The sequence below is a fragment of the Helianthus annuus genome, chromosome 8 (genome assembly GCF_002127325.2).
Source record: "Helianthus annuus cultivar XRQ/B chromosome 8, HanXRQr2.0-SUNRISE, whole genome shotgun sequence".
Classification (NCBI taxonomy): Eukaryota; Viridiplantae; Streptophyta; class Magnoliopsida; order Asterales; family Asteraceae; genus Helianthus; species Helianthus annuus.
Window position 1 is genome coordinate 14,401,016 of NC_035440.2, and position 72,089 is coordinate 14,473,104.

The window sequence follows — 72,089 nt, forward strand, 5'->3', positions numbered from 1 at the left end:
CAATGACTATTAATAGTTCCTCCTGGAACACCCTGCACATGTCGTTCAAAGATCAGTTGAGGATGGGGACCCAAGCCTTAGTGGTCTTGGGTCGTCCCTGAGCATCACGAAACGTGATCTCAATTTGTTGGTGATTCTCAAAAACAGTAGCTCCCCCTGAACTATCACCCGCTTTAGGTTTCCAAGTTTGTTTTTGCCTACCAGATTGAGTGTTGTAAACAGTTTTTGAAGTTTCTGGTTTTACTGGTTGTGAAACACTTGGTCCCCTTTTAACTGTTTTAACTTCAGATTTCAAAGCTTTTTCAACAGTTTTTATGTTCTTACGTCGTTGTTTCGTTTCTTGTTGTTTAACTGTTCGTTTATCATGTTTTGGTGAAACTAACTGACGTTGAGGGTGAACCTTTTCAGGTGGTGCTTTCTCAACGAATTTATCCTTTGGAGCGTTTGGGCAATTTTTAATGATATGTCCAAATTCCCCACATTTAAAGCATGTTCTCCTTTCCACAAATTTAGGAGAATTTGATTGACCACAAGATGTCAATCCCGTGGAACCTGAGGTACTAGCCTTTTCATCACACCCGTTTGTATGTTGAGTGTAATTGTTGTCACTGTTACGTTTTAAGATCGTGACTTGTTGTACAAAATCGGTGTTTGACTTGTTCTCAAAAGTCTCAATCTTATCAGTACCCTTGGATGACACGAATTTGACATCTTTCACTTTCTTTTGAAAACGAGCTCCTTTCGTTTCAGATTTCATTTGAGAGACATTAGGCTTTTGAGCTCGCTTGACAGGTTGTTTACCATTAGAAGCACTAGGTGGTTGAGTGGTTGGTGATTTTTGATTACCAAACTGTTTTCTGATCTCAGCCTTAGGAATTGGATCACACTGTGTTACAACAATTCCCGGAAGTGTTTTTCCCAAAAATTTGTTTGTGTTATCTTCAAAGACTTTATCAATCAAAGATTGATTGACATTTTCAATTGGAAAATCGCGATCTGAGTAGATTTTATCACCACCAACCAACGTATACAACACAGTACTGCTTTTAACAGCAGACACAGACGTCTTGTCAACTTTGACAAGATCTATCACTTGTTTTACAACTGATGAAACAGCAGGAGTAACAGGATCACAAAGAATGTGATTCTCAAGTGGAATTACTACTCCTTTCATCTTGTCAAGTGATTTATCCTGATCACTTACATCCAATTCTGATTCATCATCCGATGACTCATAGTCCTCGATAATTGGAGGACTTTGTTTCATGGATGTTGAGGTTTCTTGTTGCTTAGAGGATGTGTTTGAAGAACTGTCCAGTTTGAACCCTAGGCCAGTAGAAAATTCCTCAAAATCAAGAGGCACACTGGGTTCATACCGTGGCATGTCCTCTTCATCAGGCATTTTGGTATAATTATGCCTCAAAGGGGGCAGACATTTCTTGTATCCTATGCCTTTTTGATTTCCCTTCAGTTGTTGAACATCGATGATGTGATCAAACACAAATCGGGAGTTAGAATAACTTTCCAATTTTTGTTTGATTGCATCATGCTCGCATTAGGCAATGGCTAGTTGCTTCTTGGTTTCCTCCACAATATTAATGTACTCATTTATACTCACTTGTTTATGGTAAACCACTTTGTTCACTTCGGACACACTTTTATTTAATGTTTCGATTACAGATTTAAATTCTTTTTCGTTCCGAGTTAAAGCCATATTTGCCTCTTTGCATTTAGATAGTTCAATAACCAAATTTTGATTATGACTATGAAGCTTTTCTGACTCAAGCTTCATATCTGCGCATGATTTACAAACACTAGGAGCAGGAGTTTCAGAATTTACCTGACTCGAAGAGGCTGAGACATTTGCCATAAAGGCAATCTGAAAAGAAAAAGATCCATAGAAAAGAACTTCTCCATTTCCCTAGATGCAGTAGCAGCCTTCTTGATCAGAACTGATTTCTGACATATGAGCTCCTCAGCTTCATTTAATAAATCTTCAACATCAAATCCTGCTTCCTCCTTCACATCAGGCTCAGATTGATTATCCCCAGAAATAGAGCCTTCTTCATCAGAACTCCCAGAATAACCAGAACTGTCGTCACTTTCAGAGAACTCTTCTTTATGAACATGCTTGATGTGATTTATGATCTTTGCATAACATGTTGTTCCTCCTCCTTGATCACCTTCACCAAACTGTACAGACCAGTCACATCCTTCATCAGCTTGAACAGTCAAAGCCCGATTGGGATTTGATGTTCCAGACTGGCTCTGATTGTTGTTGACTGCCACAATCCTCCTGTCACGATTTTCTTGCTGGGCATTCACATTTGAAGTACTCGTCTGGTTTCTGAAAGGGTTATGATTGCCTTGTTTGGTTGGTCAGTGCACTCACGTTTGAAGTGCCCTTTCTCACCACAATTGAAGCATGTTACAGCATTTATGTCAAACCCGTACTTCGTATCCCTTTTGCCTTCCAACGAAGTTCTTCCAGTTCGAGCCATGAAGTCTTTCGCTCTTCTAACCGCACTAGCAAAAGCCCATTTGATATCCATTAATTCCATCTCATCCTTGTCGATCTGTTGATAATCTTCATTGGTCAAATTGATGTTTCCAATTTGACCTGCCACCAACCCACAATAGGCACTGACCATTGTATTAATGATTTCCATATGCTCCTTTGCTACTTCAATGCTAAATTGTGAGAGGTTTGAAGTATCGACTCTGATCGTGTTAGGGTTGTGGGGTGGGGGATTGTTGGCATAATGAGCTTGTTGTTGTGGTTGTGACTGTGGTGTGGGTATTGACTGTGACAGATAGGTGCTTTGATCAAACTGTGGTTGAGCAGTTGTAACTTGAGGTGTAGGAATGGTTTGTGAAAGATAAGCACTTTGATCCCATTGTGGTTGTGCTTGATTGAACTGTTGAAACGGAGAAGAGTTTGTATTGGATACAAACGTTGTTTAAAGCTTCGGTTGTTGAACGGAACTAGAACTAGCTGAAGGACCAAAACCAGGCAAATACATTTGTGTGTTTTGAGGAGGTGCAGCTGCAATTCTTTTAGCCTTCCTAATTTCTTCTTCATTCTTGTGTTCTAACTTCTGAATGAATTCATAGAGACTGGCATTGGCTGCATCCAGTGCACCCGTATGTTTCAGAAGCTCAATGAATGGACTCCACTTAGGAGGTAGTGCATCAGCAAACCGTGCAATCATTTCCTGATGGGTAGCATTAACATTGTAAGAACTCATTTCACTAATCAAATGATAGAAACGTGAAGTCATATCATTTTCCAAGAACTGAAATGATTCAAACTCTTTCTTTAACAGATCATGGCGAGTCTTCCTAGACGCTGCATTCCCTTCTCCTCTCGCCACCAATGCATCCCATAGGCTTTTCGTGGTCTTATAATACCCAAATTGATGATAAATTTCTTTGTGAAGTGCTTGTGTAAGTATGGCAAACGCCTTTTTCTCCAAGTCATAAGCTTTCTTATCATCCTCAAGCATATTAGCATACCCTGCTGAAGTTGATGCTGCTGTTTCGAGGGCAGGGTTGACCGCATTGATGAAACACGTCCAAAGTTCGGTACTTTGCCCTTGAACATGTATGGAAACGTCCCCTCCATGATGGATAATCATTCATGTGATTTAGCTTTGGCGGGCGATTGTTACTACCCGTCTCACTCTCGCTCAACAGTAGATTTTGAATACTTTGATTTTGATTTGATACCAAGGCCCATTGACTCGCACTTATGGACGGTTGTTGTTGAGGTATGGAATTTGCTAAGTAAGAGGCCATAGATGTCTGATTTGAACTTTGACCTGGTCGTGGGTCCGTACTCCAGTCCCATGGACTTGTGCAACTCATGTTTGATGTATATTAGAGGAATACCTGAATAAGCACTTGAAAACACAATGTTATATTGACTTTGCAAACCTTCTGTTGAAAAATGACAACTTTCTCGACGAAACACTTGCTACGAAACAGAATGTTTTGACGAGACGACTGATGACGAAACCGATTTTGTTTCGTCAAAGAAGTTTGGCGAAACAGATGTTTGATTCGTCAAAGGGACCTTTGGCGAAACACTTGTGATTCGTCGAAGGTAACTTTGGCGAAACACTTTTCTGATTCGTTGATTTCTTGATTCGTCGAGAGCTGATTCGTCAAAAAGGTTGTCAGAGGTTGGTAAAAGTAAGTGATCTGTTTGTACACAGTCTGTCAAGTCACACAAATTTCAACCATGCTTTTCTTACCAACTTAGAAGTATGGTGGGTAATAGGGTATGTTCAAACACTTTTCAAATCACAGAAACCTTATCACTTGGATTAAAAAGCTACTTTACCAAGAACACTTTGAACCTCTTATGAAGATATGAAGAACACAAGAACAACCGGTGAATTTTATACTTTCCGAACACTGATTTTTGTTTAAAACTTTCAACCAAAACCAACAGTTTGTATGTGTACACTCAAACTAGTATGGTTTTTGGCAAAACTCTTAACAAACAAACAATATCTACTATTTTTAAGGTTTCTTTTTCCAGAAAATATAAAGTTTTCAAGAACACTTTTTGAGCAAAAACACAAACACTAGACAACCAAACCGAACTATGTTTGATTTTAAACAAGGATAAGAGCCACTGCTCTGATACCAATTGTAGATCCCTAAATCGGAGGATCGATTTTCACTACCAAATCCTTGTTTATAACAAACAAAGTTAAGTGTGCGGAATCCACTTAACTAAGCCAATCAAACATAGAACACAATAACACACAATGGTTAACCAAAGAAACACAATCTTTTGATTAACTGGATGAGATATCTCAAACTGATACAAACACAGTTTACAAGCTTGAAGGGTATTCTCTCATCTCTAAAACTAAACTGTGACATATCTGTGCCTTATATAGCAGCTGGGCCAATCACCTTGACGAAACACAGTTGGGCCGATGAAACAGAAGTTAGCCCAAGATTAAGCCCAACAGTCAACGAATCACATGTGATTCGTTGACCACTTTGACGAAACAGAAACAACTAAGACCATGTCTGTTTCGTCGACATGTATTCGACGAAACAGAGTGTTTCGCCAAAGGCTGCAATTTGTTGACTGTTTCTACATAACAGATTGCAGAAACAGAAGGCACAAACACAACAAACAAATGACAGATATACCCTTAATCATGCAACATGCATAGTTTTACGACCAATACATAAAACAGAGAGACAAACAAGTCAGAGACAAGCGGATAGGAGGATATCCGACTTGGTCGACTGCGAATATAGACTCGATAATCAATAAAGACCGTACAAAATACAACATTACATATAAGACTAGTGACAGACACAAAAAGTGCATCAACAAAAAAATAGGATTTTAGTAATCTCAAGTATCCTATTTTTTATCCTCGTATTTTTAGGGGTATCCTTTGTATAAAACTGAGAAAAAAAAAACACTACGAATACGTAGCGGACACGAATCTCACACATTTTTCCGTCAAAATGAAACCTAAGAGACCCTAATATACTGACACGTGTCCCGTTTCATTTATTATATATAATAGATAATAGATGTTAAAATATTATAACACGAATGTAGGAGTCTTGAAAATTTAGTGTAGTAGTTAATTGGTCTGCGCTTTCTAGTGGAGATGCAGGTTGGATTCCCGTTTAGGCCATTTTCGATGTACAGCTGGATGAAGGGATAAATTGGGGCCTTAATCCCGGGTTCGAACCTAACGAGGGGCGAGGGTTTAAGGATTCCATTCGGTTCTCACGCATCAAAGGGCACGGTCCCCTGACGGTCGAGAGAAGTCGACCTTACACATAACACCAAATAGGATGAGTTTACACGTGAGACTTTTTTTATTAAAAAAAATTATAATATAGGAGTATCCCAAACTCACACCCAACTATGACCTGTGGTAGTTGGTTGGAAAGTGGGGCTAAATTGCATATAGGAGTATCCCAAACTCACACCCAACTCTTATTATTTGTTTAAATTTCAATTACTTATTTTACGTATTGTTTCTTGTTTGAACTATGATTCTACCCTGATTTAAGGGTTAATTTTAAGTTATACACTAGAAACATAACACAAACTTATATCTCTCGGAGTACTCCGTTTAGTTCTATGGATATTCTGAGAATTCTCGAGATTTATTCTATTGGTCGTTATAAAAATAAAGATTTTATTTTAAAATATATTTACCATCTTAGTTTCTATATGTATATCACGCCAGGTAATTGAATGGTAGGTTGATTATGATTTAGGAAAATATTTTAACACATTATAAAATGGTACACCAAATAATATACGAAAAAACAACGGGGATTAAAAGAAATTAGTTGTTAAAAAACAGCAAAAAAGCATTTAAGATAACCTTATATTTGTTTTAGTGCAAGAATATAAAACGTTTAAAATAACATTTAATAATAAACGTTGCATTCTTTTACATGTGCAATGGAAATGTTATGTGTCACATACAAATCTATTCGACATATCTGATCATAGAAGTTCAAATAATTACTATAAAAGTTTTATAGATGGTTCGTCACAATCAATTCCTCTTCACATTCACTGGTTCTTGACCCGGAGGACCAGGACACCCACGAACACAAATTCCGCCTGAACAAGCACAAAATCCACAACCTTTGCAAACTGGTTCACAGTCCCAACGAGTTCTGCAGTTTGGTAGATCGCTTGGTTGAACCGCCATAGTCCCTGACCGCATGCCTTCACGTATTACAGAAATAACTCAAATGTAAATGAAACAAGAATAAAGGCCCTACAAATGTAACAAAATATAGAAAGCATAAGAGTACAAAGAGATTTTACTTGATGAAATAAGGGCAAGCACCATGAATAAAATCAAAGCTTGTTGTGTATTCCGCATCTTTCTTTCCATGCTTTTCTTTATTTCACATACATGTGTATATATATACACACACACAAACTTGTAAATTTTGATGTTATGTTATGTAACTAGTCTAAAAGCAAAAGATTACAAAAGTAGTAGAGCTAGAGATGTAATTTTCATTTAGTTGAAGATGTGTTTATCCAACAATAACCAGACTCGTATGTGTATGTCTTTTGTGATTATTAAAAGTAATTTTTTTTTTGAAAAATAAACTTCATTAAAAAACACCTCCGACCCAAAGGAGTAAAAGGCCAAACAACCAACAATGCCCCCGACCCAAACGGGCAAAGGACAAAGAAATTGCAACATATACAGAGGGGATTTACACCAATCCGTCCATCTAATATAATTATAAGAAAATATATTGTTAACCCAAGCGAAACCTCTCGACTTTAACTGCCCTATGATATCTTGCGTACTACATTTCTTCTGGTTAAAAACCACCTCGTTCCTTTCTTTCCAAATGCACCAACAAGCTATAATATGTAGCCATCCCGTGAATGATCTTTTTCGCTTTCTTGCCACCCTTAAAGTAGTTGTGGATGTCTAAAATATCTTTGTAGTCAAAGAATAAAGTTGTGGGGGAAAACAACGGTTGGAAGTCTTTGAAGGAAATCCGTGGTATAATTTTACTTTTATTTCATGAACCCGGTTCATATTATTTATGTGTTTATTTCGTTACAAGGATTAGTCAAAACACTTTTGACAAATAAAATGCATGTATATATATGTCATTCAAAATAAACATTAACTAGTTAAAACTATATATACATTTTTAAGCAACGGAAGCGAATGTAGGAAAATAACACAAATATTTTATACCAAGGAGCACCCGTAATGGAACAAGGTCACCAACATGCAAACACGAAATAGAACAACAACCATAGGGGGTTTAGATATACCTTCGGTTAGTGAATAACCGGTTGAGACACCAAGGTTCAACGAACAAGGGCTAGTTACACGAACTATCGAAACACGAGAATGGGTCGAGTAGCGGCGGAGGTGGCCGGGGTCTTGCGGCGGCGGCAGCCGGCGGTCCGGGCCGGCGAGCTCTTGGCCGGTTGGGGTCTTGGTCGGTTTCGGGGTTATGGGTGTAGAGAGAGTTTTGTTAAATTCTTGCAACCACACTCTCAAAAATCCATACACCTCCTACATATATATTTGAACCTCCATGCATGCTTTACACATGGTGGACATGCAAAATGAAACTTGGACAAGTGTTGAGAAGACTACTTGCATGTAATCACATTGGCCGAAATCTAGGTACGCGCCAAATGGCGATACAAGAGAATTCTTGTCCCACCCGATTTACGAACCGGTCTCTCAGTTCAATACCCGCGTATCGTTCGTAATTACCAGTTAAATTAGTTAAGTGGATTTTAGTTCGTTGACCACGGTGTAACTCTTACAGGTCAAGACCCGGTCGGCAGCGTTGACTTATCGAACCGGACATAAATATCCAACAGCTCCCACTTGGACGGTCTCTGATAAGATCTCAACGCAGACAGCCAGCGGTGCTCTAGCTACACATAGCTGCCCCCAACAGATCATGACACTTTAAAGTCACTAACCAAGGTATCTTCCCTTTAGCAACGGCTTGCAACTTGAAGATAATAGACTTATGGAAATCGTTGTCATCTATCCCTTCTGTAAAAGACATCAATTGAACAATGAGACATGGATCAGATTCAATCTCATATGGCGTTCAATCATTATCGTTCTCGTTCGCAAAATCAAAGTGGTCCAATCAAACACACAGTAAGTTTGGGTAAGGCCTTAAACTTCACCAGTTTGAATCAACGAGGGCGCCCGATGTCTAACTGTTACATATAACGTAAGAGTACAGAATTCCATCTTGACTACATACAACTCCCACTGAACTTCAGAACCACTCCCAACCAATGCCTTTATGACTGGCAGTTACGCGACAGCGGTTGACACTGATCAAAGAATAGTCTTTAGTAAACGAAAGTTCTAGTATGTATCTCAGGTCAGAGGATACTAAATGAGTATGCCCAAATCAAAACATCTTATGACTAAGATCCATGAAGATGATTTGATGCGAGTTACATCCAGCGTCATTCATAATGAAGTCTGTGAATTTAGAAGTCAATTCCTTGAGTCCAAAATCAGAATAGTCTTAATTCAGAGTCGTTCCCACGAGTCTGATCGACTACGGATAATTTAGAATACAAGATTCACGGATTAAATGTATCAAAATCGAACATAGTTGTAGGATTCAAGAATTGCATTTAACTAGTAAATCAAAATGAATACAGGAATACAACTGTTTGATGTTCGTACATCCAAATACTAAATCAAAACATTTCACTAGCTAATCTAAGCCCAACCGCGTCCATGTGACGGTCATGTTTTTCTTGAGTCATTGGCTTAGTAAATGGGTCAGCTAAGTTTTGATCTGTGTCAATTTTGCAAATAACGATGTCTCCACGTTCCAAAATCTCACGTATGTAGTGAAACTTTCTCAAAATGTGCTTGGCTTTGTGATGTGATCTAGGCTCCTTGGCTTGAGCAATAGCACTTGTGTTATCACAAAATATCTGGATGGGTTTCATGATACTTGGAACTACATCGAGATCAGTTATGAACTTCTTCATCCAAGCAGCTTCCTTTGCGGCATCCGATGCGGCAATGTACTCGGATTCCGTGGTGGAATCAGCTACAACACTCTGCTTGGAGCTTTTCCATGAGACAGCTCCTCCGTTGAGAGTGAACACGAAACCCGTTTGTGAGCGAGAGGTATCTCGATCAGTTTGAAAACTAGCATCAGTGTAACATTTTACAGTGAGCTCCTCATTGACTTCTCCAAATATCAAGAACATATCCTTTGTCCTTCTCAAGTACTTACGGATGTTCTTAACTGCAGTCCAGTGGGCAATCCCAGGGCTCTGCTGGTAACGGCTGGTCATGCTTAAAGCATACGAGACGTCTGGTCGAGTACATACCATATCATACATGATAGAACCAATCGCTGAGGCATATGGAACTGCTTCCATTTGCTTTATCTCATGCTCCTCGGAGAGAGCTTGTGATTTGTCCACAACGGTTCCTTTAGTCATTGGAACTCCTCCTTTCTTGGAGTTTTCCATCTTGAAGCGTCTCATTACTTGATCTATGTATGTGCTCTGAGTTAGCCCAAGAAGTCGCCTAGATCTATTCCTATAGATCTTGATTCCTAGAATGTAAGCGACTTCTCCAAGATCCTTCATTGCGAAGCAAGATCCCAACCAATGTTTAATCTCCTTAAGCATGGGGATGTTGTTTCCAATGATCAATATATCATCTACATACAAGATGAGAAATGATATAGCACTCCCACTAGCCTTTCTGTAAACACAAGGTTCATCTTCGTTCTTGACAAAACCAAACTCTTTGACTTTCTGGTCAAAACGAAGATTCCAGCTCCGAGATGCTTGCTTGAGTCCATAAATGGACTTGTTTAGCTTACATACCCTATTAGGATATTTTGGATCGATAAAACCGTCAGGTTGAACCATATAAACATCTTCGGAAAGATGTCCATTAAGAAAGGCGGTTTTAACATCCATTTGCCAAATTTCGTAATCATAGTACGCAGCTATGGCAAGCAATATCCTGATCGATTTGATCATAGCAACGGGCGAGAAGGTTTCATCATAGTCAATACCTTGAGTTTGAGTGAAACCTTTTGCTATTAGCCGTGCTTTATAGGTTTATATATTTCCATGCATGTCGGTTTTTCTCTTGAAAACCCATTTGCTCCCTACTGCCCGAGATTCGGGGGGTAGCTCAACCAAGTCCCAGACTTGATTGTCACGCATGGATTGCATCTCGGCTTTCATGGCCTCTAGCCATTTCGCAGAATCTGGATTAGAAATAGCAGATTTGTAACTAGTAGGCTCGTCATCAGAGTCGGCTACTGCCAGGACTTCAGAACCCTCAACATGCCAAAGGTATCTATCGGGTTCTTTACGAGTCCTGATGTGTTCGGGTCTGATTCGGTATCAACAATTTGTTGTGGTTCAGACGTTCCAACCTCGTCAACGGTTGTTTGTAGTCCTTGAACTTCTTCAAGATCTACTAAGTTACTTCCAGTTCCTCGACTAAGAAGTTCATCTTCAAGAAACCTTTTAGCCTTCCTTTTAATGGAAATCGTATTGGCATCAGGATGGTAGAAGTAATAACCGCATTGGTTATAGTATCCGACGAAAACAAACTTTTCGCCTCGAGGGTCGATCTTGTCATCAGAGTCACTTCTGATGTAAGCATCACACCCCCATACTCTTAGGTAACTCAAATTCGGCTTATGCCCATGCCATATCTCATATGGAGTTTTGTTTACCTTTTTGGTCGACGCTAGATTTACGAGTCGAGCAGCAGTCATAAGAGCAAAACCCCAAAAGGAGTGAGGTAAATTTGTTCTACACATCATCGATCGAATCATATTTAGTAGGGTTAGATTTCTCCTTTCACACACGCCATTAAGTTAGGGTGTGCCTGGTGGAGTGGGTTGTGAAACTATTCCACGTTCCTTTAGATGATCGAGAAATTCCAAGCTAAGGTATTCACCGCCTCGATCTGAGCGAAGCATTTTAATCTTTCTATTAAGTTGGTTTTCAACTTCGTTTTGAAACTCTTTGAACTTTTCAAAAGTTTCATGCTTATGCTTCATGAGATAGACATAAGCATATCGACTATAGTCGTCGATGAACGTAACGAAGTATCTCTCGTGATTCCTAGTCATGGTTCTAAAAGGACCGCATACATCTGAGCGTATGAGTCCTAGTAGATCACTAGCTCGTTCACCAACATGGGTGAAGGGATCCTTGGTGAGTTTGCCAGCTAAGCAAGAATCGTAATCATCAAATGAGCCCGTTCCAGTGGATTCAAGAATCCCTTCAGATTGGAGCCATTTTACGCGTGCCTTGCTTATATGGCCAAGTCTACAATGCCATAGGAATGAATCACTAGCACCATTTTTCTGACATTTAGAAAGGTGATATATGTTACTGCTAGGCTGAACATTAATTTCATAGGTACCGTTTCGAGGTTTAGCCTCAAAATAGTAAATACCATTTAGATAAGCAGAAATACCAACACCATTAAAGACATATCTAAATCCTTGTTCAAAAAGCAACGAAACTGAAATGATGTTCCTGGTTAAACCAGGTGCATAAAGACAATTGTTCAAAACAACAACAAGGCCAGAAGGACATGTAAGATTAAATGTGCCAGTTGCCAGAACTGGGACTCTTTTCCCATCGCCAACAATGAGCTCTATGTCTCCCGGCTTCAGTTTCTTCCACTTCTCAGGCTCCTACAAGACATTAATGATGTGTTAACCACACCCGGTATCAAATACCCATGCGTTGCTTGAAACAGTGAAAAGTTCGATAACATATATTAGAATACATGAAGAAGTGCCTTCTCCATTAACCTTCTTCACTTTGAGCTTAGCAAGATACTCGGGACAGTTACGTTTCCAGTGCCCCATCTTGTTACACTCATAGCATTGCCGCTCTTCTGGAAGAGGGGCTTTCACAGCCTACTTGCTCTTGTTGGTGGCAGGTTTGGCAGCAACAGGAGCCTTTCCTTTGTTTTTGCTGTTATAACTCTTCTTCTTTGTTTTGGGCTTTTTAACACCACCAGATCGAACCATTAACACTTGGCTTACTTTGTTGGAAATGTTCATCTCTGCCGTTTTGAGCATCCCATGTAGCTCTGGCACTGTCTTTACCTAGTCATTCATGTTAAAGTTCATAACAAATTGATCATAGTGACTGGAAAGAGAGATGAGAATGAAGTCAACAACAATCTCATCTTGGAGAGGATAACCAAGTTTGTTTAGTTGGTCGATGTAGCCTTTCATCTTGAGGACATGAGCACTAACTGAGGAACCCTATTGCATCTTACAGCTTATGAGTTGTTTCATGGTGTCATAGCGTTCCTGACAGGCTTGTTTCTGAAACATGCCCTTGAGTTGTTCAATCATGTCGAAGGCATTCATGTCTTCCATATTCTTATGAAGATCTGGAGACATGGTGGCTTGCATGAGGCAAGCAACTTCCATGGCATCTTCTTTATGTTTGACGAAAGCCTTCTTCGCAACCACAGTGTTGTTCTCGGGTGCAGTTGGGATCGGCGTTTCCAAAACATAAAGCCTTTTTGCCATCTTGAGAACGATTCTCAAGTTGCGGTGCCACTCAAGAAAATTGGTGTTATTCAGTTTGTCTTTCTCAAGTATGGACTTGAGAGCAAAAGAGGAGTTGTTTTCAGATGACATCTGTTAAGCAAAAATTATTTAATTAGTATTTTTAATGTATTTCCTTATTTAGTGAGGTGAGACGATAAGGAGCGAGAATCCGGTTAGAAGCTCTTTCTAAAGGCAGCTGGGGCATGCAACATTAGCGAGAGGTTTAAGCTAACTGACAACGATTGTCAATTGTGAGAGAAGCACAACTCTCGGGGTTTATGAGGCTGCGAGGACAACCTTTGTCCTTGCATTTGATACGTTTGGCCTCATATATGCCACTTTTGTTCTTGAGCTGGCTGGGGCACGCATCACGAGAAGAAAAGTAATAGTCGTCCTAAAACGTTCACGTGTGGAAGGGCCGGATTTGTCGACGGAACCCTTGCACCTTGGAAGGATAAACTAGACACCAAGTGTCGTGCTGGGGCTCCAACACTGATGGTTCGCATTATGCCCCAAGTGTTACTAGTAGTAGGATGGCATAGACCATTGATTTTAATTTTTACCAAATAGGGTCGTTATAGTCGGTTTTAATTTAAATATTAAATTTGGGACATAACTAAAAAGACCCTTTCACCTCTCGGGACAATTAGTTTTAGATAACCTACAAAACTAAGTTTGTCGCGTCTTGTAATAACCAATTAAAGTTAATAGTGAAAACTATTAAGTTTATGAGTTTTAAAAATGTGAGAAAAAACATGTTATAAAACTCTAGTGGTTATAAAATATGCAAGTTGCTAGAACTTGCTTTTTCAGATTTCATTTAAAAAAAACTTTTAAGAATACGTTTTGGTATTAAGTTGAAGTGTGATAACATTTATCAAAAGGCAACCATAATAGCAAAAATGAATATGTAAATTATATGGGCATGAATATGATCTTGCTAGAGCCAAGTACCAAGATCAAGGGGTCACGGTCACAAAACACAAAACAACCACAAGGATGGACTTGAGTGCATCTTGTTGTCTTGAGCGACTCCCACTAACTCCAAGACTCCTCTTGGCATTCGGTTTTGCTTCGTGTCTTCGCATCAACAATATTTAACAAGTAAATATAACAAAGACAAAGAACCTTATCTATTACAACTTTGAACCACAAAGCGGGCCAAAACCATAAATTAATCTATTACAACTTTGAGCCGCAAAACGGGCCAAAACCATGAACAAAACCAAATATAAACACAACCACAAGGTCGGGCCCGATTTACATATTCAACATAACCAAAAGGATGTTTGGGTAATTTTGGTCAACCAAATATTTAACAATTAAAATATGACCAAATATATATATAGCCCAAAGATAAAAATAAATAAAAAACTTTAGACTCTTAAAGTTTGTGATTTATTATTCCGGTGAAAAAGACTGGTTTCGATTTGCATGTGGTGAGCAATGGCTCTGATACCACTGAAGGAAATCCGTGGTATAATTTTACCTTTATTTCATGAACCCGGTTCATATTATTTATGTGTTTATTTTGTTACAAGGCTTAGTCAAAACACTTTTGACAAATAAAATGCATGTATATATATGTCATTCAAAATAAACTTTAACTAGTTAAAACTATATATACATTTTTAAGCAACAGAAGCGAATGTAGCAAAATAACACGAATATTTTATACCAAGGAGCACCCGTAATGGAACAAGGTCACCAACATGCAAACACGAAATAGAACAACAACGATAGGGGGTTTAGATATACCTTCGCTTAGCGAATAACCGATTGAGACACCAAGGTTCAACGAACAAGGGCTAGTTATACGAACTATCGAAACGCGGGAATTGGTCGAGTAGCGGCGGAGGTGGCCGGGGTCTTGCGGCAGCGACAGCCGGCGGTCCGGGCCGGCGAGCTCTTGGCCGGTTGGGGTCTTGCTCGGTTTTGGGGTTATGGGTGTAGAGAGAGTTTCGTTAAATTCTTGCAACCACACTCTCAAAAATCCATACACCTCCTACATATATATTTGAACCTCCATGCGTGCTTTACACATGGTGGACATGCAAAATGAAACTTGGACAAGTGTTGAGAAGACTACTTGCATGTAATCCCATTGGCCGAAATCTAAGTGCGCGTCAAATGGCGATGCAAGAGAATTCTTGTCCCACCCGATTTACGAACCCGTCTCTCAGTTCAATACCCGCGTATCGTTCGTAATTACCAGTTAAATTAGTTAGGTAGATTTTAGTTCGTTGACCACGGTGTAACTCTTACGGGTCAAGACCCGGTCGGCAGCGTTGACTTATCGAAACGGACATAAATATCCAGCAGTCTTGATAATCACAATTAAGTGTATCTTTAACACTTTTGTTTAGTTATCAGCAGTAATAAAAATTCCTTTTAGACCATGTGTAGTGAGAGGGGAAGATAATGCCCCCATCCTTGGGTGTTTTGCGCCATATGATGGTCTAGTCAGCATGTGGGCATTATGGGGCGTTTTTCTAAAATTGGTGTAGTGGTATAATGCCCAATAATACTCGATGCAATGATTACCGAATTATTATTTTCTTGTTTTTTTAAATTTAAAACTAATGATATTTGATTTGGAACGATCTGATTGGCCCATCATATCTTGACCCAACGTTTGATTTGGAACGCCCCAACCCAATTTATCAAGAAAAACGCCCTTGGAGGCGGTGGAAGGGCATGGTTGGGCGTTTTTTAGGGAAAAACGCTAAAAAAAAACCCACTACAGGTGTTCTTAGATTTCTACATGATATAGTACTCTTCATTTGTAACCAACCAAGCTTATTTTCGGTTGAATGTACCAAAGTATTTTTTTACAAGCTTTAAATGTCTCCTCTTCAAACACGATTTAAATTTGTAAACAAAAGTTAATTAAGAAATGACATCTCCAATAAATTCGCATATAATTATGTGATGAAACAACTTTGTTAGTTTTTATTCGTTTGCATGTATGAGCCTGCCATGCTTTTTAACCTTTGAAGGATAGGGTAATACTAGACAAAAAACCCTAAAATTCTTAGAAAACTCTGGAAACCCAAATGGGAACTCATTTTTACCCAACCTCCCGACATTTTTTTTTGAAAAAAATTACACATGTAATATACATGTTTTACAGTGTTTTGGGCCAAAAAAAACAAAAAAGCGCCGAAGGGATTTTTTTTAAACAAATTTCAGTGCCTAACATGTGTTAGGCAAAAAAGACATAAATTTGCTGAAATTTGCTGAAACTTTTTTTTTTTTTAAATTATCCCTTCGGCGCTTTTTTGATTTTTTTGGTCAAAAAGTCTTAAAAACATGTATATTACATGTGTTATTTTTTTCAAAAAAAAAAATGTCGGGAGCTTGGGTTTTCTAGGGTTTTATATATATATATATATATATATATATATATATATATATATATATATATATATATATATATATATATATATATATATAGGGTAAGGATAGTGTAAAAAGGGCCTAAAGTGTGAGAAGTGTAAGAAGTGTATTATAACACTATATATAATACTATATAACACCATATAAACACCGTATAACAATATGTAACACCATATAATACCATATAACATTATGTAACACTATATATCATTATATAACAAATATAACACTATAGGTTGTCTGATAGCATGTCTATGATAGATGTATAGTGTTATATTTGTTATATAATGATATGTAGTGTAACATAGTGTTATATGGTATTATATGTTGTTACATATTGTTATACGGTGTTTATATGGTGTTATATAGTATTATATATAGTGTTATAATACACTTCTTACACTTCTCACACTTTGAGCACTTTTTACAGGATCCTCTACCTATATATATATATATATATATATATATATATATAGGGTTTTCTATATAGCCCAACCCTTGAATGATATACACGTTACACAACAAATAATTGTTGTATTACATTTTTTTCATTATAGTCAGTTTAAAATGATTATTATTAACCTTAGTTTCCATTGTGTGGTCGGGTCATGAACAAAGTTCAATTTAGCTTTTGACAAACTAGGTTAAATACATATAATCAAAATAGTATTTGACGACATACAATAGAATTACAAATGTTTAATAATGTAGCGGTGATACGGGTACAAATAAAAGAAGAGATACGCGGGAGGAAGTGTGTTTTTAATTATTTTTCACATTCATAAGCATTGTTGGAAAATAGGTGGAAATAACATTTTTTACAAATATAGGAAAATGATTTTTTTTCTATTTTGGACTAGAAATAACACTACAAGAACAGGGCACCTTTAGCGGCGACGGGTGTCGCCGGTATTGACCGCTTTTGTCGCCGCTATTGACTATTAGCGGCGACATGTCGCCGGTAAAGCATCGCCGGTATTGCTCGGACGCTATTGACTGACTGTCGCCGGTATTGATAGCTGTCGCCGGTATTGATGCTGCACTTTTAGCGACGACAACTGTCGTCGCTAACTGTGTCGCCGGTGTTGACTTTCGTCGGTAAAGGGTGAAGAGCAATAGCGGCGACACGTGTCGCCGCTAAAAGTCTATTTTTTTTTTTAATACAGCAGCTGTATATACAGCTGCCCAGCCAGTTTTACGGCCGAAAAAACAAAACCTGCCTATTTTCAAACAACGCAAGCATACGCAATGAACATAATCAACATATACTAAAGGTAATATAATTAAAAACTACGTTTAAGTCGTACATTATATCCTACAACGTTTAATTAAATCCAAAGCATACATTAAAAACAAGTCACTCATCGTCATCGTTATCGTTGGGTTCATCGTTGGGTTCATCGTCGGATTCATTATCGAATAAGTTGTCAGAATCGTAGTCTTTTGACTTTCCTTTTCCTTTTCCTTTTCCTTGTGAAGCAAGATAGTTGTTAAGTTGGTTCAAAAATGACGGGGTTTGGAACAAGCTGTTAACAAAATCCTACAATAATAGATAGCAAAACGTATATTAGCATATTAATTAACGCTACCAACATATATTTAACAAGGAAACATGCGTTCGTTTGTCATTTTTTAAATTGCGCAGTTTACCTCGGAAAAGGGTTCTTGCGTCCGAGCTTGCGAAGACGACATGTTAGATGACGAGTGCGAGGACGTGTTGGAAGAAGGTTTAGGCCCCATCCCGCGGTACCATCCTCGCCGCTCACCCAACGCTTCCTGATACGGGGCAATTGGCGGACCCTCACCGCTCCATTGACTTGTGGCCTGTTGTATGTTCCGCTGTATTTTACGAAGATGATTAAATATATGTGTGTGTATATATATATATATATATATATATTTGTTATAGAAAATAATACTTAAAAGAAATACTTACGTAATTTTGTTCAGCAACCGGATCAACCCAATTCCCTTGATTGTCCGTGTGGGTTTTAGCATACGTAGGTACCCAATCCATATCCTGTTTAACATTAAACTTAGATTAGACATCAAATAAACAAAAGCTTACACACACGCACACATACATAAAACATTACTTTTTATAGGCGGTGCTACCGTACGAAGATGTCCCCCCACGGTATGGGAATTGTTGTTTCTCGCGTACTAGTGTGTTGGCCTCGCTTCTTTTAATATATTTAGCTTCCCGGAAACCTTCAATGATTCTCAACCAGTTATCATAGGGCATATCCTTGGGATGGAATGCCCTTGCACTCTCAAGATCATTGTAACCTCCCTTGCTCTTAAATAATTTTTTAGCCTCGTACTTGCGGTCAGAGTACCGCTTCATAAGCACAGCCCTAATGCCACCCGTCAAGTTTTTGGCCTCTATATCACGTTCCACTTCATCAAAATTGAAATTTTCCTACAAATTAAATAAAAAAGTTAAAATATCATATATAAATTAGATTTGCATGTGCTTAAATATTTGATAAAATTTTATGCATATAAGTTATTTACCCGTAATTGGTTCATGAGGGCATCCTTGTAATGTTGTTCAACGTTATCCCATCCAATTTTATCGAGGGGGATGGACCGCCACATATACAGGCCGGCCTCCCGTGAAAACATATCCCTTGTTTTACCAACAGGGGTATACGTCACCTGCCTGTCAAACGTAAGCGATACAGGCCCCCCCCCCCGCTTTTACCAGACGCCTTAGTTTCTCGTTTTTTGCTTTCCCCCTAACCCTCTTCGGGGGAACCGCTGCAATTAAAACAAAAATAATTAGTAACAACATTTATAATATATAAAATATAAGGACTACAAAATAATTTAGTAAAAGACTTACCGTCTGTCTCATGTGTGCCACGAAATCCACCAGGAGGAATCGGTGGATCACCAGCGCCGTCACCCCCATGTCCCCACGGGGCCACATCAGCCATCAGATACGCGAATATCAACAATATCGAAAACATACTCCCTATAAAGTTACAAATGTTACAGCATGTGTATCTAATACAAATTAAGGGAAAGTACAACAAGTGTAACTCAAATTCAAATAAATATTTCAAGCAAGTGTTAATCAATTACAAATCAATAAAAATTACAATAACTTTTCTTTTAGTCAGTCTCCACATAATCGGGATCATCCTCATCATAAGCAGCCTCGACCTCATCAGAATCAGTCTCGACTTCAAACACTTCATCGACGGTGGCCGTTGGGGGATCAACTTCAATTGAAGGCTCACCCGCAGTAACATGAGAAGATCCAATTTGAAAGTATTGGGTCAAGTCAATGACAAGTGGACAGTCAGATGAAGAGTTGTTGTCAACAACGTCACTATCTTCTAAGCGTTTGCCAACATTTTGAACCTTATTGACGCGGTCATCACTTAATGGCCGATCCCAAATTCTTCGATGATTAACATTTTCGACTACCCACCTATGTTTATTTTTTTGGTTTCGAGACGTTTCTTGGATGAAGAACACTTGTTTGGCTTGCGAAGCAAATATGAGTTGATCGTCTTTGTCCCATTCATGTTCAGTGCTTATACTGGTGATATTATTGTCATGGTTTACACCCCTTTGAGTATCAAACCACTTGCACCGAAATAGGACAGTGGAATAATCATTTGTATAACGCAACTCAATAATTTCTTCTAATTGGCCATAAAATTTCACACCGTTCTCTCCAACCACTTCCACCCCAGAGTTTTGCGTTGCGCATTTTGCATCACGTTCAAGTGTCTTAAACCTAACACCGTTGACTATGCAAGCAGTGTAAGTGTAAGCAGTCATTTTCGCACAAATTGAAAGAGCATACAACTCCGGGTGGAATTCTGGAGAATTTTGTGTTTTCATCGAATGGACCTAACAAATATATAGTAATAATGTTTGTTATATATGTATTACCTAGCAAGTATAGAGTAATGAGTGTTATATATGTATTATACCTTATGGAGAAACCATCCCGGAAATTTGGTTTTAAGATCATCATGGGGATGTGTATGTTTGAATTCACTACATTGATGACAAATATAAGAAAGGAACGAAAAATACCAATTAACAGATTATGAAATGTTAAAGATAGAAGCACTCACTTCATGTACTCCCTAACTTCTGCGCAGTTTTCGAGGACAAACCATTCCATCTTGCTTTTTTCGATGAATGATAGATATTTCTCCTTTCTTGCGCCAACATAACGACATTTTGACTCAAACACCCATAACTTTCTTTTTTCAACAACGACATCATCGTTTCTATCTGGGCGATTGAACTTAGTCTGAACATCTTTAAGGTACATTGAACAAAATGTTAGAGCTTCTTCAAACACATAACATTCAGCTATACAACCTTCAGGCCTTGCCGGGTTTTTAACATAGTTCTTTAGTTTTTTCATGTACCTTTCAAATGGATACATCCATCTAAAAGCTACTGGACCTCCCGCAATCGCTTCATCAGGTAAATGCACAAGTAAATGAACCATAATGTCAAAAAACGCAGGTGGATAGATCATCTCTAACTTGCATAAGATGGTAACAATGTCATCCTTTGCTTTCTTCATATCATCCACCGATAGTGTTCTAGAGCAAAGTTGCTTAAAGAACATACAAAGGTCTACTATTGGTGTAGATGTATCTTTAGTCAAAAGCCCTCTAACCCCAATCGGTATCAAACGTTGCATGAGGATATGACAGTCATGAGATTTCAACCCGGTAATGTTAGCATTGTTATCTGTCACCCTCTTACTGATATTAGATCCAAACCCATCTGGTAATTTAACATTTTTTATAAACTGACAAAAAAGTTTTCGATCATCGGACTTGAATGACTACTTTGGGTGGGGACTTAAGAACTTGCCACCCGATTGTTTCAGCCATTGTGACGGCCGAATGTTTAGTTTTTCCAAGTCAGACCGCGCATTTGGCGTGTCTTTGCTCTTATCGTTCATCAGAAGAGTGAGTACCGAGCAAGCTGTCGCACACATTTTTCTCTATATGCATTACATCTAAGTTATGTTTCAGCTGCAGAGAAGACCAATACTCAAGGTCAAAAAATATGCTTCTTTTGGACCAGTTCAACTCGAAATCTGACCGGGTTATCCTCCTACCTCCAAAATCTGGATGCTTGCCTGGTAGACGATTAATTAAACGACCTAGTTGAGCTTCTATGTCAGCTGGGCTAAACTGTCTCGAAGGGTCTCGTGTCTCGGGTCTCCCGTTAAAGTCGAGACTTGTTCTCCAAGGATGGTTGGCATCTAAGAACCGGCGATGGCCAACATAAGCACATTTACCAGTTACACGTATTGAAGGAGTGTCTTGGTTACAAGTTGGGCATGCCATGTAGCCTTGTCCGCTCCAACCTGATAGGCTACTACGGGCTGGAAAGTCATTTATGGTCCATAACAACGCCGCCTTCATTGTGAAGTATGTGTTTGTTGCTGCATCTTTAGTACGTACACCTGTCTGCCACAATTGCTTAAGCTCATCCACTAACGGTCTAAGGAAAACGTCCATGTCTTTCCCCGGTGATTTAGGGCCAGGAATCAACAAGGTCAACATGAATGTGGACTCTCGCATGCATAGCCAGGGAGGCAGATTATATGTGGTGAGTATAACCGGCCACGTGCTATGAGTCGAGGATCCACTACCGTTGTTAAAGGGATTAAAACCGTCAGCTGCAAGCCCTAAGCGAACATTTCGTGGCTCCATCGCGAAGTTTGGGTACTTTTTATCAAAGTCTTGCCATGCAGATCCATCAACTGGATGACGCATAGTCCCATCTTCCGATCGTCCGGTACTATGCCATATCATATCTTTCGCTGTGTGCCTTGAACAATACAAACGTCGTAGTCTAGGCGTCAAAGGAAAGTATCGTAACACCTTACGAGCCACCTTCGTGCCTTTTGTGTCTTTATCGACCCATCGACTCTCATTACAAACGGGACAATTTTGCAAGGACTCGTTTTCTTTCCAAAAGAGAGCACAATCATTTGTGCACACATCTATCATCTCATATGCCAAACCAATCTTCTTAAATGTCTTCTTAGCTACATAATACGAAGGGGGAATCTTGTTGCCTTCTGGCATTGACTCTCGCAACAACGAGAGGAGTCGATCTACTCCTTCATTTTGAAAATGGTACGTATCCTTTATATTCAAAAGCTTTGCTAAAAAGTCGATAGAAGAAAACTTAGTACAACCAGGATATAATTCTGTTTCAGCTTCCTTTATCAGGTCTTCAAAATCATCAACAACACCGCTACTATCTCCATTCGAGTTCTCTTGGTTAAGGTATGTATCTTCTTCCATACGCTCCCCCCTAATGTCTTCAATAACGTTTACCATACCGTCTTGTGGCGCAACATCGTTTACTTGTGCAATTGGAGTCGTGTCCCTGTGATAGGTCCACGAAGTGTATTCCTTCCAAAATTTGTTAATACGCAAATGGTATTTCATTTCTGCCATAGTTATTAAGCCGGAATTTTTACATTGGGTACACGGACATCTAACTTCATCGTGGTTTTTTATCACTCTTTCACACATCTCGATAAATGACTCGAGTCCTTGCTTGTAGTGAGGTGAATGACGTGGGGAATCAATCCAACTTTTATCGATAGGCATTATGCAACTGAAAGAAAATCTAATTTAGGATTAACAAGACAAGGGTAGGCTGCTAAACCCACTTTTTGAACACTTTATCTCACATGTGAATGTGTATTACATGATTGTTTGTTTAAGAAAAATTCGGCAGCATTTCCTCTTAGCTCCCAAGTATATATGTAATGATATATATACCCGAGGAGCAAAGAGAAAATGATAACCGAATCCTTCTTAAACAAACAATCATGTAATACACATTCACATCCTAAATGAGATAAAGTATTCAAAAAGCAGTCCCAAGATAAACGGGGACAACCCGAAATTAATTTCTAAATCAATTTCGGGCGGGTATTTCTAAGCTCGCTATGTTTAAAATGATTAATTCAAACACGGGTACAATTTTTTAAGCTTGTTATGTTCTTAATGATTGTTTTAAATTTTGGGCGGAATGTTATGTTTTAAATCATGATTTCAATTTCGAAATTTCGATTGGGTGTTTTCTTAGCTCGTTATGTTTGAAATGATGATTTCATACATACTAACATACACAATTTACATACCTAAACTAAAAATTATACAATTTCTAAACTTAAAAAAAAAAACGAACCATTATACAATTTACATACACATTTTTCAAATACACCTACATTATACAATGTAAACATACTAACAATTATACAAACATACATACATTCATTCATACACTTACATACCCACATACAACTTAAACTAAAAATTATACAATTTACATACTAACAATAATACAAACATACATACTAACATACTAAACTAAAAATTATACATTTTCTAAACTTTAAAAAAAAAACTAACCATTATACAATTTACATACACATTTTTCAAATACACCTACATTATACAATTTACATACTAACAATTATACAAACTTACATACATTCATTCATACACTTTACATACTAACAATCATACAAACATACATACTAACATACACAATTTACATACCAAAACTAAAAATTATAGAATTTCTAAACTTAAAAAAAAACTAACCATTATACAATTTACATACACATTTTTCAAATACACCTACATTATACAATTTACATACTAACAATTATACAAACTTACATACATTCATTCATACACTTTACATACTAACAATCATACCAACATACAAACATACATACTAACATACACAATTTACATAACAAAACTAAAAATTATAGAATTTCTAAACTTAAAACAAAAAAAAATAAAAATAAAAAAAAAACTAACCGGTTTTTGAGGTGGTGACCGGAGAAGAGATGGTGGTGACCGGAGAAGAGATGGCGGTGACCGGAGTTTCTTCCACAAACACAAAAATACACAAAAAATAGCAAAAATTAAAGCCTATAACGCGTATGTAACAAATGTAGAGAAGAAATGTAGCATAAAGCAAGTTAAACTAACCGATTGGGCCAAAATTCGGGTGTCTCCGGCGGTGGAAGGAAGAAATTTGGGGGGAAAAGTGAAGAGGAAAGAGGGAAACTCGCTGATAAAGGTGTTTTACGAATCGACTTTTAGCGGAGACGCCTCGTCGCCGGTATTGACCATTCGTCGCCGCTATTGGTTTAACCAGGATAAGATTTGTGTGGCTAGGGTTTAATGTGGGACACAGACTTTTAGCGGAGACAGTTGTCGCCGCTAATACCCTACTTTACGTCGCCGGTATTGCCTTTTAAGTCCCCAACCGTTAGATCAGGATTTTGATCAACGGCTGGGGTTTGGTCTCAGGGTGTGTGACACGGATCGACCAATAGCGGCGACATTAGGACCGTCGCCGCTAATGGTGTCGCCGCTAAAAGCCTCCCTTTCTTGTAGTGTAAATATAAGAAAATGAGCGAGTTTTATATATTTATTTGTGGGTTTGTGTTCTATGTTGGAAGAGCTTCGCAACAAACTAAACCACGTCCAAAACAAAGCTAAAATGAATGATATATCGATGCTCAAAGTTGGGTGTTTGAAACATTGAATGCTGAAACAAAAGGGAGAGTAGCACCTTGTCCCACATAGGAGGAGAGATGAAACTTAAATGGGTATTTAAGTGGGAACTCTTCATCCTTATTGTTTCATGGAAGCACACACTAAGTGTATTCGCGAAGGGGTAGCTCGCACATGCGCGCGTGGCGTGGGCGATGAGGCGCAATGTGGCGCTTTGATGGCGCACTTGAACTACTGTCCAACTGATCACCAATGGGTTCAACAGTTGTAGTGGCTGCTCCACTTGAACTACCACCAAGAGTTTTGTAATACTCAACGGGGATAACCTCCTCAACTATTTGTAGGATAGGAGATTGAACACTCTTAGTAATGTGTGCATTAGAGGAACTGTTTTCATTCTGAAATTCAATTGCTTCAAACAGAGGTAATATTGTTGATGAAACTTGAGTCGAGGGTTGTGGTGTAGAAAGAGTGATTGCCCCGCGAGAGGGACTTTTAAACATACTTTCATATTAAAGGTCTACTTCATGTTGTGGTGTCCCTGTACTTACAACATGATCCTTTTGTGAGGATACATGAGGAGTTTGGATGGGTTGAGATCTTTCCAACAACTGTGAAGAAGTAGCAGCAGTGGTTTCAAGTGACATTTGTGTTGTCACTGCATTAACCTCTGGGATCTCATCTTCCAGATGAACCTTTTTATTTTGTTTGGTTTTGATGGGCTTTTTGGATGTGACAGTTTTCTTTTTGCGTTTTCCTGGTGTGTGTTTCACAACACCGGTTGTGGTGTCATGATTACCAGGAGCAGTTCGCTCAACAACAGAAGTTTGAGCAACTGATGCGGACGCATCTAAAACAGGCTCATCCCCCTTTGTTTCAGTTGTTGAAACTTTTGACTCTTTATCCATAAGTTTAGTAAAAGTTTTACTTGTAAGACTATTTATTTGAAAAGCTACACCATGTTCAAAATCTGTTTGTGACACTTGTTTTCGTAGGTAGTAGCTTAGAAGTCTTGGATACAACAGAAAAGCATTACTACGAACACCTTTTTTTCAATTTTTTCACATTTTTCACATTATTCAACAAATCAGAAAACAGTGCTTGTGATAAATTGTAATCAGATTTTGTTAAAATAGCATAACCCAAATACTGAATGTTCAAAGGTATCTCATTAAATGCGGTGGTCTTGGCTGATAGACAAGTTAAAAGAGTATGAAACAAAAATTTCATTGGCGGAGGGAAGTTTGGTTTGTAGATAGTAACTTCCTTTCATTGTGCATCATACCCTCTTTCAATGAACTCTGTATGAAGTTCAAGTTTTTCAAAGTTGTTCTTACCTCCCAAGTCGTCCAATGCAAATGTAGTGGAAATTGTAAAGGGAGAAATTCGTATGACACTTTCCCCGACCTTAGATGTGATGGCAACTGGATTATTATCTCCAGCCTCTATTTCAGTATTAAACCAAAATTGTCGGAGTGTTTCTGTATGAACCGGAGTATCAACATTAAGAATTAATTTGTATTTTGATGACGTTAAAAGGTCAATTATTGAGTGATAGCTGGTATTTTTGCTGGTTTTCTCGAAGATGGGGAGGTAGTTGTGAGGGTTTTTGATGTTCAGAGACATGATCGGAAAACAAGGTGATTTGGGGATGAAACAGGGTTTAAGTTGGAGGGTTTTTACTATGTTGGAAACTGTTTTTGAGAATTTTGAATTCGAGACTGCAGTGGTAGAACCTCAATTTAGGGATGAAACAACTTTTATATAGAGAAGTAGTGAATGCTAACGTGGCAGTAGTTACAAATATTTGATGGCTAAGATCTGTCCACGTCAGAACCTCGCTTGCGACAACCGATGACAGTTGTTTGGAAACCTCTGTTGGTCGTTGGGAACAGCGTGAGTCAAACAGTCGTTAGATAAACAGAAGTTATGAGAACAAATGATAACTTTCAACAGTTGTTTTATTTTTAGCTAACATCTGTCCACGTCAGAACCTCTGTTGTTATAATGGATGACAGTTAGCAGTATAGTAAATCAACAGTCATTAGGATAAACAGAAATTATGACAACAGACGGTACCCTTTAACAGTGGATGTATTTTTAGGCAAGTAGAAGTTTCAAAAACAGTTTTTTTTTTCAATCGGTGTAACTCAACAGTCGTAAGTCTAACATCTGTTATTAGCCCAACCACTGTTAGTATCAAATCCTCTGTTAAGCATTTTAAGATTGAATATTGATGCGTGTTAGTGTGTATATGTTTTAGATATATATTTTAAGCCCTTTTTTACACTTTTTAGCCAAGTTTTAAATTTATAAACACGATATTCACTAACACTAAACACACATATGGGCAAATGCACCCATCGTGGACGTAGTATAGTGTTTGTAAGATACCGAGGTCGTCCGAAGACACAAGAGCTTTTAGTACCGGTTTATCCTCAACGTCTAATCAAATCAAAATGTTAGAAAAAGATTTTTAAACTAGAAAAATAAAACTAACTAAAATGTTGAAAAATAAAATAAAAATAAAAACAGATAGACAAGATGAATCACTTGGATCCGACTCGTGTGTAGTGTAACCTTTGATTATTTTCGCACTTTTGCACTTGTTTAAGAGATTATCTTAGTTATTGTAGTAGGCCCCTCTTTTGAAGGCGACGTTACCCTCAACCCAGTAGTTTCAGTCAGCAAGGATACAATCCTAAAGGGTCGGATTATTGAAAGATAATTAATTAAGTTATTAATACATAATATGGTAGGCCCCTCTTTTGAAGGTGACGTTACCCTCGGCTAAGTAGTCTGAGTCAGCAGGGATACAGTCCTAAGTAGCCAGGTTAAAGTTTTAATAGTAGTTTAACTTATGAGGGGATCAAAGAGTTTGGACCCCCGCCATCCAATACCGTTGAGTATTGAAGGAGGTCCTACTAAATTTGACCCAGGTCCTTTGCAGGATCTATACACTGAACAATGGCAAGACTCTTACCAAACCGTTCCCTTAACCCCCGACCAGGTAGCCAACATACCTACATATAGACCGTGGAGATATCAATGGTGAAAATCTTTTATTTTATATAGACAGTAAAATAATGCCAAGACAACCCGGACAAACGATAAGGAAGAATCACCTTCAATATAAGAAACTAGTAATTAAAGTCATTAATACAAAACCAATTAAAAAGTGCAAAAGATTAAAAATAAAAAGTATTACACTAAGCACTTGTCTTCACCAAGTGATGTAAGAGACTTATGAAAACATGGCCTTTGATTGTCAAGAACTCTTACGATCAATCTTGGATCCCGAGATGACTCACACACTCTATGATGGACAACAGATGATGGTGGTGGATGATGGTGTTGTGATGGTGGTGGGTGGTGGGTGAAGTGTGAGAGAGGTGGTGTGCCAAGGGATCAGTTGCAAGAGCTCCAAGCACTCCTATTTATAGGCTGGACAGAAGCTCGGACACGGCCCCGTGTCCACTGGGCACGGCCCCGTGCCCATCCGACTCTCTCTCTTCATTAGTTGCAATTTGCAATTTCATTAAATGCGTCTGCAACAGTTGACCACGCCCCCGCGTCCGCTGAGCACGGCCCCGTGGTGGGCAATAGAAGCTTCTACCACTTTGTCTTTTCTGCTGACACTTGGGCACGCCCCCGTGCTCACTGAGCACGGGGCGTGTTCAGTCTTCTGTCTTCTTGTTTTGCTTTGGGAAAATGCTGTCGGGAGGTCGGGCATGCCACGTTTGTTCCTTTTCTTGTATTTATGTTAGATTTTGTTGCCTTTTTGCTTCTTTTGTTCATTTGAGCTTATTTAATCCTGAAAATACAAAAGGAAGACAAAAGCACACTTTATAACACCAATATATACCATAAATTCTTCCAAAAAACTGTTATTGATAAACAAAATTATATAATAATACTTATGGCAGACGTTATATAATAATACTTATTCATCATTAGCCCAACCACTGTTAGTATCAAATCCTCTGTTAAGCATTTTAAGATTGAATATCATCTGTTGTTCGTTAACATCTGTTGACCCATAGCAGATGCTCTCTTTTGTCAAACTTTAGTCAACAGTGGTAAATCAACTGTCGTTAGAATACACATTTGTTTCATCATCAGCAGATGTTCTCTTTTACCAAACTTTAACTACAACAGACATTTTACAACTCCAAATATTGACTCTCTGTAATTTGCTGGAGCACAGATTCTTCAAAAAACTGTTATCAATGATCAAATTCATAACACAGTACGACAACTACTCTCAATGGGTGTTATCACAATTGATTATGTGAGATCAATCCTCCTCCTTTTTAACTATATACCTTTGTAAATATCAAGAGGACTTTTGGGGTGAAGGGTTAGGCTTGGGCTAAAGGTGGGCGGTTGGGTTAGTGGTTAGAAAAAGGGCGAAAAGCGTAAAAAGCATCGGTTTTTTAAAGACTTTTTATTTTTCACAGTTTTATTTTTATTTTGATGAACCATTTCTTTCAAACAAGGTTAATTTTGATGAACTTGTTTGTTTATTTGGTTTCATCATCAAAATATATATATTTTTTTTTATTTTTTATTATTTTTTTAGAGAAGTCATAAGAAAAACCGAGCTTTGTTACTAAAAGAAAGGGTTAAAATAAAAAGGTTTAGGTGGGTAAAAAGGGTGATTGTTTTGGGTTAAGAAATGAAAGGGTTTAGGCTCAAAGGGGTTAACTAGGGTGATTTTGGGTAGGTGATAAAAAAATGAAAAATAAAGGTGTAGAAAGAAAAAAGGGTTAGTCCTAATGCTTCCATCATTTACTTACTTGGGTTTAAGTTGGTAAGGACCGGGAATGCATTGTTGTGGCAAGTTCTAGAGTCGTACGAACCAAGCGGCTATTCACACAAAAAACGAAAAATGGGCATTTAGTGTAAAGATATGTATTTGTATGCTCAATAAAGGCTCAAAACTCACTTTTGTGGGAATGGGTTTTTATGTGATCAAGTATATATAATCAAATTTTAACTAAGCTTGTCATGTCGTTTCATAATTTTCTTATGTTGGTTCTTTTTATCGAGACGCTATCGGTTGTAAATTTGTAAAAATATAACCTTTTTAGAACTTGTTATTCCCAAATTAAACCAAGACAAGTAAAAAAAATGAAAAGTTTTTTGAAAAAAATTGGGGTGTTTAGCGGTTCCAATAGAGTTTTGTGTAAGGCTTGTAATGAGGACTTGCAAAATTCAAGGTTTTAGCATCCCCCCACACTTAAATTACACATTGTCCTCAATGTGTCCCAAAAATAAATTTTTCGGTTGATTAAAATGTGTAAAAGTGGGCTAAAAACAAGATTTTATGTTACTGGGTAGCTGAACACGGGGTGGTGTTAGCTGAGCATGGCCCCGTGGTCAGACTACCAGTATCAAATTTAAACAGAAGGCTGGGCACGGGGGCGTGTTCAGTGAGCACGGCCCTGTCACACCCCCAAGATCCACACGCGGAGTACCACCGCTTGGAGGCGTGACATGACCAGGATCAAGCCACCAATCATATTGAACATGTAAATAAGTAGTAATCGTTATTCAACAATACGAAAGGTGTTTTCAAAAACCAACATAATCAAGTGTAGCGGAAGCATAAATGTAAAAACCCAAACATAAGTATTAAGTGTGTAATGTCATAAACGTTTAATAAGCATTCATGATCCATGCCCACAACGACCTGCTCCTCCCTGTGCAAGCTCCATAAGTACCTAAGGTCCTGCAAGGCATGCAACAGAGAGTCAACAACTAGTTGAGCGAGTTCACAGTGTACAGTTCAGTAATTGTAACAGTATGAGTAGCATTATGTTCGTTCGTTAAGTCATGTCTCGTATTAGTTTCCATCGCGGCCCTCTCGGCATGTATGCGAAGATTAGGGAAAATATTCCCCAAATATCCTAGACTATGTATATTTGTATCGCGGCCACCCTGGCATGTGTGCGAAGTTTTAGTATGTATAGTTCGCGGCCTTCCTAGGCATGTGTGCGAATGATTAGTCATAATATCGCGGCCAACCCCTGGCGTGTGTGCGAAGATCAGTTCAATTGGTATACTAGTCTAGCCGTATCTTATCATTACTCTTCCTCACCTGAGGACCATATCATTAGGTTCTATTAACTAAGTATGTACGAATAAATCATCCAAATCCCATTCCCACCCTGGGAACCCCATGCCTTGGCTGTGTGAACTCACCTTGGTTTGCTCGGCAGATACACAAAAGGTTTCTTGAACTAAGAGTGGTCAACCACGTCCTAACAGGGTTACCATACAAGTCAGGTTTTGACTCAAGTATTGCACGTATGTTTCACACAAGTTAACATGTTACAAGCACATATAGATCATGGCAACACTTAATGGTCAAACAATACATTCAACTTGAATAAAATAAGCCCAATAGTAATTGGCCCAACATGTTGTGCGATCCACAACATGTTGTGCGATCCGTAAAGACCCGGCCCAACAATTAAATAAGCCCATCATAAAGGGAGTCCAAACATATACGGCCCAATGAATGATGCATCTTGTGCGATCCGGATGGGCTTGTACGATCCGGTCGCCTTGTATGATCCGGTTGGGTTGTGCGATTAGAACTAGCCCAACCCAACATGATCATCCGGCCCAAACAGTTAAACAAACATACAACTTGTGCGACCCAACAGCCTTGTGCGACTGAGAATCTCTTGTGCGGCCAGGTCATCTTGTGCGACCAGATGACTTGTGCGATCCATTTAAATTACCCGAAATCATGGCAATCAGTTACATAATTTAATCAGTTTCCAATTTTACAAATCAATCAACCGATAATCAGTTTCAATCATGGTGATTTTCGATCAAACAAGACAACTATCTTTTAATCCCTATGAACCCTAATCATGATTCAAAGCATAAACAACAACTAACCACTCATGTGATTCGGTACGATTCATAGACATTCACCCGGTTGCACATGTTTAATCTTAACATCACATGAAAGCCGAACAACAACAATAACATATCCGATTACATTCATTCAGAACTTATATCATCACACCAATCAATCCGAAAACAAGGCATAGCAACCTAATAACATCAATTCGGTCATATCTCATCCGTAAAGCATCACAAAGAAACATATGAATTACAACATTCATACAATTAATAATTAAAGTACTAACCGATTAGAATCAAACAAAGAGAGAGTGATCCGAATACAAGAAATCTTTGGTGAGGAGGGTAAGCTTGCCGTCAAGTTTGAGAGGAGAGAAAGAGAGCACTAGGGTTTCTTTGTGTGTGTAGAATGTTTTGCCAAAAATATGAGAAGGTTACTAACACTCTAAGTGTTAATCGTTTTAATGAGGTTGGGCCGAACCCACACTTGGGCTGCCCTATAGGTCCGAGTGCAAGTGTAAAGCCCGAATGGGCTTGTGCGATCGGGTCTATGTTGTGCGATCCGGTTCATGTGACACATATACATTCACATGACATATCATGTATTCATTCATTAAAAACACATATCACATAACATTCAATAATCATAATAGTTCACATAATCATATAACGTTACACAAGATAGGTTTAAAATACGAGTTGTCACATTATCCCCAACTTAAAAGAAATTTCATCCCGAAAGTTGGTACGTACTCACTGAGGGAGCTAGGTAAGTTGTATCATTTACTGGTTTTCCTGGGGTGTCACATCCTCCCCCCGTGGATCTGGAATTTCGTCCCGAAATTCCGTGGTAGCTTCAGCCTCAGTAGTGGTTGTACTGTTCGCGAACAATTGGGGGTACTTTTCTTTCATCTGATCTTCGCGTTCCCAGGTGAACTCTGGGCCGCGACGGGAGTTCCAACGAACTCGAACAAGAGGGATTCTCTTGTGCTTGAGTAACTTAACATCCCGGTCCGTGATTTCTACTGGTTCCTCGACGAATCGCAACTGCTCGTCGATAGTGAGTTCCTTCAGAGGAACTATGAGGGTCTCATCTGACAAGCATTTCTTCAGATTCGACACGTGGAAGACGTTGTGAACTGCCCCGAGTTCTGCTGGTAGGTTCAGTCTGTAGGCTACGGTGCCTATTCTTTCTGCGATTTCGAACGGTCCGACATACCGCGGATTGAGCTTACCTCGCTTGCCAAAGTGAACCACACCCTTCCAGGGTGAAACTTTGAGTAAAACCCGGTCCCCGACCTGAAATTCCAATGGCTTCCTACGCTTATCCGTGTAGCTTTTCTGACGGTCGCGCGCCGCCGCCATGCGTTGTCGTATCTGTGCAATCTTTTCCGTGGTGTCCACTATAAGTTCTGGACCCGTGATCTGACTATCCCCCACCTCTGCCCAACAGAGAGGTGACCGGCATTTACGCCCGTACAATGCCTCGAATGGAGCGGCTTGAATGCTGGTGTGATAACTGTTATTGTACGAGAATTCCACCAAAGGGAGATGCTTTTCCCAGCTGTTGCCGAAATCAATGACACATGCCCGAAGCATGTCTTCTAGAGTTTGAATCGTGCGCTCAGACTGCCCATCCGTCTGAGGGTGATAAGTCGTGCTCATACCTAGCCGCGAGCCAAAAGCCTTGTGCATTGCTTGCCATAATTCTGATGTGAATCGTGCATCGCGATCCGAAATGATAGAGGTGGGCACCCCGTGCCTTGAGACTACTTCTTTCAAGTATATGTCTGCTAGTGTGGAAAACTTGTCTGTTTCTTTGATAGCCAAGAAGTGAGCAGACTTGGTGAGTCGATCCACGATCACCCAAATAGTATCGTTCCCACGCTGGGATCTAGGTAGGCTTGTAACAAAATCCATGGAAATTTCCTCCCATTTCCACTATGGTATTTTTGGTTGCTGAAGTAAGCCTGCTGGTTTCTGATACTCTGCCTTGACTCTTGCACAGGTCAAGCATTTGCCGACATAAGTGGCAATGTGGGCCTTCATGCTAGGCCACCAATACGTAGTCTTGATGTCGTGGTACATTTTATCCGACCCTGGATGTACCGAGTAGCGGGACTTGTGTGCTTCGTCCATCACAAGTTCGCGTAGACCGCCATAAAGTGGGACCCAAATACGCCCCGTTACATAGTAGGCGCCGTCTTCCTTCTGTTCTAATCGTTGCCTTGAGCCGCGTAGGGCTTCAGCCCTGACGTTCTCTAGTTTCAATGCTTCTACCTGAGCATTTCGTATCTGTACAGGAAGACTAGATTGGATTGTGAGCTGCAATGCTCGTACACGTTTAGGTAGAGTGTCTTTTCGACTGAGGGCGTCAGCCACAACATTGGCTTTGCCTGGATGGTACTTGATGGCGCATTCGTAATCGCTCAAAAGTTCGACCCATCTTCGTTGACGCATGTTCAAATCCTTTTGCTTAAGAATATGCTCGAGACTCCTGTGATCGGTGTAGATAGTGCACTTGGTACCGTACAGGTAGTGTCGCCATATCTTAAGCGCGAAAACAACAGCTCCCAGCTCTAAATCGTGCGTCGTGTAGTTCCGTTCGTGAACCTTAAGTTGGCGCGAAGCGTAAGCAATGACCTTGTCGCGCTGCATTAACACACATCCAAGACCCTGGATGGATGCATCACAATAGACCACAAAATCGTCCGTGCCCTCTGGCAATGAGAGGATAGGTGCACTGCAAAGTCTATCCTTTAGGTGCTGAAAAGCAGTTTCCTGAGTGTTGCCCCAACGGTAGGTGACACCCTTCTGTGTCAGTAGTGTAAGCGGTTGAGCAATCTTTGAGAAATCCTTGATAAACCGTCTGTAGTATCCCGCCAAACCCAGGAATTGGCGGATTTCAGTTGGCGTACGCGGTGCAGGCCAGTTCCTGATCGAATCTACCTTGGATGGATCAACATGGATCCCATCCTTGTTTACTACGTGGCCTAGAAAGTGGACTTCACGAAGCCAGAAGTCACATTTTGAAAACTTGGCGTACAGCTGTTCCTTTCGAAGGAGTTCCAAAATCAATCGTAAATGCTGCTCGTGTTCCTCCTGACTCTTGGAGTAGATTAGAATGTCATCAATGAAAACTATCACGAATTTGTCTAAGTAGGGTTTGCACACCCTGTTCATAAGATCCATAAATACGGCAGGCGCGTTCGTTAACCCGAACGGCATGACAAGAAACTCGTAGTGGCCGTATCGAGTTCTGAATGCTGTCTTGGAGACGTCCTCCTCTCGGACTCTCAGCTGATGGTAACCTGACCTCAAGTCGATCTTGGAGTAGTAGCACGACCCTTGCAACTGGTCGAATAAGTCGTCTATACGTGGAAGAGGATAACGGTTCTTCACCGTCACCTTGTTCAGTTCGCGGTAGTCTATGCACATTCTGAAGGTACCGTCCTTCTTTTTCACATATAACACTGGAGCTCCCCAAGGCGAAGAGCTAGGACGAATGAAGCCCTTTTCCAAGAGCTCTTGTAGCTGCTTTGACAGTTCTTCCAGTTCAGTTGGAGCTAAACGATACGGTGCTCGAGCTATGGGTGCTGCTCCTGGAGCGAGCTCGATTTGAAATTCGACCTGACGATGAGGCGGTAGACCAGGTAAATCTTCAGGAAACACCTGAGGGAAGTCGCGTACAACTGGAATGTCCTCCAATTTCTTTTCCTTCGCTGATGCATCAGTAACTAATGCCAAAATAGCAGTGTGACCATTCCGCAAACATTTCTGAGCCTTCAAGAAAGAGATGATGCCGACCACAGCACCACTCTTGTCGCCTTGAACTTCGAGAGGTTCTTGACTAGAACGGGGAATACGAATGATCTTCTCGCTGCATAAGATTTCTGCCTGTTGTTGGGATAACCAATCCATTCCTATAACGATATCGAAACTACCCAGGACTATGGGAATAAGGTCGATGGAGAAAGCTTGACCGGCTAAGACAATACTACAACCCCTGACTACCTGCGTGGCTTCTAGACTCTTACCATTAGCTAATTCTACTACATGTTTGGTGATTAAGAGTGTTGGTGCACGTTTTAGCAATTTACTGGCTTTCAACGATATATAACTTGTATCCGCACCCGAATCAAATAAAACAGTAACATAAATATCATCGAGAAGAAACTTACCCATAACTACATTGGGATCTCATTGCGTCTCCTCGTCCCAGTACGAATGCACGTCCCCTTGCTTCGTTGCCATTGTTGTTGTTTCCCCCGTTATTGTTGTTCCCATTGCCCTGGTGATTGTTTTTGTTGCGATTTTGGTTCTGGTTCACTTGAGGGCAATCGCGTTTGAAATGACCTTCAGCCCCACGCTGGAAACACCCCCGGTTCCCACGCTGTGGCTGCTGCTGTGGGTTCTGTGGAGCTGGCAGTTGCAATTGCTGGTTCTGATTTGCGGGTCTTGCACTCCTACAGTCTTTAGCTTCATGCCCTAACTTGAGGCATCTCTGACAACGTTCTTTGCGACACCGTCCACTGTGGTGTCTGTTACACTTATTACATAGTGGGTGAAATCCCCGATATCCACCCTGCCCCTGACTGCCGGATGATTGCTGACTCGGATTCTGGTAGTCATTTGTCTTGCGCTGCTGTGCTTGAGACTGAGCGGAAACTGATCCCCTGCTGGAATCCCCATCCCATTTTCGTTTGTTGTCGCTAAGTGTAGCAGGAGTAACAGCTGGAGTGGTAGCACTGACGCGTTTGGGCAGCTTGTTCTGTTCCACTGCCTGATCTGTAAGGCGATGAGCAAGACGCTGGATGTCTTCGATATTGTCAAGGTTTGCCGATGTAACATGGCTCTGAATCTCTGAGGCTAGACCCTTGAGGTACAATTCGATACGCTTGATTGGAGGGTCCACCATGGTTAGACACAAGATGGCCAGTTCGTTCGACCGTTTCGTATAGGCTTCGATTTCCGACCCTGTCATTTTCAGATGGTAAAACTCATCTTCCAACTTGTGGATGTCATCCCGCGTGCAGTATTCACGTTTGATGAGTTCCTTAAAATCGTTCCAAGGGGTGGCGTTAGCAGCTGCCAACCCTAGAATCTGAACTTGCGCGTTCCACCAGGTTAGCACGATTCCTTCCAAAGTACCAGTGGCGTACTTGACCCTGCGAGCCTCAGGGCATTCACACATCTCGAATACCGACTCGAGCTTCTCAAACCAATGGAGTAGTCCCACTGCTCCTTCTGTGCCACTGAATATGCTTGGACGACAGTCCATGAAGTTCTTGAAAGTGCAGACAGGTTGCTGTGCGTGTTGACCTATTGTGTACGAATAGGACAAAGTTAAACACGAGGGTTGGTTTAGGAGTGTAGGATCTAAAAATCCTAGTGTGAGTTATAACTACGGAATATACCTCCTGCTTGTGCAGCTGCAAGTGCCGCAGCAACTTGTTCGTTAATGAGAGCCGTCAACTGGGCTTGAGTCATGTTAATACGTCCAGACATGATCTTCATAGTAAAAGCAGCATAAGTGAGAATGGTTCACGAGTAGTGCGATGACAGAAGAGTATAAGCACATAGGTATTCTCATGTAATAGGGTCATGTGTATCTAAGCGTACTACGAGCAAAGTTCTATGTAGTTCTAACATGCAGGTAATAAACATAAACCATATTACCTAGGATGTCGAGTCATGCACGTGGAGCGAAGCGTCGTTGTGGATCGTTGAGAGCACTGTTCTGGTTATAGTCTGGTTTTAATAAAACGTTTTCCCATATTAAAACCAAGTTCTCTATAACCAATGGCTCTGATACCAATCTATCACACCCCCAAGATCCACACGCAGAGTACCACCGCTTGGAGGCGTGACATGACCAGGATCAAGCCACCAATCATATTGAACATGTAAATAAGTAGTAATCGTTATTCAACAATACGAAAGGTGTTTTCAAAACCAACATAATCAAGTGTAGCGGAAGCATAAATGTAAAAACCCAAACATAAGTATTAAGTGTGTAATGTCATAAACGTTTAATAAGCATTCACGATCCATGCCCACAACGACCTGCTCCTCCCTGTGCAAGCTCCATAAGTACCTAAGGTCCTGCAAGGCATGCAACAGAGAGTCAACAACTAGTTGAGCGAGTTCACAGTGTACAGTTCAGTAATTGTAACAGTATGAGTAGCATTATGTTCGTTCGTTAAGTCATGTCTCGTATTAGTTTCCATCGCGGCCCTCTCGGCATGTATGCGAAGATTAGGGGAAATATTCCCCAAATATCCTAGACTATGTATATTTGTATCGCGGCCACCCTGGCATGTGTGCGAAGTTTTAGTATGTATAGTTCGCGGCCTTCCTAGGCATGTGTGCGAATGATTAGTCATAATATCGCGGCCAACCCCTGGCGTGTGTGCGAAGATCAGTTCAATTGGTATACTAGTCTAGCCGTATCTTATCATTACTCTTCCTTACCCGAGGACCATATCATTAGGTTCTATTAACTAAGTATGTACGAATAAATCATCCAAATCCCATTCCCACCCTAGGAACCCCATGCCTTGGCTGTGTGAACTCACCTTGGTTTGCTCGGCAGATACACAAAAGGTTTCTTGAACTAAGAGTGGTCAACCACGTCCTAACAGGGTTACCATACAAGTCAGGTTTTGACTCAAGTATTGCACGTATGTTTCACACAAGTTAACACGTTACAAGCACGTATAGATCATGGCAACACTTAACGGTCAAACAATACATTCAACTTGAATAAAATAAGCCCAATAGTAATCGGCCCAACATGTTGTGCGATCCACAACATGTTGTGCGATCCGTAAAGACCCGGCCCAACAATTAAATAAGCCCATCATAAAGGGAGTCCAAACATATACGGCCCAATGAATGATGCATCTCGTGCGATCCGGATGGGCTTGTACGATCCGGTCGCCTTGTATGATCCGGTTGGGTTGTGCGATTAGAACTAGCCCAACCCAACATGATCATCCGGCCCAAACAGTTAAACAAACATACAACTTGTGCGACCCAACAGCCTTGTGCGACTGAGAATCTCTTGTGCGGCCAGGTCATCTTGTGCGACCAGATGACTTGTGCGATCCATTTAAATTACCCGAAAATCATGGCAATCAGTTACATTATTTAATCAGTTTCCAATTTTACAAATCAATCAACCGATAATCAGTTTCAATCATGGTGATTTTCGATCAAACAAGACAACTATCTTTTAATCCCTATGAACCCTAATCATGATTCAAAGCATAAACAACAACTAACCACTCATGTGATTCGGTACGATTCATAGACCTTCACCCGGTTGCACATGTTTAATCTTAACATCACATGAAAGCCGAACAACAACAATAACATATCTTTGTGTGTGTAGAATGTTTTGCCAAAAATATGAGAAGGTTACTAACACTCTAAGTGTTAATCGTTTTAATGAGGTTGGGCCGAACCCACACTTGGGCTGCCCTATAGGTCCGAGTACAACTTATATCATCACACCAATCAATCCGAAAACAAGGCATAGCAACCTAATAACATCAATTCGGTCATATCTCATCCGTAAAGCATCACAAAGAAACATATGAATTACAACATTCATACAATTAATAATTAAAGTAATAACCGATTAGAATCAAACAAAGAGAGAGTGATCCGAATACAAGAAATCTTTGGTGAGGAGGGTAAGCTTGCCGTCAAGTTTGAGAGGAGAGAAAGAGAGCACTAGGGTTTCTTTGTGTGTGTAGAATGTTTTGCCAAAAATATGAGAAGGTTACTAACACTCTAAGTGTTAATCGTTTTAATGAGGTTGGGCCGAACCCACACTTGGGCTGCCCTATAGGTCCGAGTACAAGTGTAAAGCCCGAATGGGCTTGTGCGATCGGGTCTATGTTGTGCGATCCGGTTCATGTGGCACATATACATTCACATGACATATCATGTATTCATTCATTAAAAACACATATCACATAACATTCAATAATCATAATAGTTCACATAATCATATAACGTTACACAAGATAGGTTTAAAATACGAGTTGTCACATTATCCCCAACTTAAAAGAAATTTCATCCCGAAATTTGGTACGTACTCACTGAGGGAGCTAGGTAAGTTGTATCGTTTACTGGTTTTCCTGGGGTGTCACATCCTCCCACCGTTGATCTGGAATTTCGTCCCGAAATTCCGTGGTAGCTTCAGCCTCAGTAGTGGTTGTACTGTTCGCGAACAATTGGGGGTACTTTTCTTTCATCTGATCTTCGCATTCCCAGGTGAACTCTGGGCCGCGACAGGAGTTCCAACAAACTCGAACAAGAGGGATTCTCTTGTGCTTGAGTAACTTAAGCACCGAGTGACTTTATTACTTTCCGATTAGATAGAAAAATGGGTATTTGAAGTGGAGAAAAATCGCTAATACTTAATTTTTCGAAAATGTAGTTGGGCATTATGTTAACACAAAGATCTTTATCAATTGTGACATAATAATAAATGAATTTTGAAAAAAACATGGAACCGGTGTAATGTTGATTTTAAAAGGGTCTTCTTTTATTAGTGAAGTTTGATCGTTAGTTAACTTAACGCTTCCCATTTCGTCAATTTTAGTGTTAGTATTTAACTCTTTTAAAAACTTAGCATGAGTGGGTACTAAATAATGATTTTCGAAAGAAGGTGACAAGAGATTAATTACTTCAAAATTAGACTCTTCTTGAATTTTAACGTTGTCGGACTCACCCTTTTCGTTGTTTATCTCATGTATAAGTTCTTCACTTGTTTGTTCTTCTATTTTTACCTCTTCAACTATCTTTTCTTTATTTAAATCTTCTCTTGCGCGGGACTCCTCTTCCCTTGCGCGAGATTCTTTTATGCAACGTTCGATAGTTTTAATGTGTTCTAATATCCTATCGGTCACTTCGATGATAGAGAAAGGATCGGGATCCTCAAAGCTTGAATCCGGTTGTTCGATCCTTGGTTCCTCACAGTACTCATATGAAGTAGATGGTTTATACCATTGTTCTTCATTGTAAGTATATGATGGATAAGGGTCGTAATTTTGTTCTTCATAGTACTCATATGAGGTGGGTTGTTCACGCCATGGTTCCTCATAATAAGAGTATGAAGGTGGTGGCTCATATCTTGATTCCTCAAAGTATGAGTATGAAGGCTCATACCTTGGTTCATCAAAATATGAGTATGAGGGAGAAGGTTCATAACTTTGGTCTTCATAAGATGTGCATGAAGTCGATGGCTCGTACCTGGGTTCCTCATAATAGTTGTATGAAGTGGATGTTGAGATGAGTTGTAATATTGAACCGAGTGCGGGTTACCACAGTTAGTGCAATAGTCCCTTCTATAATCATCCTCCTCATAGGTGTAGTTGTAGCCTCTTGAGTATTGATCCATAAGGATCACTCAACAGACCACAACAGAGTCTCGGGACCAGAAAACAAAAATAAAGACGGGAACAGAGGCTGGACACGGCCCCGTGTTCAGTGGACACGGCCCCGTGTTCAGTGGACACGGCCCCGTGTTCAGTGGACACGGCCCCGTGTTCAGGATCTGTATCTGGGCGTTTGAATTAAAGTTACTGGTTTCGTTGAGCACGGGGGCGTGTTCAGTGAGCATGACCCCGTGTTCAGACTCTGTATCTGGGTGTTTTATGAAAAATATGCAGCACGGCCCCGTGTTCAGTGAACACGGCCCCGTGTTCAGGCTACTGTAAATGTAAAACTAAACTAAAATGCAGGAAAATGTGCGCGCGTTTTGAAAAAGTTTTGAAAAACTGATTAGGCCGTCGATTTTAAGCTTTCTTAAAATCCTTGTGTCCCCGGCAACGGCGCCAAAAACTTGATGCGTGTTAGTGTGTATATGTTTTAGGTATATATTTTAAGCCCTTTTTACACTTTTTGGCCAAGTTTTAAATTTATAAACACGATATTCACTAACACTAAACACACATATGGGCAAGTGCACCCATCGTGGACGTAGTATAGTGTTGGTAAGATACCGAGGTCGTCCAAAGACACAAGAGATTTTAGTACCGGTTTATCCTCAACGTCTAATCAAATCAAAATGTTAGAAAAAGATTTTTAAACTAGAAAAATAAAACTAACTAAAATGTTGAAAAATAAAATAAAAATAAAAACAGATAGACAAGATGAATCAATTGGATCCGACTCGTGTGTAGTGTAACCTTTGATTATTTTCGCACTTTTGCACTTGTTTAAGAGATTATCTTAGTTATTGTAGTAGGCCCCTCTTTTGAAGGCGACGTTACCCTCAACCCAGTAGTTTGAGCAGCAAGGATACAATCCTAAAGGGTCGGATTATTAAAAGATAATTAATTAAGTTATTAATATATAATGTGGTAGGCCCCTCTTTTGAAGGTGACGTTACCCTCGGCTAAGTAGTCTGAGTCAGCAGGGATACAGTCCTAAGTAGCCGGGTTAAAGTTTTAATAGTAGTTTAACTTATGAGGGGATCAAAGAGTTTGGACCCCCGCCATCCAATACCGTTGGGTATTGAAGGAGGTCCTACTAAATTTGACCCAGGTCCTTTGCAGGATCTATACACTGAACAATGGCAAGACTCTTACCAAACCGTTCCCTTAACCCCCGACCAGGTAGCCAACATACCTCCATATAGACCGTGGAGATATGAATGGTGAAAATCTTTTATTTTATATAGACAGTAAAATAATGCCAAGACACCACGGACAAACGATAAGGAAGAATCATCTTCAATATAAGAAACTAGTAATTAAAGTCATTAATACAAGACCAATTAAAAAGTGCAAAAGATTAAAAATAAAAAGTATTACACTAAACACTTGTCTTCACCAAGTGTTGTAAGAGACTTAGACAAACATGGTCTTTGATTGTCAAGAACTCTTACGATCAATCTTGGATCCCGAGACGACTCACACACTCTATGATGGACAACAGATGATGGTAGTGGATGATGGTGTTGTGATGGTGGTGGGTGGTGGGTGAAGTGTGAGAGAGGTGGTGTGCCAAGGGATCAGTTGCAAGAGCTCCAAGCACTCCTATTTATAGGCTGAATAGAAGCTCGGGCACGGCCCCGTGCCCATCCGACTTTCTCTCTTCATTAATTGCAATTTGCAATTTCATTAAATGCGTGTGCAACAGTTGACCACGCCCCTGTGTCCGCTGAGCACGGCCCCATGGTGGGCAATAGAAGCTTCTACCACTTTGTCTTTTCTGCTGACACTTGGGCACGCCCCCGTGCTCACTGAGCACGGGGCGTGTTCAGTCTTCTGTCTTCTTGTTTTGCTTTGGGAAGATGCTGTCGGGAGGTCGGGCATGCCACGTTTGTTCCTTTTCTTGTATTTATGTTAGATTTAGCTGCCTTTTTGCTTCTTCTGTTCATTTGAGCTTATTTAATCCTAAAAATACAAAAGGAAGACAAAAGCACACTTTTTCCAACATTAGTACTAAAAAAGGGTTAGTTTTATGCCACAATTGATGTAATTTATATGTTGCATTTTGTGCACATCAAATATCATCTGTTGTTCGTTAACATATGTTGACCCATAGCAGACCTTTGCATCTTCAGACATTTATTCATCAGCAGATGCTCTCTTTTGTCAGACTTTAGCTACAACACACCTTTTATAACACAAAAATATACCGTAAATTCTTCCAAAAAAACTGTTGTTGATAAACAAAATTATATAATAATACTTATAGCAGACGTTATATAATAATACTTATTCATCATTAGCCCAATCACTGTTAGTATCAAATCCTCTGTTAAGAATTTTAAGATTGAATATCATCTGTTGTTCGTTAACATCTGTTGACCCATAGCAGACCTTTGCATCTTCAGACATTTATTTATCAGCAGATGCTCTCTTTTGTCAGACTTTAGCTACAACACACATTTTATAACACCAAAATATACCGTAAATTCTTCCAAAAAACTGTTATTGATAAACAAAATTATATAATAATACTTATAGCAGACGTTATATAATAATACTTATTCATCATTAGCCCAACCACTGTTAGTATCAAATCCTCTGTTAAGCATTTTAAGATTGGATATCATCTGTTGTTCGTTAACATTTGTTGACCCATAGCAGACCTTTGCATCTTTAGACATTTATTCATCAGCAGATGCTCTCTTTTGTCAAACTTTAGTCAACAGTGGTAAATCAACAGTCGTTAGAATACACACTTATTTCATCATCATCAGATGTTCTCTTTTACCAAACTTTAACTACAACAGACATTTTACAACTCCAAATATTGACTCTCTGTAATTTGCAGGAGCACAGATTCTTCAAAAAACTGTTATCAATGATCAAATTCATAACACGGTATGACAACTACTCTCAATGGGTGTTATCACAATTGATTATGTGAGATCAAGGGATAACATTGCGGACCCATTTACAAAAGGCTTAAGCAGAGAGTTAGTTGAAACGTCGTCGAGAGGAATGGGACTAAAGCCCGTGATAAATGGGAATATGAGGGAAACCTAACTTAGTTGAGTGGAGATCCCAAGATCTAAGTTCAATAGGACAACTTAATCATATTACCAAAACGAAGTCACTATGGGGGAGTGCCCCAAAACAAAATAAAAGGGAGTTATATACTTCCTAGTCCATTCCAATCAGTGACATTAAGTGAGGCTAAGCATATTAAGGTTAACGATTTCGGGAAATCAAATAACCATGATGCTTTTAATGATCCATGGCAATCACTTATGTGAGAGAGAAGTAGGGTTGCTTCGAATGGCTTTGTGGGGTGCGCAATCCTAGAGCTCTCGCAGAACCAGGCTAGTGTTCCAGGACCATAATAGGACACGACAATGAGGGGTTGGCCAGACCAGGGAGAGTATTGTGTGAAGTGTATTGTCGTTTACACAAATGGGGGTATGTTCAAGGACATCGCGTCTACAAACCGCTAGTAAGCTAAGTACGCTTCACAAAAGAAGGTTCAAAGGTAACAACCTACCTATCTTGCAATAATCAACTGTCGAAGTTTATCGTTGAAAAGTGTAAGGAAAAGATCGATTTCCATACATGTGGGGGATTGTTGGAAATTTGATGAAAATAGCATTTTTCATGTGGGGGATTGTTGGAAAATAGGTGAAAATAACATTTTTCACAAATATACAAATATGGGAAAATGATTTTTTTCCTATTTTGAACTAGAATAAATATAAGAAAATGAGCGGGTTTTATATATTTATTTGTGGGTTTGTGTTCTATGTTGGAAGAGCTTCGCAACAAACTAAACCACGTCCAAAACGGAGCTAAGATGAATGAGATATCGATGCTCAAAGTTGGGTGTTTGAAACATTGAATGCTGAAATAAAAGGGAGAGTAGCACCTTGTCCCACATAGGAGGAGAGATGAAACTTAAATGGGTATTTAAGTGGGAACTCTCCATTCTTATTGTTTCATGGAAGCACACACTAAGTGTATTCGCGAAGGGTGCGGAGCACCCTAACTCGCACTCGCACACGCGCGCGCGTGGCGTGGGCGATGAGGCGTAATGTGGCGCTTTGATGGCGCATTGATGGCGCACTTTGCACTTCGCAAGCTCGCATCGCCGTGAGCCGCCTTTGTATTTTTGACCACGTGCGCGTGGTGGATCACAGGGGTTGCAAGGACCAAGTGGTTGAAGTGGCGTGCGAGTTCGAGGCGCGTGGCGTGGTAGTCCTTGCGCGAGTACACATAGCATGAAGGCGCGCGGTTGCGCATGGTGCATGGGGCCTGAAAATTTAATCCCCAAACAACTGTAGTTAGTGGTAGTAGGGTATCGAACTCAGGGAGTATGTGGAAGATGTGTTGATTATATAGCTTCGTACTTAAACTAATATTAAACTAAATTGCAGAAGATTAAAATTCAAGATTGTGGATTGTTGTTTTTAAAAAAAACTAAATTAAGAACTAATTCAAATTAAAGTTGGTTGTAAACAATTAGGAGAGAACAATGATCACCCTAGGTTTCAGTTTCTTTAAACAGTTGTGTGCAATTTCACTAGAAAGAGTTACATAGACATAACTCGTGTATACGTGATTGAAGTGATAAAAGGGAACAAAGTACTCGGATTAGATAACGCGAGGTTGTTTCCCGATGACCTATTAACCAATAACCAACCCTAACTCGTCCCGTGATATCTCGGTTGCCAACGGCACCAAGAACGTACGATTAAGACTAGGAATTGCAATATGGATTAACACACTACAAACAATCAAACATACACCATGACATTCAAGCAACGCAAGATATCATTCTAGAAATGCAGAAATTAAACACACAAAAGTTTCAGAAACATTCACCTAGGATGATCACCGAAGAGTTTAGCCGGACATGGCTCGGTGAATCATCATCAACATCAAACTATTGTTCATACGAATTAAAAGCACAAACCGAATGATTGAAATTGTTCACAAAACAAGCCACAAGCCAAAATTCGTCCCCAAGGTGTCCAAGAACCGTCCAATGATGAGATAAGATGAAAAGACACCCAAAAACCGAATATAAGATGGCAGTTACGTTTTTGGGATTTCAGCTCCACCGTAAATTACGGCTCCACCGTAATTTACGGTGGTCAACATTTTGTTACGGTGGCAATTGTCTGTGTTACGGTGAGAAATAAAGTGGAAAATTGTCTACCGTAAATTACGGTAGAACCGTAATTTACGGTGATCAGCAACCTTGTCTCCTTTGTCGTTTCTTTTGTTCTTCTCTCGACCCGTTCTCCACCAAAGCCTCCAACACTGCCTTTTATCCATCTTTTAGCTCCTAAATCGTACCTGAAACATAAGCATCGTAGTTATCTAATTCAAGATAATTACACGGTTAATTGGAGGATTATTTCATATTTTAACATGCTTAAGGGTTGTCCAAAGGACCACCCGTCACATCCCCACACTTAACCGTTGCTTGTCCCAAGCAACTCATCAACATGATTTTCAAAACAAGTGATCAAATCAAACCAAACAAAACATGCAATTTCTTTACTAACCCCTTTTTAACACCCAAGCAATGCACCCCTCACAAATTCTCTCCTCTCGGCTACAAGTGACACTAGCAAAGATAAGCTAGACACACACTAGGCAAACGGGTGGATGCACAATCATAAGCTTGTACCTGAATCGATCATTCTCCTAAAATGGGTCAAACATGAACGCAAATCAAAGGGACTTCAAGGTTGTAACGTGGCTAGGTGTATAGGGTAGGAAATGGAATATATATGAGTAACGAAAATTCGACCCGGTCTTTTTATTACAAACACAAAAACCAACTAACAAATATGCACTACTAAATACAAGACAATGAAACTCTTTCTCTTTTTTTTTCTCATTGCTTTTCCTTTTTTTTTCTTTTTCTTTCTTTCTTTTTTTTTTTTTTTAGAATCATACGATAACACATTAACCAAAACTACTTCAAACTCACAAAACTACTAATTCTATCACTAATATACAAGACCGGGTCAAATTTGGGTAAATTTTCAAGTAAGTAGCTAGGGAACAAACGATAAGCTTTAAAGGCACAAAATGGGCAACTAAACGACCAAACCCCCGCCCCTCTCACTACCATGCTCATATATATAACTTATGAGGTCCAACCCCCCAAATCCCACACTCGCTCACACCAACGACGAGGCTACCTAATGCCCTTATCCTTTCTACATTCATGTCTAACTACGGATTCAAATCGCATTCAAGCACAAGTTCTAACGCACCCCCACCCGTAGCCACTCTCATCAAAGATTATTTATGTACACGTGTGGCTACAACTCTCACCAAGAATGAAAAGGGTAATAAGGGTTGCCGGTGCATTAACTTGGGATAAATTAGGGCGTCAAGATTTCACATTGTTTTGCTCGGCTTAAAATTTTTTCAAAAATCTTCAAAAAAATTCCCCCCATCCCCACACTTGGGATACATTGACCCCAATGTATGGCTTTGGGAGGCTTTGATCACTAACCCACTCAACATCCACAAAAGCTTCTTTTCTCAAACCCCAAATTTCTTTTTGTATTTTTTCATTTTATACTTTTTTTTTCTTTCTTTTTTTTTAACACGACACCACCAACAATCGCCAACCCAATAATCAACCACATGATCAATCACCACCCATCCTCCCAACCATAATCAACATAAACCAACAAATATATACAAACTATACAAGAGAGAGAATACCACCTGATCAATAGTAGCGCGGTCCTGGGGGCCCAAAGATGGATGACATCATATCATTCCACTCTCCAAACCCGAATGCGCCGCTACTGCTTCCCTCTTGCTGTTGTGGTCCCTCTTGCCGCCTTGGATCAAGCCACGCCACTGAGAATGGTGGAGTGGTGGAGTCGGATACGAAATGCTACCATCATAAGGCGGCAATGAAGCATAGTCCACATGTTGTGGATCTTCAACAACCGGCCTTCCGGCATGCCAATCCGCATGCATCCGCCTCATTTGATCATCATGATATCTGTTATTAGCATCCACCTCTCGAGAATATGCGTGGGTACGGTTCCATGACTCATTGCGATCGAAGCTATGTTTTAACGACCGCTCTATGCTTGCACTATTCCTTGTGTTTTGGTCATACAACGTCCTCTCCGGCCCCGACCAAGTATCAAAAATAGACGCCGGAGGGCGTTGGCTCTCGATCACCTCTTGCATTGAACCACTATAAGCCCACCCCGGCTCATACGGTTGCTGCGCGTAGTCGTAGAACGTACCACCATGACCACCACCAAAAATCCCAAAACCAACATTTGCACCCCCCCTGCGGCTCGTCTGCATAGTCCTCGTCCCCACTAGGAACCAACTCTTCATCGCTTTCCGGCTCATCCGGCTCTCCCGGTAACAACTCCCTTGCACCCAATTTCAATGCCCTCCACCGTTGACCCTCTGATTTCAACTTGTGATAACGTTCAGACTGAGTATATGTCCAAACGTTTCCCAACCTATCCAAAGTAAAAGGCTGGTGCCTTTTCGTCAAACCTCAGTCTTCGGATGTGAGTGCCTTCTGCTGTTTCATCAAACCCGTTATGATGCGACAGTACGGGACGATGTCTCTTCCGTACTTGTTCCGACATATCCACAAATGGTGCATAATCAGGTAGCGTATTGGAAAGCATGGGGACCCATGCATCAATGAATACAGAACAGGTATCTCTGGAAACCTCACCTGTTCTTTATCGCCTCTTCTTGGAATGACATTAAGCAAGCAGATTGTATGCAACAGTTTGGCTTCTATCTTCAAATTCTTCTGGTATAACACACCACTGTACCTACCGGGCAAAAACAAATCCGCTAACATGTCGTTCCATCTCACGTGCTTCTCTGGTTTGAGCAATAAATCATCAAGCGTGGGAATCATGTACTCCTTAGCCGGGAGACTGTCATACTTTCCCAACTTTTTCAACGTGTCGAATGACATCTCAACTGGCACCCCATGTACCATCCCGATCAACTTCATTTGTGATGGCTTGTGGAAGTTGTGACATTTAAGTGTTGCCATCCACTCCTGAATCTCAGTCATAAACAGATTGCTCTTATCTTTGTCAAAACACTTGAGCGCTCCTTCCCAACCCAAAGCACGGAACTTAGCAAACACCCCGAACTGGCCAAACTGGGGTTCATCAACCTCTTTTTCACAGATAAATGCGGCTGCCTTGTTTTTCAATTTGTTCATGCAGTCGTTATAAAGGGTTGGCTGCCAAATTTCAGTTTGATCATCCAACGACCCCGAATTCCACACCGGCTTATCACTTGGGTCTAACTCCATCTGTTCTTCTTCGCCTTCACTTTCGCTTTCACTAACCCTACCCATATATTGCCTCTTCTTTGATGGTTGCTCCTTTTGCTTGCCCTTGCCCTTTGATGAAGATGAGCTTGAACCCGCTTTTTCTTTGGTCCTTGCCATTTCCTACACACGTGAGGCAAACAACACAAACAAACACCAAATTAAACACTCTCTTCAAAATCCTCCCCACACTTGCTTGTTGTCATGGTTGTAGATGTTAGTGAACCTAAAGTGTATCAAGAATTTTTCAAAAATTGGGCATGGTGTCTCTACAATGTAGAGCATCCCAAAAGTTCACTACTTTAACCACAAATCCTACATCTACAACCATCAACCATGTTCAATAAATCATTCCATTATAATATCTCAACAACAACAAGCAAGTGGGCAAGAACACATAATCTAAATCACCTTGTTTTTCACAATGTATCACCATAATATAGCAAAGTAAGTGTTCATACCTTGTTTCAAGATGAAAGAATGCTTGTGAAACCAAAAATCCCAAAACCCCCAAATTATCCCAAACTAGGGTTTCAAACTTCGACCCCAAAATTGCGTTTTCTCTGAAATCTCTCCTCACAATCGCAAAGCTTGTGAAAAATTAGTCAATTTAGACCAAGATTCCACTCGATTTGGACAGAAATTGAAGGTTTTATGAGAGAAAGAAGGTGGAAGAAGAATGGAGGTTGTGGGTTCTTAGAGAAGAAGAAGATGGTGGAAAGGTGAAGAATGACTGGGTGGATAGGGATTAATCACGTGACCAGGCTTGTTGTATTCGATTTTATTGTATTTTTTTTTTATGTATATGCGGACCCCAACCGACGGAGAGAAAATTTTCACGTACCGTAATTTACGGTCTCATCGTAAATTACGGTGAGACCTGCACCTTTTTTCTTCGCCGTAACTCAGGAAGATTATACCGTAAACCCTCAACATTTTCAACCTCCACCGTAAATTACGGTATTACCGTAATTTACGGTAAACGCTGAATATAAATTCCTTGCCGTAACTCAGGAGGTTTGTACCGTAAAACCCACAGATTCTTAACACTCACCGTAAATTACGGCTGCACCGTAATTTACGGTGCTCTCTGGGCTTCCACATTTTGACAAAAAAATTTTTAGATTTTTAAGTTTTTCGATTTTTTTATGTTTTTTAATTTTTTCAAAAACTTGTAAAAATTACCCTACCCCCTCAAAAATCCCGTGTTGTCCTCAACACAATGTAAGAGCAATTCGCGACCCGAACATCCCCACACTTGTTTCGAACACGGACTTCGAGGAACTAAGGCAATTGCGCAAATATACAAACAAAACAAAACGAAACTACTATGTACACTACCACCAAACCTGGGCCTCTCATGGTTGTTCCTCCTCGACCGGGCGTAAGATGTAGCCCGCTTTGTCAAGCTCCAAGTTGTTGATGTCATTTCCTTCCAAGTACGGCTTCAAGCGGTGACCGTTCACCGTTTGTTGTTTTAACGTTTGCTCATCTTGGATGTCCACGTCACCAAATCGCCCAACTCTTCGAATAACATACGGACCCATCCATTTGCTTTTAAGTTTGCCCGCGAACATTTTCAATCGAGAGTTGTACAACCAAACTTTCTGCCCTACTTCGAACGTTTTCTTGCGCAACTTCGCATCATGCACTTTCTTTAGCTTATCCTTATAAGCCGATGCACATTCGTACGCCTCATCTCGAATCTCTTCTATTTCGCTCAATTGTAATTTTCTCAACTTACCCGCCTCGTCGTAATCCGCGTTGACCGTCTTGATCGCCCAATGCGCCCGATGCGCCAACTCCATTGGCAAGTGACAACCCTTACCATACACCATCCGGTAAGGTGTTGTGCCAATCGGAGTCTTGTAGGCCGTACGGTATGCCCACAAAGCATCATCCAACTTGCTCGACCAATCCTTTCTATCCGTTCTTACCGTCTTCATGAGGATCTCCTTGATTTGACGGTTGGACACTTCAACTTGTCCACTCGTTTGCGGATGGTAAGGTGTGGCGACTCGGTGGTTCACGCTATACCTCTTCAATAATTTTCCGAAGTTAAAGTTCTTGAAATGTGAACCACCATCACTTATAATGACCCGCGGGATTCCGAAGCGAGAGAAGATGTTGGATTGAACAAATTTACAAACCACCGAATGGTCGTTTGTTCGTGTTGCAATAGCCTCAATCCACTTCGAGACATAATCCACCGCCACAAGAATATAAAGGAAGCCATTCGAATTCGGAAACGGACCCATAAAATCTATTCCCCATACATCAAATATCTCTACAACCAAGATTGGTTGTAGTGGCATCTCATCCCTCTTCGATATGCTACCCAACTTTTGGCAATTTACACAATTCCGGGCGAACTCAATTGCATCCTTGAAAATAGTGGGCCAATAAAACCCACAAGAAAGTACCCGATAGCCGGTTTTATGCCCACTAAAATGACCCCCGCAAGCGGACAAATGAGCATGAGTTAAGATTTCTAACACTTCCGTCTCGGGCACACACCTCCGTATGACTTGATCCGGTCCGATCTTGAAAAGATCCGGCTCATCCCAAATGTATTGCTTCACTTGGACCATGAATTGTTGTCGACGCTTTTTGGTCCAATGAGTTGGAATGGCACCCGTGGCTAAATAGTTAACATAATGAGCGTACCACGGTGCAACGAAAGTGGAAACGGCTAAGAGTTGCTCATCGGGGAAACTTTCATTGATTTCACTTACATCATCGGTCCCTTCCATCGGTATCCGAGACAAATGATCCGCTACTACATTCTCACTTCCCTTCTTGTCTCGGATCTCTAAATCGAACTCTTGTAATAACAAGACCCACCGAATCAACCGCGGCTTCGCATCCTTTTTCTCCATTAAATACCGAACCGCACTATGATCCGAATAAACCACTACCTTGCTTCCCCAAATATACGAGCGAAACTTATCCAAAGCATACACCACCGCTAGTAATTCCTTCTCGGTTGTGGTGTAGTTAAGTTGCGCTTCGGATAAAGTTTTGCTTGCATAATAAATAACCACCGGCTTCTTGTCAACCCGTTGACCCAAAACTGCACCAATAGTGGTATCGCTTGCATCACACATTATCTCGAACGGCTTTGACCAATCGGGTGGTTGCAAGATAGGCGCCTTGACCAAGTGTTCCTTCAAAACAGTGAAAGTTTGCATACACTCGTTAGTAAAATCAAACGGGACATCTTTTAATAACAAATTGCATAAGGGTTTGGTGATAACACTAAAACCCTTAATGAAGCGTCGATAAAAACCCGCGTGTCCCAAGAATGACCGTACACCCTTAACATTTTTAGGAGGTGGCAAAGATGATATTACCCGTATCTTTGCCTTATCCACCTCCATCCCTCTTTCCGAAATCACATGTCCCAACACAATGCCCTCTTGCACCATGAAATGACTCTTCTCCCAACTTAGCACTAAATTTTTCTCAACGCACCTTTTCAAAACCTTTTGCAATTCGTTGAGACAAGCATCAAAAGTAGTGCCAAAAATGGAGAAGTCATCCATGAATACTTCGAGCGACTCTCCAACCATGTCCGAGAAAATACTCATCATACATCGTTGAAAAGTTGCCGGAGCATTACACAAACCAAATGGCATTCGCCTAAAGGCAAAGATGCCATATGGACATGTGAAGGTGGTCTTGTGTTGGTCATCCGGGTGTATGGCAATTTGATTATAACCCGAATACCCATCTAAGAAGCAATAATATTTTTGACCCGACAATTTTTCAATAATTTGGTCAATAAAAGGTAGCGGGAAATGGTCCTTAGAAGTGGCGGCATTCAATTTCCGGTAGTCAATACACACCCGCCACCCGGTAACCGGTCGGGTGGCAATTTGTTCACCACTTTCATCCTTGACTACTTGAATACCGGCCTTCTTAGGCACAACTTGGGTGGGACTCACCCAAGCACTATCCGAAATCGGATAGATAATTCCCGCATCCAACCACTTAATTACCTCCTTTTTTACTACCTCCCTTAGGTTCGGGTTCAACCGCCTTTGAGCTTCTCGTGTCGGTTTGGCATCTTCGGTTGTGATAATTTTATGCATGACGATGGATGGACTAATTCCTTTGAGATCGGCAATCGTCCATCCAATAGCACCCTTGTTCGCTTTTAACACCTCCATCAACGCTTGCTCTTGTGCCAACTCCAAATTAGAGGCAATAATGACCGGTAAAGTGTCATTATCCCCTAAAAATACGTACTTCAAATGGCCAGGCAAGTCCTTGAGCTCTAACCTTGGTGGTTCCTCCAGTGATGGTTTTGTACCCGAATCGATTTCCACCGGTAGACCCTCGAATTGGTGAGTCCATGGTGGTCTACCTTCTTTCATCGCCAGAACATCTTGTGCTTCCTCTTCAACCCGTAGTGCATAAGCATGTACCTGTTCAGAAAAGTCACACAGGCAAATATCCAAACCATCCTCCTCATACTCATGCGGGTTACATCCATCTACTATGTCTGCCATGAAACACTCATCAACACCGTTAGCATTAGAATTGTTAGTAAAAACATTCAAACGCATTTTTCGATTTCCAAATGCCATATCAACTGTACCAAATCTACAATCGATAATAGCATGTGCGGTGCTTAAAAATGGCCGACCCAAAATTATGTTTTGTTGTTGTTTAGGGTCCGCCGATGAGTAATCCAACACTAAGAAATCCACCGGATAATAAAACTCATCAATTTTTACAATAACATTTTGAACCATACCCCGAGGCAACTTATGAGACAAATCGGCCAAAACAACCGTCGTCTCCACCCTTGCTAATGGACCAAAGTCATATTGGTCGTATAAGCCCCCCGGTAAAATGCTAACTCCGGCTCCGAGATCTAGCAACGCCTTAGCCATTTGAAAATTACCCACTTGTACATTAATCAATGGCGTGCCCAGATCTTGGAGCTTAGGAGGAAGCTCCCCATTCAACACCGCACTTACTTGCCCGGTCAAATCCACCCGCTTAGGCACTTTCTTTTTGTTTTGCCTTTTTTGTGTACATAATTCTTTTAAGAATTTTGCATAAGCGGGGACTTGCTTTATTGCATCAAGGAGTGGGAGATTTATTTTAACTTGTTTGAACATATCCCACATCTCCTCCTTTTGAGGACCTCTTGACACAATAAAATTTTTCTTTCCCGGGTCAAGTAGGGCCGATGGAAATGGAACTTGACTCGGTTCACCCTCAACTTTATCATTCTTTTCACTTTCACCCAAACCCGGTTTTTTAATAATTGGTTCTTTTGGTTTAACCGGTGAAAGTTCATCATCACTTTCCATTCCCGTGATGTCCTCAACCACCCCCTCGACCAATTCGGGTGACAAATTAGCCTTAAACTATTTCCCATTTCTTAGAACACTAACATGGTTAATATTAACATTACCTCGTGACGAACCATGTGAAGGGTTTACCTTAGTGTCGCTTGGAAGTTGACCCTTACCTTTCTTTAATTCCGCCACATCGGTTGCTAATTGACCCATTTGGGTTGTTAGTGATTGGATGCTTTTATCACGAACCTCGTCTTTTTGCATTCGCACTTCGTCTAGTTGGTTCCGTTTTTGCATCTCCATTTGCATGCTCTTTAGCATCTCCATCACCTCGTTTCCACCCGAAAGTCCCCCTTGTTCTTGACCCGTTTGGTATTGTTTTTGATACCCTTGGTTATTCCCGCCTCGGTACCCACCTTGGTTATTGTAAGATGGCCGTGAACCAAAATTACCTTGGCTACCTTGAAAATTTGGGTTCGCTTGATTTGACGGGTTCCCATATCTAAAGTTCGGATGGTTCCTCAATCCGGGGTGGTAGGTGTTTGAATTCATGTTGTTGTAGTTCCTACCACCTCCTCCTTGACCTTGACCTTGAACCGCATTGACTTCCTCGTATTGCCCTTCCAACATCCCTTGGCAGTTTTCAGCCGCATGACCTATTTCATTACACAAAGCACAAACATTATATATTTGATTAGTGGTTTGAACATTACCATCATCTATGGCGTGCACTTGTGGTCGGTTAGTGGTTGGTCGGGCTCTCCTTGAAGCTTGGGCCTTCCTTTTTGATGTAGTTGCCATGCTTTCCAAAAACTCCCAATCTTCATTCTCATAATTCGTTCCAAACGTCCCTCCGGTGATAGACATCAAATCACGTGCGTCTTCGGCACTCAACCCCTCATGAAAGGCGTTCATCAACTCCCATAACTCAATTCCATGATGAGGGCAGTTTTTAATCATCATGTTAAAACGCTCAAACGCCTCATGAAACATCTCACCATGTTGTTGTTGAAAGCTTCTCAATCCCTTCCACGCATCATTGGTCTTTTGGGCGGTGTAGAATTCATCCAAAAAGGTTTGTTGCATCTCCCCCCATGTATATATTGATGCCGAAGGCAAAGTGTAGAACCACTTCTTTGCCTTATCCTCCAAAGAAAACTGAAATAAGACCAACTTGACTTCATCGGCCGAAAAACCTTGACTCCCAAAAGTGTTGCAAATTGAGTCATAGGCCTCTAGATGGAAATACGGCTCCTCCGTTGCTAACCCTTTGTACTTCGGTAAACTTTGCAACGAGTTTGTTCTTACTTCAAAAGTTCTCCCTTGGTTGTTGTGAGGGATAACCACCGGTGAAGGGTTTTGAGTAATGATTGGTCTGAAATGTGCCTCTATTCCCCTTGCTTGTTCCCTAAGATGCCTTCTTGGAACACCCAATCGACCCCTTGGACGAATAGGACCCATTGGTCTTGGTATAAGCCCTTGTGGTGCAATTGGTTGTTGGGGCATCGGTGGGTATTGATTCGGCCTTTGAAATTGTGGGTGTACATGTTGTGGCCTAACTTGTTGCAATGGAATGGGTTGTTGGATGGTTGGCCCTTGTGGTCTTGGCCGAATGTGTTGTGGTATAATTTGTTGTTGTGGCATTCCACCAACACTTGCCATTCCTTGAGATTGACTTTGCAAATACCCAAACTCCCCTTGATCACCATAACCTCCATAACCGTACCCATCATCTTCATAACCCTCATAGTCTTCAAATCCCTCATCATAACCATCTCCTTGAATTCCCGAGGTCTGCCCAAATGGGATGGTCGAATACTGAAAGCCCGACTGTTGTTGTTGTGGTCTAAAAGATGAAGTAGTATGCACGATAGTTGAATTGGGTGCAATTGTGAAGGTGGATGATGATTGACCCGTAGTTGGGGGAAAGAAGTGAGATAATGGTGGGATTGTGGTGGATGGATCGTAAGTGATGGTAGGCTCAGTTTGAGTGGTGATTGGTTGAGTGGAGTTGGTTGGTGTAAATTCAGCAGTGGTATTAGGTAATGTAGTGTTTGGTGATGGTTGGGTGGAAGTAGGTATAAAGGATGAGGTTGTTTGACTGGTTGTAGGTGGAATCTGAGAATCAGCCATGATGTTTCTCGGTGTAATGGGTGAAGTGGGTGAACCAATGATTTTGTTTTCTCGCACTAAAACTCGGTTTTGTCGTAGCGTTCTTTCAATTTCCGGATCAAACGATAGCGGTGATGACCTGTGAGAGCCTCTAGTATGCATACACCTGAAGTACCTGCACACTAAACACAACCAGCGTAAACCCGAAAATAACAAACAAAACTATTAAACTAACACACGTTGCGCACTACTCCCCGGCAGCGGCGCCAAAATTTGACGTGATGTCGTGGGTCACGCAAATTTAATCCCCAAACAACTGTAGTTAGTGGTAGTAGGGTATCGAACTCAGGGAGTATGTGGAAGATGTGTTGATTATATAGCTTCGTACTTAAACTAATATTAAACTAAATTGCAGAAGATTAAAATTCAAGACTGTGGATTGTTGTTTTTAAAAAAAACTAAATTAAGAACTAATTCAAATTAAAGTTGGTTGTAAACAATTAGGAGAGAACAATGATCACCCTAGGTTTCAGTTTCTTTAAACAGTTGTGTGCAATTTCACTAGAAAGAGTTACATAGACATAACTCGTGTATACGTGATTGAAGTGATAAAAGGGAACAAAGTACTCGGATTAGATAACGCGAGGTTGTTTCCCGATGACCTATTAACCAATAACCAACCCTAACCCGTCCCGTGATATCTCGGTTGCCAACGGCACCAAGAACTACGATTAAGACTAGGAATTGCAATATGGATTAACACACTACAAACAATCAAACATACACCATGACATTCAAGCAACGCAAGATATCATTCTAGAAATGCAGAAATTAAACACACAAAAGTTTCAGAAACATTCACCTAGGATGATCACCGAAGAGTTTAGCCGGACATGGCTCGGTGAATCATCATCAACATCAAACTATTGTTCATACGAATTAAAAGCACAAACCGAATGATTGAAATTGTTCACAAAACAAGCCACAAGCCAAAATTCGTCCCCAAGGTGTCCAAGAACCGTCCAATGATGAGATAAGATGAAAAGACACCCAAAAACCGAATATAAGATGGCAGTTACGTTTTTGGGATTTCAGCTCCACCGTAAATTACGGCTCCACCGTAATTTACGGTGGTCAACATTTTGTTACGGTGGCAATTGTCTGTGTTACGGTGAGATATAAAGTGGAAAATTGTCTACGGTAAATTACGGTAGAACCGTAATTTACGGTGATCAGCAACCTTGTCTCCTTTGTCGTTTCTTTTGTTCTTCTCTCGACCCGTTCTCCACCAAAGCCTCCAACACTGCCTTTTATCCATCTTTTAGCTCCTAAATCGTACCTGAAACATAAGCATCGTAGTTATCTAATTCAAGATAATTACACGGTTAATTGGAGGATTATTTCATATTTTAACATGCTTAAGGGTTGTCCAAAGGACCACCCGTCAGACATGTATACTAACGTGTGGCATATTAAAGGATGCCGATTATGAGATGAATTACAAACGTGGGATTGATATTAGTGACATACATGGTAAATGTTTGATCCTATCATACAAGTCATTAAGTGTTTTTTTTTTTTTTTTTGGGTAAGTTTGGCATTAGATAGTGAGTTGATAAATGAATAAATCCTTAATTTTCATGTTTTTGTTTTTGAGTGTTTAACTTTAAAAATTTTATATTTTACTTAACTAGTATTGTAAACGAGCAAAATGTTCAATGAAGGGTTCGTGTAGCTTTACACGGGAATCGCATTTACTTCGTTTGTTAACTAAATGAACGATGAGGAGTTATAATAGATGCATTACCAAAAAGAATTGAAAACAAAACAAAAACAAGGTGATAAAATCTAGCACAAGGCCATCCGGTAACCTATCGTAAAGGATAAGTTGCACATGAAATCCATATGAGTTATGACACGTAAAAAGTAATATAAGCACCATGAAGCTACGACGACACTTATGGTATTATTTTATTATTAACTATTCATGTATGGTAATATTTTATTATTAACTATATTCAGGTTAACTATGGTATTATTTTATTATATATTAACTAGGTTATACACTCGTATACGGGTTGGGTATAAAAAATGATGCAATAAAAATTATAGTAAATAATTACGTATTAAATTACATGTAATAATTAAAACTTATAAATCAATGTCACATGCACAATTTATAAATCTACTAAACAAATACAAATTAGAAATCTCAAAAAACTTATTTGCAAATAAGATTGAATGTCCTACTCGAAAGATCACTATCTTTATCAATAACTAACACTTTAAGTCTATCTCTACTTTTTACTCTAGGAAAAGTCAGGTACAATATAGACCATATATAGACCATATGAAAACATTGGTTATTTTAAAAACAAACAACTCTAGATAGCAATTATTCTTGAATATTACTTATTGTTATCACGAAACATGCGATAGAAAATTGTATTCTTTAATCTCGTGTATTGTATTACATTGGAATGAATAAATAATATAATGTGAAAAGAATAAATGTATTTATTATACTTTTAATTTTTTAGATTGATTTTTTAAGTTATACGTTTTTATGTAATCTAAACACATTATTAAATCTAATAGTAAACTTGTCATTAAAAGAGGATCATATAAAAGAGTTTTTAATTCTAGATAAAAATGATAAATTCGTTTAGAGATAATTTAGCTATGAATTTAAAATTAAATCAACAAAAATAATATATGATATTGAATATTTGACTCACTAAAATTTTGGTACGTATTCATTATTTTTTGAAACGTTGCCCCCATGATGATTTTTTAGATCCGGCACTGCAATCAAGTCATCACCCTTATAAGCTTCTCGCAACATTGTTGTTTTAGAGCTATACGGCTTTAGTGAGGAACAAAATGATTACATACATTTGATGATTAAGAAATTTAAGTAGTAAAAAGTTGATACTCGTCATTCATCAATGATTCTCCTACCCTAATGGCACATAGTTTTTTCCTTGCACCAAGCTGTTTTAGAAAAGCAACCACTGCAATAGGATCCTAGAAGTACTCCAAGAAGCAATGAGGTCTTCCAGCTCCAATTATATGGAATAGTTGCAGTTGTGCATTTCAGATTTTTAGATGCATTTAAATAATGGAAAATGATAGCTTAACACAGAAAAACATGTATGCACGCAAACCTCCAATGTGCATTTCGACTTCTCTATGCAGATATGTGCCGAGAAGTTGAAAATTAGCTTTCAGCTAATTGTATGAAAGCTGAAAATAATATCCTAACGAAGAAAAGCATGTCTGAAATCTAAAATTCACAACTGCAGCTAATTGTGCATTTCAGGTCTATAAAAATGTTTGAAAACAAACTCTTGAACCTTCAAAGGCTCAAAACATATTATAACAACATAAAGCAGTTTGTAAAAAACATACATTCTTCGGTTCTTGAAGCGTCTCAATGAGGAACAAGAAAAGGAGAGAACGATAGAGGCTGAAATGCAAGGTTTATGCTTTTAACTTCATACGATCACATAATTGTGGCAATAATCCATGCTTTATGTATTTTTTTCTAAATGTATCTTTATGGGCAAGGTGTGCTCTATCAGATGAGTAAACTGTCAAATGGATGAGCGCATGTATAGTATTTTTATTTGGTGATAAGTTTTTAATTTAATTAAGAATACACCATGGATCTTTCAACCTTAGGTCGAGAACAAGAAAAAAGATTTGTTCATCTTTCAACCTTATCTAATCAAGACTAAACTTAAGGGACCGAAGCTGTCAAAGCGGAAACTTGTATTTTAAAACACAAGAATTAAGACATAACACACACACTATTTGTGTGTATGTCGATCATCAGAGGAGCAAACAAGGGGCAAACCCTTTTTCACCCAAATCATCAAATTGAAGAGGAAATTAGACCTCGAATTCATGCATGAACGCATATTAATTAACGATCACCTAGACGAGGGGATCATAAGGTATGTTTAAAAATCTAGAATTGTGAAAGTTATAATTTGAGACAAGTGGAATACTTGCAATTAGATTGTTGGATTATGATCCAATGATGAAATTAGGTGTAGATTATGCTTAATTTTGTTAAACATAAGGAAATTATTAAATTGATGTAAGGTTACTTGTAAGTGATTAACAAGTGGATTATGAAGTGGGTTTTGATAATATGATTGAGTTGATGATATATCTATATTTATAATCATCATGAATGATAGCAATAGGAGGATATTTGAACAATCAATGAGTTTGAGTTCATGTTCATACCTACCAAGAATTGGGTTTTGTAAATAACGAGTTGACGCCAACCCGCGCGTTGCGGCGGGATGTTAATTACGATTGGCTTTAGTATCACCTTACGACAAATTTACAAATTCTAATGCGTACAAATCGATAGGATAACAACAATTCTACAAGTGCATGCTCCGAAACAACAAAAAGGTTAATAACAGTTTGCATTATAGAAAACTTGCTTCTTATTACTCATCAAATTTAAATACCTTTAAAACAAAATCAAAAACTCAATATCAACCTTTAAAACAACAATAAAGAAGTTTTGCGAAATAACACTACAGTGTCATGCTTATGCTCTTTTTTACCACTACATGTTTTAAGCAAAATGTTTAAAGGATCACGTTTGATGCAATATAAAGACCCATATTCGTCTAATGCAATTTAGGGATTACATTAGAACCCATTACAAAAATAAGCAACCCACAAAAGAATATGTTGATATAATCTAAGCAAAAATGGCAGGTATATCTCACTTGGTAGAGGCTCTTGCCTCTTAGTGAGAGGTCTTGGGTTCAAACCCAAGCAAGGGTGAGTTATGTTTTTAGGCGTCACCATACCACCAAGATTAAGACAACAAATCTAACAAAAGATTCATGGAATCAAAGATCACAAACCCATACTTGAAGTGGCATATATTACTTCATGAAATCGAAGCACAAATCATCCAATTTACCTATCCATACGCCTGGCCTCCATCTCCTAAGTCAAGACATTGCTAAAAAGTCCGGTTTCATATGAAACTTCCTCATCAAACCGTTTCTTCCAATTCCACCCAGAAAATTTGTTGGAAATCAAAGTAGGGATCTGAAACCTTCATGTTGCTTCTTTGCAAAATAACTCACCGCCACAATCACCACAATTGCCGACATCAAAATAACTCTTCCCGGATTTCTTCCACTTACCATCAGACGACGACGTTGTCTCTTCAACTTTTCCCGGGAACAGAACCGCAGAATCAAGAAACTCCCCTGGCGATTGTGGCATGTGACTTCATATAAACATAACATTTAAAAAACTTCATATGATTGTGTTTAAACATTCGATAATCACTCACCGCCTCTCCTTCAAACTCACAATCATAACTGAACAAATTCACCGTGTGATCATAACTCACACGATTCACTAAGCGAACCGTTTTCGCTATCATAATCATCCTAATGATCAACATCCACATGGGGCAAATTCGACTGGTAAAATTCAACATCCAGATCTAGCGAAACAAAAAAAAAAGCAATTGTTGATAATCGATTCAGTGCGGAAAAGCAATTATAACAAATATATCAAATGATTAAAGGAATCGAAACATTAACCTTGAAGACCAAAGATGATGTTCCTGGTTTCAATTTGTTTGTAATAAAAATCCAACTCCATTCACCGTTTCCGATTTCGGATCCACACACACAGTTGTGTGTGTTCGTAATATGTATTAGAAACTTTCGCAAAATAAAAGGATGTCTTTGGTTCCTACTTCTCTCATCCAATTATCAATTTCAATATTTGTGGAAGATCTGTTCGATTCAATATAAAAAAAACTTAAAATGTTTGATTTCAACCGAGTTAATATCCGTCTTCAAATTCAATGAATGGCACATCATTTGTTCTTCTGTTCTTCGATCTTCTTGATCATAAAGTTGAAGATTACGTGATTTATGATGATACGGGAATCGACGGCAAATCAAGGATGGTTGGAAGTGATACTGTTACCGGAAACGTATGGCGGTGCGTATGGCGGTGACCGATTTTGTTAACTATGATGATACCAGAATCGGCGCCAAATCAAGGATGGTTTGGAAGTGACTGTTACGGGGAACGCATGGTGGTGGTGGCTAGAGGGCGTTGGTGGGGGTGCGTCGTTTGGCGGTGACGGTTTTTTGTAAAATGTAACGTTTTACTTTTTGTATTGTACTAGTTTATATTGACGTCGCGCGTTGCGGCGAAACCGAGCAAATGATAATGTAAAACAAACGTGATTTGAAAATAAAACATATTGTTTAGAAAGCCAAACTATTAGAACGGCTCAGTTTATCATCGTACCGTTTTATGATACCAAATAAATACTTTATTTTGAGTACAACTTCGTTTTTAACAAAAGTTATAACGGAATGTTGTGGAAAAATCAAGCACAACTATGTACTTAAGTTTTTAGGAAAAAAGTTATAAACGTAAATTATTGAAGAAGTATCAAATTAATCGATAAATTATATAAAGCATAATTATTTATATAAAACATAATTATAAGACAAGCAAAAGAAAAAAAAATGCTTGTACGTACTTATTAGCTTTCTTTTTTGCAACATAATTATAAGACAAGCAAAAGTAAACTATTATAATATATTAAATAAAAGAATAACGAAAAGCTATATATTATTATAAAAATAAAGTTACTATTCATCAAAGTTCATCAACAATATATATATATATATATATATATATATATATAATATCTTTCTACTATGTTCTTTCTGGGTGAGGTTCATGTAAAAAAGACCTTTTTTTAAGAGAAGTGTGAGAAGGCATAGAAATTAACATGTAAGCATCATGTTTTGTACTTAGGCATGATGTTTTGGGTTGTTTTGGCAAGAAAAACACCAAACATAACTATTTAAAACACACTACTTAACGTTCTTGGTATAATGTTTTAAGCCTAAAATTCATTCTATTGTGTCTTAAATTGTTACGTTTGGTGTTTTTCTTGACAAAACAACCCAAAACATCATGCGATGATCCTAAACTTGTTCTTCCTAAATAGATTTTTATATAAAAAAACAAATAACTTAAATTGCAAAGCGGTGGTAAAGTGATTATCAGATTTTCTTATTCACAAACGAATTAACATTACTTTTTGACTTTTTCATTTTCTCTATTCCAGATTATACCTATACCCACACACATTCTTTCTTTTTTTTCTCACCGTCACCTTCCCCCATCGAAGTAGTAAGCGCCACCGGGAGAAAGAAGTCCTTTACATGCAGCAGGAGGAGACATGCCAAGCGAGGGGAAACGGTGGTGGCGACTGGCGACGGGAGGAGACACCGCAGTTTGGTTGATAACTTAATTAAGTCAGGCCTATATATTTCCAGTCAAATAACAATTTAACAAATGGAAGTGAATCAATGAAACAAACAAAGAAAAAACTCTAATCAATTCACTCATTCAATGTCAACGCCAATCAAACATTTAAGCAAAAGAAATCCTATCAAACTCAAATCAACGAATAATAATGGATGATCACTGTAGCCTAGGAATTTATGCGAGAAACAATGTCTGAATACACAAACTGAACTCATTGGTCCGATCATGAGAAAAATTTAAGGAGATCGGGATCGCTAACGTAGACTCGTAGAGGGCGGAGCGGAGATGATGCAGCATTTCTCAGGGCATCCAGGGGTTGATGACGGTTGATGACGGTTACTATAAATTTTGGGGTTATGTGTTCACAACGAACGTTTTGTGTCGGTTTCATTACACTGCTTTTGACTTTTTGAGTGAAGCGGTGCCTTTAGACGAAACGGTGCGGGTTGATAATCGCATTGTTGTTGAATGAAGCAGTGTCTTCTAATGTAGGGATGCGAGTTGCTATTTGTATGTATATATAATTTATTCGTCCATGTGTTTAAGTTAACACGTTATTTTTTTAATTTTGATTACATCCTTTTTGATAATGTTGAGTAAATGAGAATGATTTGTTAGGGCAAGGATAAATTGAAAACCCACTTGAGATGAAGAAACTCTGAAAACCCATTAATAACCATTTATTAACCTTGATGGATGGCTGAGATTAATTTTGGACCATTAGTTGATTTTGAATCCCTTTATCTCTATTTTTTAATATATTTGATGTACGTAGAGGGCAATATGGGAAAGATTTAATATAATCTCTTACAAAGAGACAAAACTCTGCATGGTGTAAGAAACCTTACATCGGCTACATCATTACCCTAAACCTACATCACTACATTAGTCTTCAATATTTCAAAAACCACAAAATACACTCTCTCTCTTTCATAATCTTCATCAACACCTCTCAATATACCCCCAAAATCACCGGAGATATTCTGACAAAAAGCATAATCCAGTGAAGAATCGCTTAAGATATTGAACAATCGCCACACAAAATCGACGATCGCTTAAGATATTGAACAATCGCCACACAAAATCAACGATCGCTGGTGATCTTCAACAATCACCGGAGAAAATCAACGATCGTCGGAGATATTGAGCATAAAAACGAGGGTATTTCAGGTACGTCGGTTCTTTGTTGAATAGAGATTATAGGGTTCTGTTAAATACAAATTATAGTGTTTTGAAGAGTTTTCAAACTGCTCCGTTCGTTTATACCCATCTGGGTTTTCTTAATAATAGGTATCGTTAGGCTTTTTACTTTGTTTTGAATAATCTCACTTCTTAATCGGTAATTTATGTGTTAATTTGGATGAATATGGGTTCTTTTTTGACTAAAATTGTCAACTTTCTTTTAGCTATACAGATTTGGGTTGTGTTGAAAAAGATATTATATGGTTTTAAAGAGTTTTGAAAGTGCTCGGTTCCTTCGTACCCATCTGGGTTTTCTTAATGACAGGGTAGCCTTAGGGTTTTTTCATTCTTTTGAATAATCTTAGTTGTTAAACGCTTGGATACAACCATTTTTTGGATGAATACGTGTTAAATTTGGGTGTTAATTTTGATTGAAAAAATAAATTACACTAATAGTCTGTAATTAGAAAACACGGCTATTCAGGGTTTATCAATACTTAATCAGAAAAGTTAAAAAATGCTGAGAATTTTGGGGATAATAAAAACTATAAGCATAAAAATGGTAGGAAGAATGTTCGTCTGAGAAAAAAAAACTTTGCTTGCTATAAATTGAAATGGGTCATAGTGATCTACTGGCGATTGTGGTCTTGTATTTGTTACCTACTGGTCATTTGTCTGGGTTATAAAAGTGATCTGGAGCATAAATTGACTGCCTCTTAAACTGATGCTTTGTTGGATTACGTGATACTTTGCAGTGATCCGCTGTTACAGCTAAGGATAACAAAAACAGATCCAAGAAAAAAATGACCCCAGGTGTTTATAACTACAAAACCTGTGATAAATTATGCTTACGCATTAAGTTACATGTTATTTTATTAATGTTGTTTACAATTAAAAAATGCAGCTAAAAAGGCTAGCCGTACCCCGGTTGTCGATAAGCGCATAAACAGGCAACTAATATGTACGTAACTACTTTGGATTCATTACATGTTTGTTGTCATGTCTATTTCTAATGTACATAACCTTTCTAAATAGTGACACCGGATACTAACACGGGTGGTCCAGCAACGCGAACAAGAGGAGGTAAAAAAGGCTTAAAATTAGTCTTTTCTTTTTTTGTGATTTTTAAGACATATATTTTGTAAAGGTTGTTAATAGTTTGTGATTTTTATAAAACTTGTAGAAATGTAGGTAAGCAAGCGCATCGTGATAAGAAGTTGCAAAAAAGAAAGCTAATAAGTACGTACAAGCATTTTTTTTTTCTTTCGCTTGTCTTATAATTATGTTTTATATAAACAATAGAACAAAGTTGGTGTCTCAGTTTCACCAGACAGACAGTGATTTGGACACCCCCGGGAAAACATGGAGAAAATAAAAAAAAAAAGGTATGTTTTTTTATGTATAGAAGTTTCTTGGTTACATTTTTTTTTAAATCTAATATTTATGTACATGAACTTTGTAAAACATTCTAAGTTGACGGCGATGATCTTTAGGAATCTAAATAAATATATACTAGAGGACGTACACAACTGTTTTAGACGTGATCTTTAGGAATCTAAATAAATATATGTTTCGATATTTTAATGCTAATTGTTAAGCTTTCTAAATAGTGACGCCGGATGCTAACACGGGCGGTCTAGCAACGCGAACAAGAGGAGGTAAAAAAAGGTTTAAAATTATTCATTTTTTAATTGTTAGAGATATATTTTGTAAAGGTTGTTAATAGTTTGTGATTTATATAAAACTTGTACAAATGTAGGTAAGCAAGCGCATCGTGATAAGAAGTTGCAAAAAAGAAAGCTAATAAGTACGTACAAGCATTTTTTTTTCTTTTGCTTGTCTTATAATTATGTTTTATATAAATAATAAAACAAAGTTGGTGTCTCAGATTCAGCAGACATTGATTTGGACACCCCCGGGCAAAACATGAAGAAAAAAAAAGGTATATTTTTTATCTATAGACGTTTCTTCGTTACATTTTTTTATATCTAATATTTATGTACATGGACTTTGTAAAACATTCTAAGCTGATGGCGATGCGGGCGAGCCAGCAACACGTACTAGAGCAGGTACATAACTGTTTTAGACGTGATCTTTAGGAATCTAAATAAATATATGTTTCGATACTTTAATGCTAATTGTTAATAAAATGTATATTTACGGCCAGCAATCACGGGCGGATAGCAAAGCAAAGAAAATTATGAAAAGGAAATTAATAGGTACGTACACACAACTTATTTCCTTTTTTATAAATTATGTAAATCATAACTGAAAGTTGGTGTCTTAGTTTCAGTGGACAGCGACTCGGAGATGAGTGGAGATTTGTTAAAAAACAACACCTTGGGTCACAATGGCCATGCGGTTCTGCCAGAAAAGGATGCAGTTGTTGTGATGAAGACAAAAAAAAGGAAAACATGAACGGGTGATAAGGCGAAGTGGGAAACAACCAAAAACCACACATAAGTGGTCAAAAATAAAAACGCATTCAGCGCCTATGCAATTGTACAAATGCATCAAGTCTCTAACCAGTAACCAACAAGAGGACGTGAAGCGGACGGGGTTTGGTAAAATGCTATCATTCAACATCAGTGGCATACCTGCAAAACTTGCACACTATGTTGTGGTTCACTTCAACACGGAAGAAATGGCTATTGAGATGTCATGTGGGTCAATAAATGTTGATGTTGAGTTTGTCCATGACCTTCTTGGAATTCCTAACAAAGGGATAAACATGCAAAATGTAAGAGTATATGAAAAGCTTGATGTTGCTGTTATGGCATGGAGAAAATGATACCGTGCACGATTTGTGGCTCCGACGAATCTGGCACAATCTATAGTCACAAGTGATGAAGCCAATAGTTTTAATTTCCGACTAGACTTTCTAATGTTATTCTTAACCGTCATGGTTGAGTGTAATAGAAATGGGCGGATGAAAGAATGGATTTTGAAAAGTTTTACTGGAGATACAGATTTCAGTAAAATAAATTGGTGTGCCTATGTGATTCAGTAAATTAAATCGTGTGAAGATGGATGGAAGAGGTGTGATCCTGATTCTCCAATTTCCTGGCCACTCACACTTTGGCTGTAAGTGTTTTTTGTAAGAAAACTTACTAAAAATATAGGTATACAACATTTGTTTAGTTATCTTACCACTTTGCATTGTTTTTTTTTTTTTTGTGTCATTACACAGCTACTATATGTTGACCGAGTTAGATGCACCGGACTTGAAGTTGATAGGTCAATAAACCCAATCGTATTCTGGAATAAAAACGGACAGAAAAAGAGAGAAAGATTGGAGATAAAAAGAGGTGGCTTTGGTAGAGGCGAGTTGCATGAAGTTGTTGTGGTTAAATGGGATTCAAGAAAAACTACGTTACGAATTAATGATGAAGTTCTTAATGTAAGATTACTAATCATATCCAGTTACAAAATAATTATCTTCTTTCAACATTACTTACAAACCGTATTTTAAAACTTTCTTTGTAGAATGAGATTGTATCTATTGAAAAACATTTGGATGTCATGGAAGCAAAAAAAGGTGACGGTGCAAACAAAATTGGATACAACGAGCATGTTAAGAAATTGATAGAACGGTTTGAGAAAATTGTACACTCTAGAAAAACAAGGGTATGGCTGGCGCCTGATACCCCACGGAAAAAAAAATTGCTAGGGTCCTCATGTCTCTCAACAACACAGTGCAAAACCCCGAAAATGATTACATAGAAGGTAATACGAATAACGGATAAATCACTACCCTGAAGATGTATTAACTTTTTCTACAAACTGTAACTAATTAGTTTTTTTTTTTGCCAAATGCAGAAGATCAAGATGATGCCGCAACTGCAGCTGAAGTGGCAAACATTGATGATATGAACTTTTTTACATACCTAATTAGCTTTTTTGCATTCAATAATCGCTTACACAAAAAAAGTATTGGTAAGTATTTGTAACTCAATATACTATGCGAGACAACTTTTTGTATAATACTTACTGAAACAATGAAATTGTGAATGAATTTGTGAATAGGAATGTACTTATTGCAAGTTCATTCAGATTCGTTGAGCCAAAACTGTTTTTTTTTAGTTCTTGAGATTCAATCAATTTACTCTTACAAGTTCAAATTTAAGTTAAAAGATAGATTAACAAGCTGCATTTTGATAACATTCCCAGATATAACACTACCATTAAAAAGCCCTATGTGTAATGGTTCAAAACCTTGGTGTGCATTTAATGGATCATGATCATGTACTGAGTCTTTAAATACCAATCATTTATAACACAAATTAATGATAATAAGCAGATTCGAATATAGACGATCATGGGAATGTGCCAGCTAAAAAACGCAGTGTTGCGACTGATAATTTACAAAAAAAAAGGTAAGAGGTAACGCGCCAGAAGATCATTGGGTTGATTAGCACATTTAACTGTTTTTTAATACTATTTTTTTAAACGTATGTAGCATCTGGCGGTAATCAAGGTGATGGTGATGCCAAGTGAAGGAAGAAAGTTGTGTCTGCGAAAGGTAACTTTAGTGATCGCAAACCTAACAAAAACCTTATGTGTGTAAAAGCTAATCTTAATTTCTTGTTTTGAAATGGAAACTCCACTATAGAAACATACACGTCAACATAGACGTGCAATAATTGTAGATACAAAAATAATAAAAAAATCATAGTGAAATCAATGTTACATTTCTCTACAAATAAAAAAAATGTAGCATGTTTTAATTAACAATAACATAAAAAAATCATACAAAGTAATCAGCTAAAAGTGAAGTTAACCACCTTATGTATGTGCTAAAATGCAAACTAAACGTAACATATGTGTATGTGATCGCCTTTTACTAACTAGATGGGGGTGAGGGTGACAAAACACAAGAGATCATACATGATGAAGAAGGTGGCAGAGATACCACACCAGGTTTAGCAGCTACTACAGAAAAAATTAGCGCATGTTGAGTTATACGCGACGAAGAAAATCAGGCAAAACATCAAGAGAAGAAAGCTACACCGACAAGTAAGTTCTACGTGTTTTTTTTTTCATTCAACCATTATATAAACTCACGTATAACCTATTACATGTGTACAAAAATCAAGAAAAACCGATAATATACAAACAAACTAACACGTACATGTATGTGTACATGTTAATGAATAGAATCAGACAACAGCAACGAAACACAAAACATACAAGAATTGCTTGATGGGCCTACCTTTCACCAACTCACAAAAGACACCGAACTAGGTAAGTCATGATTCCAAAAAAAAAAAAAAAACCGTGAATATGTATTATTTCTGTACACAACAGATAATCAGAATATTATAAAAACCAAAAAAATGCAGGTGCTAATGTCGATGAAACAGATAATACGGAAACTTCCGCACCAACTGATGTGCAAAAAAGTGATGCCATGAATCAAGAAGATAAGCATTCAAAAGAAGAATAGACCAAAAATAAAATCGATGGTAAGTTCTACATGTTTTTAACTTCATTCAAAAATTATAATAAACTTGGAATTTTTTTATTAATACTAACGAACTAAAAAAAAAATTAAGCAGGCAAGGGAACGGCTGAAAATGATATCACACGTAACGCTTGGATAAACAAACTTGAATCAAGACGAAGAAAACCATTTGGTAGGTTCAACCGGTCATGTTATGACCATGATGACGAAATGGAAATCGAAATTACATCGGAAGAACAATGTATATGGGATTTTCTGTTCGATATCAAATACTCAATGTAAGCTTCCATTTAAATTATAAAATACTAGTTGTTACATTAAGCAAAGCTTTGCTCCTGAGAGATTAGGGAATCTTTTGCTCCAAATAGTATGTTTTTTTTTCAACAACACTATTTTATTTTAAATGTATAACAACATACGTTTTTTCACAAACAACATACAAGCCATATAAAATGGTCATCTCTTAGTCTAGCGGGGTAACAAAAAAATTCGGTCAATCTGCTGAGTAAGTTCAGTTATATAAAATATACGTAAAACATAGTATTCCTAGATTTTTGATATCCAGAATCTAATTTATAAATCTAACATTGTCTTACGTAGAGATATTATCTTCAAGAGTATGTACGGCGTCGAAATCACAAAGACGCTGATGTGCACATTGAGGGAGGAAGTGAAGGTGTACTCTGATGTGGTTGATGTTTGGGTAGATGTACTGAATTATAAAGAACTAGATAGAACCACCGGCTGCGAGACGCGTATTTATTTTAGAACAACTGTCATAGTAAGTATTCATACTATATTGTTTGATCTTTGTCTATGATTTTGAATTTATTAAGTCTTTTGGAACGTTGTGAGTTTGCCTATTTAAAAGACTTTTTTTAATTATTGGAATTCGGGTCT

At 39.0% G+C, this 72,089-nt stretch overlaps 3 protein-coding genes and 1 non-coding gene across 4 annotated transcripts; 1 reads left to right on the forward strand and 3 right to left on the reverse strand.

The window, feature by feature from the left end:
- Nucleotides 1-17,869: 17,869 nt before the first annotated feature.
- LOC110870859 lies at nt 17,870-18,562 on the reverse strand. The gene is made up of 3 exons (XM_022119958.2): nt 18,449-18,562; nt 18,163-18,351; nt 17,870-18,052 (listed from the first exon to the last, which is right to left on the reverse strand). Exons 1-3 carry the CDS (start codon nt 18,527-18,529, stop codon nt 17,870-17,872), a joined length of 453 nt encoding a protein of 150 aa, XP_021975650.1. The 5' UTR covers nt 18,530-18,562.
- A 1,070-nt stretch (nt 18,563-19,632) lies between these two features.
- LOC110869603 lies at nt 19,633-21,326 on the reverse strand. The gene is made up of 3 exons (XM_022118844.2): nt 20,613-21,326; nt 20,466-20,532; nt 19,633-20,382 (listed from the first exon to the last, which is right to left on the reverse strand). Exons 1-3 carry the CDS (start codon nt 21,194-21,196, stop codon nt 19,633-19,635), a joined length of 1,401 nt encoding a protein of 466 aa, XP_021974536.1. The 5' UTR covers nt 21,197-21,326.
- A 126-nt stretch (nt 21,327-21,452) lies between these two features.
- LOC110869604 lies at nt 21,453-24,936 on the reverse strand. The gene is made up of 3 exons (XM_022118845.2): nt 24,540-24,936; nt 24,366-24,434; nt 21,453-23,142 (listed from the first exon to the last, which is right to left on the reverse strand). The coding sequence occupies exon 3, from the start codon at nt 23,133-23,135 to the stop codon at nt 21,453-21,455; it is 1,683 nt and encodes a 560-aa protein (XP_021974537.2). The 5' UTR covers nt 23,136-23,142; nt 24,366-24,434; nt 24,540-24,936.
- Nucleotides 24,937-56,006: 31,070 nt separating this feature from the next.
- On the forward strand, nt 56,007-56,112 carry LOC118481554. Its single transcript, XR_004865762.1, has one exon. It is a non-coding gene; the product is annotated as a small nucleolar RNA R71 (small nucleolar RNA).
- Nucleotides 56,113-72,089: the final 15,977 nt, after the last annotated feature.

What these genes read in the sequence shown, in the direction of transcription:
- LOC110870859 (XM_022119958.2), bottom strand. Translation starts at nt 18,529, where the DNA reads ATGGATTGGGTACCTACGTATGCTAAAACCCACACGGACAATCAAGGG. An exon ending in CGGTTGCTGAACAAAATTAC is followed by an intron (nt 18,352 to 18,448) that starts GTAAGTATTTCT and finishes CGTAAAATACAG; the next exon opens with CGGAACATACAACAGGCCAC. An exon ending in CGCAAGAACCCTTTTCCGAG is followed by an intron (nt 18,053 to 18,162) that starts GTAAACTGCGCA and finishes CTATTATTGTAG; the next exon opens with GATTTTGTTAACAGCTTGTT.
- LOC110869603 (XM_022118844.2), bottom strand. Translation starts at nt 21,196, where the DNA reads ATGCAACGTTTGATACCGATTGGGGTTAGAGGGCTTTTGACTAAAGAT. An exon ending in GAAGTTAGGGAGTACATGAA is followed by an intron (nt 20,533 to 20,612) that starts GTGAGTGCTTCT and finishes TCATCAATGTAG; the next exon opens with TGAATTCAAACATACACATC. An exon ending in CGGGATGGTTTCTCCATAAG is followed by an intron (nt 20,383 to 20,465) that starts GTATAATACATA and finishes TATATTTGTTAG; the next exon opens with GTCCATTCGATGAAAACACA.
- LOC110869604 (XM_022118845.2), bottom strand. Translation starts at nt 23,135, where the DNA reads ATGCCTATCGATAAAAGTTGGATTGATTCCCCACGTCATTCACCTCAC.